General features: G+C 47.5%; 3 protein-coding genes across 3 annotated transcripts; 2 read left to right on the forward strand and 1 right to left on the reverse strand.

Annotated features, from left to right (window-relative positions):
* Positions 1–29,953: 29,953 nt before the first annotated feature.
* On the forward strand, positions 29,954–30,568 carry ETH_00026100 (uncharacterized protein; the record flags this gene model as incomplete). Its single annotated transcript, XM_013377013.1, has 1 exon — positions 29,954–30,568. The coding sequence occupies one exon, from the start codon at positions 29,954–29,956 to the stop codon at positions 30,566–30,568; it is 615 nt and encodes a 204-aa protein (XP_013232467.1).
* A 44-nt stretch (positions 30,569–30,612) lies between these two features.
* Positions 30,613–31,227, forward strand: ETH_00026105 (uncharacterized protein; the record flags this gene model as incomplete). Its single annotated transcript, XM_013377014.1, has 1 exon — positions 30,613–31,227. One exon carries the CDS (start codon positions 30,613–30,615, stop codon positions 31,225–31,227), a length of 615 nt encoding a protein of 204 aa, XP_013232468.1.
* A 6,143-nt stretch (positions 31,228–37,370) lies between these two features.
* ETH_00026110 (uncharacterized protein) lies at positions 37,371–37,736 on the reverse strand (the record flags this gene model as incomplete). Its single annotated transcript, XM_013377015.1, has 1 exon — positions 37,371–37,736. The coding sequence occupies one exon, from the start codon at positions 37,734–37,736 to the stop codon at positions 37,371–37,373; it is 366 nt and encodes a 121-aa protein (XP_013232469.1).
* Between the last annotated feature and the right edge of the window lie 34,353 nt (positions 37,737–72,089).

A 72,089-nucleotide genomic window follows, 5' to 3' on the forward strand; every position in this document is an offset into this window, starting at 1 on the left:
TCTGCTCAATCCAGTTGGGGCGCATGCGTGAGTCTCTTGCGGACTTAAGGACAACTCTAAGCACACAGAAAATGATGAACAATATATTCGAATACAAGCGGGACTCCGATCCCATGGAAGGCTTCTTCACCCTTCGCAACACAGCACCTTTGATAAGCATCAGCAAACTGGGCAACATATAGCAGCATCAAGTAACTGCCAAACGGGACACCATGGCGCAGGTAATCCTGTAAAAAAGGCAGCTGCATACGTGACTTTTTCAAAAGTTAGAAGAGGCACGTTCTGCACGTTTCCAGGAATTACGAAAGCCAATGAGTTGCATAATCATTATTATTCAAATCGAAACCATTCAGATGCTAAGGTGATTCGCTACTAGCAAGCTGGCCGGTGTCTCCTGAATATAATTTTTTCAGGCTTTTCATTGAAAGAACACCGATAACGCAGTAACTGCACATTGTTCACCTTTCAGTACAAATGTTCCAAAGGGCAAACTCATTTGGTTGCATCACCAAAAAAAGCCGCGGTTAGTGACCCGTGTAGCACCAAAAACACGTTAGCTTCCTCAACGAAGAACACGAATACATGCTCGCACGGAAGAACTGCGCCAGAAATGTACGTGATGCGATCACCAATTGTCTTAAAGGCGTTTCTTTTCACAGTGAGTTAACGCTGTCCAATACTGTGGCACTGAGGCATTGAGGCAGCCTGCAGCAAACTACGTATCATTAAGCCCCCAACAGAAAAAGGATGAGTACAGTTTTCTTGGATAGTTGGGTTGGAAATCGCGAATAGACAGAAGGACCAAAGTAATGCCATACAATCTGACCATAGCATATTCTGTGGCCATCAATAATCAAACGAGCAAGGCGGAGTTTGCACATTCGTTAGGTAAATACCACATGCATCTGTAATGAATAAATTATATTTGTTTTTGTGATGCAAAAACAACCAACGAAGTTATGCTGCCTCTCCTTTTTTCCCCTTGTGCAGGATAAATTAGTACGTTGTCTAAGGCGGGAAAGCTGCGGCTCACCGCAGCTGCGAGGATGGCAACGTGACCACGTTCTATACTGCGTGGAAACAATTTATTAAGCAAGGGAATATCAGCATCATGGAACTTGCTCGCGACCGCGTTATCTAGCAAACGGCGCGTACAATTACCAGCAATTATTGCACTGACGCACTGGCTGCAGCCAAAAGAAGTGCATATACATAATGCCATACACCACATGGTTAGCTGTTACAGAGTACACAATCGCTTGCAGTGTGCACAAAATATGCTACTTGGTCGTCAGCAGATCGGAGACCGAAACAGCTACGACATTCGACCTACACGTGGTGTCGCAAAGGGAGTAGGAGTGCTGCACCGCCACAATGTGTGCATAGTCAGGTACTTCACACAATGCTGAGGCCAACGAGCTCAGTTGGTTCCAGCACCAAAAAACGTTGCGATAAGTCACTCAAGCAATACCTACAGAATCTCGGCACTGGCAAAGAGCACGAATAGATATTGCTACTTAGCAACAGTACCAAAAACCTACGTAATGCAACCACAAATTGTAATCACACGGTATTGTTGAACTTGAGAACGCTTAGCTGCATAGACGCTCCTGGCAAATATTCCTGCCAACAAAGTTCGCACGCATTTCAAAGTAATATGATAACAGCATTCCAGCAGGAAAGTAAGAGACGAACGTCTTTGCCAACAGCAATTTGGGACAGCACGGTTTAGCCTCTGCGATTCAAATGGTTTGCAAGAGAGCACTAATTGTTCAGCAGACCACAATTTGGCCGCTCCTAATGCAGGAACACTACAGGGAACCAAACAGTTGTATGCTGGTTTTTGTCTTTCAAAAACGCTGATGAAGCTTCATGTGGTTACAGCTTATGTGCTTCAATGGTAAAAATGCACTTGCCCACCACCCGCTACCACCTGCATGCCAAACTCTGCACAGGCGGCACGCGGTCCAATGCTAGCACAAGCGCCACCTTACTGTACAGCAATGCTTTGTCCAGTACTATTTATACCTATTATTTATATCTGATGACGCACAGCCTTTGCATAAAAAGCAGTTGTCACTCATACAAAAGGCGTCGATTGCCTGAAAAACGACACAGGCTTAGCTATCCAAGATTAAGCTTTCCCTGGCACAAAGCTAATGTGTCTCTCAGTGCATTAAATGCGGCTACCGCTTACTCAAACGACCTCAGTGATGAAGGCAGCTGCTTTCAAAAAAAAGAGCAAAGCGCTGGATTTGTTGAATAGCAGCGCTGTAGTAAGGCGTTTCTCCTTCACGCAACGCAACCTTTTGCCTGCTGACCCAGTTGTATTGCAAAGAATGCCACAACTTCGATGCTTCCTAGCTGCCAAGGCCACAACTTAAATGCCAACTAGAACGTATGTCAACGCATTGCCTTTTTTCACGCATTGACTTTAAGGTGAATACTTCGCTCAGTAGCGCCACGAGCCAATAGTCCTTATGCAGCACCAATGCATGTACGAGTCTCCTGCTGTGGGTGACACACTATTGTACATATGATAGACGCCAGCGGCGTATGCTGCCCTCATCCTTATAGCTGCCGCTAGCAAACCAAGCAGAGTCAAAATGCACAGAAACATTTCAGCAACGCACAAGCTGTGAATAAATCGCCGTGATGGTTTGTAATTCGGAGAAACCTGCCAGTAACTCTGCCCCGCATCTGCTTAAGCGTCCTAGCAGACAACTGTGTGAGCTGCTGGCTGACTGCAGGAATAGTACTCTCGTCGAAAAAAGCTCTGTATGTATTCAAATGTTACGGGGGAACCAAGCAGAAACGGCTGAGCTCTCGAAAGTAAAAGTCCGCAATTCGGTCCCTTGTCACTCATTTGTTTACAGACAAGCAGTAATCGAAGCAAACTCAGTGACCACTGAAAACCTATGTGAAAATTTCGGACTGCTATGCTGGGACCCCACAATCGGCCGTCACCATCGCATATTAATAAGCACCTAGTCCTGGAGCGACATGTGAAGCTAAGTATTTTTGTCCAGCCAAGGTTATTCCTTTTCATTACTCTTGCGCCATAACTACAATAACTGAAACGAGAGAACATCGGTGCAAGCACAACGCGTTTCTAGTCAGGAAAGCAATGCACCTTTGTTTGTGCAACCACAGGCGATGGCCGGCATTCTTTTACTCTACACTTGATCAGCCACAGTCATCTCACATACCAGGGACACGGGTCAGCGACCGTCAGGCCTATCACCAGGAGCCACTTACCATTGACACAATCACTCTACGGTATAAATAAATGCACGTGTGTTGAAGCTTAGCAATACAGAAATGTTTCATCACATAGCCTTCTAGGTCAACTTGCGTTTCTAAAAACAACATCCCTAACAGTGGACCTCACGTTGCACATTGGTCGCACGATGACAGCAAGCGACCATCTGTAACGCTGTGCACGTGCCCCTCAGTGACCTACAAGCTATGCAAAGACCGGCATTTCGCTCTGATACGTACACAAGATTCGTTTGAAGATCGATACAAACATCGCTTACCCACCCTGCAAATAGCACGCGGAAGCGAGATGCATAAGCGGAATCCCTGCCCGCCTCGCGGTATCATTCGGGTAGTGCTGCAGCTAAAAAGCAGCACAGGGCGCAGGTACGCATGAACAACATGAGTACGCACAACCTGAGGCGACATCAATTCTTACACTGGAGCTTCGCTTCCCAGGCTTAGCTTGTGCAGCTCCTGAGCCATAGTGGATCTCGCCACAGTACACAGCTCGATGATGTACACAAAACTCATGTCAGCCACGTGACGTACGTTTATGTATCAAGATGCCGCACGCAAAATGCATGGATTTGCCAAAAGAAGGGTAACAAGAGCAAGCACACGTAGCTCAGGACAATAAGCACGGGCACTATAATGTACGATTTGTTCTCTACACTTTAAATGCATCCATGGTGAGCGCCTCACCTCACCGTGCATTCAGGGTTTGGGTACATGCTAACTGCTGGAAAGCTGCTTCATGCTCGGATAAACGGTAGAAACTGTAGCAAGCCGTTTCAGGTTTTCTCGGAAAAAAAATCTCTACTGAAAAATCAACGGCTTCATTACAATGTCACTGAATACAACTATGTGCCAAATTTTATCTCCACGACTTCCGGCGAGGTCCCTTTGCTTGTAATCTCAACAGCATCAACGTCCTACGTCGCAACGATCCTTAGACGCAGCTGACGCCACCCCAACAGGATGCCTGTCAAATCTAGTTGACTTTCTGTGAAAAGCCACCAGATTTAAGCTGTGTCTAGACGTACGAGTGGCAAGAAGTCTGTTGTTGTCATCAAGCATCGGATACCACAAGATATTTTTCTCCTTCTACTTCTGCATCTCCGTATTTTTAATTGATGCCAGAAAAAAACAACTAGCATACATATTCGTCACTCACCAGCTTAGTATTCGGTGCCGCTACTTCACCTCATGCACGTAATGTAAGCAGCCTATCCAAACCGTAAAGCTCATTTATGCAGCAAATACACAGAACGTGCATACCTCATGAGCGACACATTTAGTCTCATGAGCAAAAAACGGCAAAAAACTCAGGAAACAGCACTGCATCATTATGTTGTTGCAAGGGGATCCGGGGAGAAATGCTGTCGCTCAGCAACAAAATCTCCGCGCAGTCAAGGCTTCCCCACATTCATGGCTTCAGCGTTTCTCCAGTTACAACATACGCTACGTCATCGAAGAGTAAGCGGATATGTTGTTTTGAACAACTCTGCCTCCAGGGCAAAAAAAAAGCAGAAAACCTGAAATATGCAACCGTGATAGTTCCTTAACCAGGTCAAAGCTTCAAAGCTTCACTCCGCGGCAAAACGGCTTGATACGTAAAAGGTGAATCACACGAGCAGTTGCAGCAAAGACAAGTCTACAAACTGGTTAAGTTCGCCGGTTTCCAATTCTTGCTCTAAAGTTCCACAAACATCGCGGGCATTACTAGTATATGCTGTTTATATAGGCACGCACAATTCAGTAGGATGCTTGATTAAGCAAATAGGCAAACTTCTTAGTCCTGGGAATCACGCACGCTGCACCGTACCAATATACCCAAAATAATGCTCTCCAGATGGCGCAAAAATATTTAGTGTGGCTGCAAGAAAATACATTACGCATACTCCGGTTGTTTTCGCGTTCCATGACCTCCGACCTCCAAAAAGATATCCAAGAACCAGAAAACTAATCATCAAGCACAGCAATACCGGAGACACTAGCAATAAAGGCATACTGCCAACAAGGCACTAAGCAGTGAATATAAATAGCACAAGGAACCGTTGTCTTCGCACACTGAGATTCGCATCCTGCAACAAGCACGATATTCTGAAAGGTTCTGTAGTAGCACTAGCGGCACCAAACTTTCCGTAATTGACGCAGTTTTATCGCGTTTTTGTAGGATTCACCTAAATAGTAAGCAAAATGCTACGCACGATCTAAAGACAAATGCCACCTTCTCAACTTCTTTGATGGGCATTAGCACCCAGATGATACAAACCTGACTGCAAACAAACGTACATACGCGGCAGCCTAAACGCACTAAAGAAGTGCTTTGAGGAATACGAATCGCAGAGCTTTTCATTCAAAACTACACATTGTGGCACTCATCTCTGAATCCCTCAAATCGTTCTCATTTTTCCTGTTGCTCGACTGCGGATAACTGCGCCTATCACGTGCAATCACGAACCATCTGTGAGCCAGGAATAATAATGAAGCTCATAACAGCATCGTTACACGACCTTGAGGCTACAAAATATTCATTCGCCTCTAAAGGCCCACACTGCGTGAGAGAGCAATTTCTTATCGCAATTTACTTGTTGCTCATTATGCGGGAGGCTGATCAAGACTGCATATTGTAAAATACTGAATCTGTTTTGGCTGTCTTTTCTAGCGATGCATTGAAAATCAGGCACACACCATCTGTAAACGATCAAGCATCACCAGAGCTAAGACCACGTCAGCCAGGCAACAATTATTTCTGTCCATCCTTATAGGTTTGACGACATAAAAACATGGAGCCCTTCCTGTTGCAATATTCAAGCAGCAAAACTCATGAATAGATAGAAACAAAAACATACCAATTTATGTTTACACTTCGAAATAAACCAGACGATTCGGTTAGCCTACTTTGAAACAGCCTGTGCAACGTACCATCAATGCGGCGACAGTGGCTTACGCACATGGAGGGTACAAAGCACACTACAAACAATCGGAACACGTCCGCAACAGCCCCACCAGGACGTCAAGAGAACAGGGCAACTCACAACCTTAATTGCAAGTGAGAAAACAAAGTATCAGTTGTCAATAATGCGCGTTGGTTCACAAGGAGCCTACGAGCGTAACATGCACATGAATCAAAGGACAGGATTGCCGACTCTTAAAGAAATTGCAGTTGCAGTCAAAGAAGAAAAACCGCATTCTAAAGAGGCACTTTATTTTTACAATGTTTAATTGCTTCTCCCACAAGGTTCAGTGCAGCTGCCCTGCTTCACAATACTGTGAAATTCATGCAGCCTGACTGTTTCCCCCACCGGAAAGATTTATAGTACTACGACAAGCATGAGCATGTGCTGTCAATATGGGCCAGATGTGAAGCCTATCCACCACTGCGGCGATTTCTTTAGTCATGAGAATCTCATCCATTTGTGCATCAATGGGCCCCATCGATATTTTTCAGCTTCAAGCCACCTGCCAACAAGACAGAGAGATGCTAAATTAATAAAAGCAGAGACGCTAAATTAGTGAAAACGTATCTGCAGAATTAAAAGTTGTATATCCTTTCAAAATCTTCCTAGCGTGCTTTAGTTGCTCTTGCTTAATCCATCGCTTTTCAGATATATAATTGCTGTGGTCGTCGGCAAAAGCAATTGACTGCGCCACTGGCCTTGATCGAAATAAAGTCGTTTTGTAATTAATTATTTTCCTGTTTATTTCGTAAAGCGTGCGAAAGCTTCGAAAGCTTCGTCTTCTTTTGCAGACTCGCTTTCGGATGCGTGCAGTGCGTGTAATGGACGTCATTCCGCAGCATCCAGCAACAATATTGTCCAGGACTTTCATCTAAGCATGACCTTACTAGAAATGGCCTACCTCATATCCTATTCTGCGGAGAACAAAAAAGACTGTATACATGGCCGCATGGTTACCACATTCCTGGTGCAAATACTCACAATCTGGACGTTCTTGCAGTCTTAGCATCTTCAGCAGCAGTGCCAGAAGCAGGTGCATAGACTTCAGCTACTACTGTGTACCGCAACGTGCTCAAACCTAGTGCAGCAAACGTCAGGCAGCGTGATCAAATCTATGTTCCATCGCATCTTTCGCACATGCGGAATTTGTGTTGCATGCGCAAACTTGAAGTTTGCGCACACGGTCACTTCGTCCACAGAGAGTGCTGCGCAACATGAAAGCAATCGAGGACTGACATCTATCCGCTGAGCGCACGTGTAAAAGTATAACAACGAAACCTGTACCACTGTGGCAGTGCTCATGTGAAAGTTCAATAATGGCTTTACATGAATCTTGCAACAGCTTCTAAAACTGCCAGTAGCGCCAACATAGTGTAACATAAGATAAAGATGTAGTCAAGGGGAAGATCCGAACGCACGCCGCCAGCATAGCACTAGACCACACGTCATGTTCTTTATTGCGGTTGCAAGAATGAATAGAGTGTGAATTGTTGCAGCGCGACTATACCTTTTCTGAATTCACTGCTATCAACTGGTAAAACACGAATGATTATATTCTGCGTGGGCAAAGAAACAAGATATGCAGCGGTACAACAGAAAGCAATGTAGCCAGAAAACAGAAAGTGGCGCAGTACGAAGTGGCTCAAAAATGTGTAAAACAGAAACCCGACGACTCATCGCGCCGTTATAGTACAGTGGCCTTAAGTATATTGACGAGACATAACGTAAACTATGCGTAAAACAGAATGTAAGACAGCTCACGACCTGTTTCATAATATCTTGAAGTAGTGGGTTTGGGTTAAACAGCACCTTGTCTCGCTTCTAATAAATGATCGGGAGCTCATAAATGGACCCGTTGACAGAAACGTGAGCCATCACTTACAAACTCAAGTGAAGAGTCTCGTGAATAAAGGCAAGCTATTCCTCAAAGTACAACAACCAGCGCCAAGCTCAACCACGTCAGTTTGACTGGCCCCATGCATCGAAAGAAAATTCACCAAATTTTGCCATTTGGGCAGCCTGATACAATGTCAAATCTTCGACCAATGACACTGTTCGCCTACATGTAAAATCACAGGAAAATTTCCTAGAGGACTGCACGCTGAAACTACAAACGCTAAACTGTTTCCTCAGGTTTGCAAGACAAATCGATTGCGTTCTGAGTGCTTGAAGCGAAAACACAGGTCAGCGTTAAGACCGTGCTACTTATTTTATTGCATGTTTTGTGAGCCTGGATGAAGCCGGATAGACTGCACACCCAGAAAAAACAGAAGCTGTTACAAAAGCTTTCATACCAAGGGCAGGACTAAAACAGCAGCTTAGAGCTGTCGCACATAGAAAACATGCTCTTACTATCTAAGTTTTATTAGCGATGCTGAAAACGTGAAACCATCGTTGCAATTTGTGAGCAACTATCAGAGGAAGTAGACATTAACCTCCTTACACACAACACTAGAATCACAGCTCTGTAAATCATACAGTACTGTGAGGACGAAGAATTTGTGCACGCAGCATTAGTCAAACCCTGTTTGGCGAGCAGCACTGAGACCACCCATTAGCCGCTTCACGCACAACACTGAATTCAACGTTCCTAAATCATGAAATTGTGTGAGCAACAAGAATTTGTGGACGCAGCAGTAGTCGAAAGTCGCTTGGCAAGCTACGTTTAGTTTATCTCAGCATTTCTGCATCGACATTACTTTTTTGCACTTTCCACGAAAGACCACGTGCAACAATTCAAAGAAAAGCACAACGCTTTCCCACTTTGTCATCCGAGGTATTTGACGCACTGTTACATTAGAAAATAATTTCAGCACATTTTTACCGAACAAAACATGCAGCGGAGATTCTTTTGAACCCACAACCTGCAGTCGAAGTCTAGAGAAACTTGGTAACTTGGCTCAAGATTCAAAGACATTTCGTATTTCTATGCGCGCATGACTCTGTAGCCGAGCGGCGTCTGAGGCTTACACGCTGCCACCAACGCTTTATGTTCCTAAGACGTTAGACTTCAAACAACATTGCAGTCTAGTTCCGATTATGCTACTGCTCATCTTTTTAGACTAGAATAAGCATAACCAAAGTCGCTGCTGAGTTTTCGACCAGAGGTCTGAGCAGCTTGTACACTTTCTAGAATTTAGTGAGAACAGTGTCTTCTTGTTTATTGACACTGTATACAATCAGCACCACTCTGCGCTTCATACATGCAGGATCTTCAAACCAGATGACACCTGACAAGCCTTAGTTGACCTAGCCGAACAACGTAAATCTTTGATCGTGGCGAGACGCTTAGCTCACAATCTTTTAGATGCACTTAATGTTCATTCACTTCCTACTGAAGTGCGATTTCATGCTCCTCGCCTTCCCAGGTAACATTCCGCCAGTAATACGGAAGATACATCGACAGGTAAAACGTCCGCACCGATAAACACCAGATCATTTTAAGCAAACAGGCTTTTAAGTCTTCCCGTTCCACAAAAAGGCACCTTAAATGCTTCAGGATCGGTCCGTACGACAGCCTGCCATTCCTGCATAATTAACGACTGCCCGTTCCTGCAGACTAAGACGCTGAAATCCGAGCCCTTATGCAACAAAAAACGTTTCCGAAAGAAAACAATTGCTCTTCAGAACTTAAGCCAGAAGTACAGCTGAAACACGACGATGCATTCTTCATGGATCGCAGCTTTTCACGGTAGCTCCTTAACACCAGCAGGCCAATAAAACTTTCTCGTGAGCAACCCTCGTTGTCACGGCCACTGGCATGAACACACGCATACAATCACCGGAGCTCAGCAAAAGCGTTAACGTATTCATCACAGTGAGCCAAATTGTCACAGATTACTTGTTGACGCACTCGCTGTAGCGAAAGGCCATCACGACCTTCTTATCTTCGCTGCTCGTTCAAAACGAAAAAAAGACCTGACCTCAAACCTACACAAATTCTCTCGGCACACATTTCTGTTTGCCCTAAGCGTTTTGGTTTTTTTTCCAATGCATGAATCATTGAAACACACGCTCACTCAAGTAGTTTGCACAAAACGTTGCGCACGAAGACTAGTTACAATCCTGCCTTAACCAATTGCACGGTACAGGAACAAAACACTGCCTTGTCTGGCCCTTTGATGCTACGTGCTTAACAGCACAGCGGCACGCATCAAGCTTATGCAACGGTGTGGATCCTTCAGGTAAAAATGTACCTTTGTTCAACCTTCACCATGGCAGTCGATGGGGCTCGAATGCAACTCGAAGCCAGATGCTTTTTGTCTTCCTGCGCACATTCAGTTCGACAGCAGGTTAGGAACCAGTCGCAGCCAAACTGCACTTAGACCACTTGACGGAATAGCCACATCATCATAAAAAACAAACGGTATGCATGAAATGTCTACGAACTTGTGCATTGAACGAAGATACTCATTTGCCCCTGCATGATGTGCATTCAGAACAAACAGCAGAGCTTTTGCACAACCTGACACACATGCCACCCCACCAACAATGCGACAAATTTAGACACTCATCATCGTCACCATTGCACTCAACAATCCACGCGACAAAAAAATTCTTTAGCCATGAACATTGCACGCTTTTTTTATACCTCATGTGCCTTTGATGGCATCCGCATGCAAAGTAATGAAGGAACAGATGCTGAGTAAACAAGCTTCACAGCTTGCCCAGCCCAGCGCACAGACTACCAGGTGAATGACTCTAGATGCACCTTTCATCTCATGGATGCTAACATACGCAACTCTACAGTGAGGCCGCAGCAACCAGCAATACAGAAGAAATGCCCATAGAAAACAATGCACGGTTTTCCTATCGATATTCGCAACGATAAAACCTCACAGCGTCGCTATTTCGCTCAAATCTCAAGCATATAATAACAGACACATCAGCACTTCACGCAGGCTCTTCAACACTCATGGCAAGTCTTGTCAAGCGCTTTAAAAGGCCTTTAGACGATGGGAATGCGCTACCCACAACCAACGTCAAGGCTAGAAGTTTGTGGCTGGCTTAGTGCGAATAAGGAAACTTTAAAACGGCCAACGTCTTGAAACGCAAACCTCATTAAGAACACTCTATATGCATATCTCCACACGCACTTATATTAAGCGGAGAGTTTTAATGCACGCACTAATTGCTTCAAGTGCAGAGCTTCCCAGGCAGCCCGGAGGGTACACTTGCGCATTATGGTCAAGCTACGCTAAACCCATCTCACAAAACAATAACTGGTATGACCTGATCTGACGCGTAAATCGGGGTTGCTGAAGCAGCATAATAAGTGTATATCTGTAGATGTTACCGTTTAAGGCCTCGTGCAGTGCAATAAATCACGCCAGGTCGCCTTCTTCAGTATTAACAGTCTAATGGGGTCATCTTCTGCCGTGGGCTTTCCAAAGTTAGCATAGTCGCAGAAAGGCGTTTTTGAACGGCAAGGTTCCCTCGGCGAGTATCGTGAGATAATCCACTTGCATGTAGAGGAAGCATCATATTTGACTACACGCAGGCGTCTTCCAACGTTGTCTTGCTGTCCATGCTTCACTTTATTAAACAGTGCTCCTTGGGCCATCTGTAAAGTGAGCAATATTACTAAGCCCTAACCCGCAGTTTCAACACTGCCTAGCGAAGATTCTTCAGTGATATACATAGCTATCCCAAGTTAATAAAGGTGCTTTCGTTGGTTGAACAACGGACCACCGTGGTATTGTTAGCTTTATTGAGGCGCTAGGGACTACAATCTAATAAAATCGAACAACGTACTGGCTGTGACAAAGCAAACCATAAGCACGTCTTACTTACGCCTTACTGTAAGCCGGAAACGCAGATTCAAAGTAGTATAAATACAGCCACGCGCGTCTCAATTTAAAAAGACTTTGACGTGCACGCTGTTGCAAATACTCATTCCCCGCCAACTGTAACACAGGAAACAAAGCACCCTGATTTAAACAATTCGCTTCACTGCGTGCTCCAGGAAATTCAAGGCGCAAATATTATGCCGCATAGCGCACGACACTTGAGCTTTCATCAGCTCTGATTCCTGTAACGACAATAGAAGCATCCGAATAGCCACTCCATGTGGCATCGCACTGCTGACAGCACACTGCAGAGGCGACACGGTGAAACGTCCAACTGAGTTCATGAGCATCAAACTGATCCGCTGCATTTGACTTTGAAGCACACACGCCAAGCCTTTGAAGCATCGGGGTGTTTGCGTGCTCATCTGTGCTTGCTTCGCAGCCGTGAACTAGGGCATCGCAGGCTGAACAGACGTGCATTCTCTTCGCTTGGTATGACGGATGTGCAGATAAACAAACTATTTAGAAATGCAAGCGAAGCAACATCTCAGCACATTATTTTGGCGTGAGCTCAGGATTTTTAAATAGCCTGGTGCCTATGGCATTCTCAAGCCATGGGACCCTATATGATGAAAACAGTCCTTCGAAGACGCTGAAGAACTCAATATAAAAATTATTCAGTCACTTGAGCAGAACGCACCATCTGGAGAAAACACAATGATGAGCCTTTTTATAGATAATCTATGCATGCAGCAAGCATGTGCCCGAAGTAACGAGTCTCAATGCAGACATGTGCGCTGCTTTAGTAAGTTAACCGACAAGGCACGCAAAAAATAAGCCAACACAAGCACTTATACCTGACAAAAGCGAGCAGACCAAAAATAGTCTCATGCTTTGAAAAACCTGCTTCACTGCGCGGGGCAAACAAAATCACCGCGCAAGCAATGTGCACCGCAGATCACGACAGTCATGTCTTTATCAACCCTAATTCCTGTCACACCAATGAAATTCTCCGCAGACCACTTCATGTAGTCCACCATCACTGTCACATTATTTCAGATGCAGCAAGGTTCATCCTCCAAATGCTTTTCATCCACGTCAAACCGCCGCATGGCACTGAACTTTGATATACGCAGGCAAAATTCTTGTCAAGAATCAACAGGCTTGCGTGCTCATCGGTACGTCCAGCGCAATTTTGAGCAGTTACTGCTAAAACTCACTGGCGATGCACTCAGCCTGTTCGGCACGAGAATCAATTTGATGTAAAGTGCGACACAAAGTGCCTCGTATTCTTTACACTATGACTGCACCAAACAGAGCAAGGACACTTCTTGTGACACGAATATTCAGAGCACAGCTCCAAGAAGGCTTCAGAAGAACCCAGCGCACGAATTAGCGAAACCGCTTAAGAGCATAATCAGTCCCATAGTCCCACAAATACTGACGTAGGCGAGCACAGCTCCCTAAGACCACCGATTTGTCATGATTGTGCAGGTGCTTAGGTAGACAGTCCGACACCACGAAACGCTCGCTGTTGAAAAGGCAAGCATCACAATCTGTACAAATTTGCTCACCTCCTAAAAGCCAAATAACACCATGTCGATTTGCTGACTTTTCCTTGCGCCACGTCGGAGTTTTTCTTCCTGGTCATCTGCTTCATGTGGGGCCGCGCCTGCTGCACTCACTAAAGCAGATGCATACAGCACACAAAGCAACGTTATCAGGAAGATATTGGAGACACGAATTAGTGCTCTTGCCTTTGCAGCAATATATGCAGCAAAATGCGAAGTGCCATCAACTGCACACCAATCACATCAATTCGGAGCATGCCTGCAAACGAAGCGCTCACACCAATCGCAGCCAGTAGTTTGCGGATAGTCTAAACTTACTTTTTGGGACGTCTGTTATCATCCGGCTGCAAACCGCAGTGATCCGGAAGTTTTCATCTGAAACAGTGCGAATCAAGACGTCTTATATGTACAAGTGAGGAATGACCGAGTCTGCATGATCTTCAGCAGAACAAAATCAGTTTGAAATTCACAGCCAAACGTTCACACTTTTGCGCTTCCGGACGCAAAATTGCAATTTAGCAGGACCGAGAAAATGCGTGGTTCTGGCTGACAAAGAGTCAACTCCAGAGTATAAGCGTGCAGCAAGTCAGGTGTCAAAATATTCAACTGGAGTTGCGCACCTATTTGTCCTAGCACGCTACTGCATCCAACCTTACGCCACTTGACCTGATTAGGGAGAAAGTCACACGGCTCTGCAATGACACACACATACAAAAGGCCTGTAAGCCTGTCAAAGCCTAGATATCCGAACATAAAAAAAGCGCGATCACTTGAGCTGAACGCACGAGCTGAGAGGAGTGAACATACGAGTTATTTTACTGATGGCCTATGCAGACAACAAGCACGCGTCCAAAGGAATGAGGCTTAGTACAAAACATGTGCGCAAGCAAAGCATGCTGACACGCATACCGCTGCAAACGCTCATATCTAGGCGAAGAGAACACGGGAAATGAAGTCCTGCTTTGGACGAGTTGTTCCACTGCACGATGCAAGAAACTTGCTGTGTAGACATTGTGCACCGTAACTCACGATAGTTACATTTTTATTTAGGTTTGGTTCCCGTTGCGGCAATGGAATTTTCCGCAGAAGCAGTTCATATCGTCTACCACTCCTGGCACAATATTTCAGATGCAGCAGGGTGGATGCATAAGCTGCATTCACGCACGTCAGATCCCCGCGTGGCACTGTACTCTAAAATGCGCAAACCATGTTCTCCCTAAGTAGTGAGAGATTTGCGTCCCCTTCTGTGCGTGCTGCGCAGTTTTAATTTAGGGCATCAGGGGATGAGTGTAGCTTGGTCCCAATGGACGTGCATTTTACCCGTTCAGCACGAGTGTCAAGACACCGAAGGATTGAACATAATCCGCTCAGTAGTGCGCAGGCAAACAGTATTCAAAAGACTTCTGCCTTGAAAAAAGGAGCAGCCCCCTGCGGCGCGTCCATTTAGCTTGTGTCACGAGCACCTCATAAGAGCACAACTCCGAAGGAGACTTAGAAACACGCATCAAGCGCATTAATATTCTCGCATATGGCTTGGCTCGAGTAAGACAGGCATCTGTGAACGCAGGTGTGAGTGAATAATTTTCTCATGCTTACGCATCTGCGCATGTAGTCATTTCTTCCACCTATAAACACTGGATGCAGGAAAGGCAAGCAATGCAATCGACGAAGATTGACTCACTTCCTGAAAGTGAGAAGACAACAACCCTTTTTATCGACTATCATTTGCGACACGTGAAAAATATGCCGTCAACTCCAGATGTTGCCACGCATGATGCACTCGATCACGTGGAAGTGCATGTGGCACACCAAGTAGTGATAAGGCAAAAATACATTTCATGAATGCATCTTCACTTCAACAGTAAGGCAAATTCACACTAAAAAAAGGCTCCCCATAGCATCGAAATATGTTTTCACAGTGAGCATTCATAGTGACAGGTGTTACTGTTACTGCAAAAAAGAAGCATCTCATCCTTTGCCTGGCCCCTGCACATGGAATAAATTTGGACGAGAAAACATTCTATGCACTCTACCAGCTTTCCGAGTTTACTAAACGCGAAAGTGCGCACCACAAAAAGGCAACGCTGCAAAACGAACGTTGGCTGTGGCCACCCAGCACTGAGGCTGTTTCATCAAGCTCTTATTCAGTCGTTCGATGGTATCTCATGCTCTTTAATTTTGTCCACCACAAACAGTCGAGATAAATTAAATAATGCATGTAATAGTTGCTGCATTGCACTTTTGCTGTGGGATTCCGCGCCTAAAATTGATGTCACATTGCTGGGATATCGACATACAAAATACACGGCATCATGGAAGCCAAAAGGCTACAAAAATGCCTCGCATGTTATGCTTTTTATCATCAGCAACGACGCTAATTTCCAGATTGCCACAAAGTTTCGCTTCATCTTACGAACAACGAGCATGATTCCCCACGCAAGACGAACGTTCTGCAAGGAAGAAAATCACAAGCATCTCTACTGACGCCATTTGCAAAGATCAACCACACGTCCAGAACAGTCTGCATAAACTGAGGTGTGAAGCTGAGCAGGGAAACCAGTACATCGGCAAGCCCACCACGACAAACATTCACTCCTGCTGAAGCCAAAGCAATCTTGCACAGCTTCATTTGCGCCGATTGCTCAACAACGCGCTGCAGCAAGGAATATGCTCATGCTCGATCTAACAAGTCAAGCAAATCAGAGCCTTGTTCTGTAGCATTTGTTTCCGATCAAGCTGCAACATGTATGTCACGCAAGCGCTTTCCATCAGGACGCAATATGGTAATTCCTCACACAGCATTTGGTTCTGAAGAGCTACTGTTGCACACGTGGCATAACAAAGTCCCCGTCATACATTTTTGCCCAGTTGCATGTTGCGAGTTGAAAGCTAAGCGCTGTTGCTTTTACTGTATTGTAGCAACGATTACTGTATGGTCTTGTACTGCAAAACATTTTGAGCCCCTTGCCTTGAGCACGCGGTCTAGGGACAATGCATCGCAGCCGAAGCATTCATCGAGCAAGAACCAACATTGATATCAGCACTATCTCACTAAAACAGTGTACACAAATGGCACTAAACAGAATAGCGCTTTGGATGGGAATAAAGGCTACCTGTTGCAAAGACGCTTATGCGCACTCCCAGAATGCGCAGATAACAGTAGCAAACCATAACGTTTCTTTGGAGACAGTGACACGATGGGCGCTTTTTGTTGTGTTGCTGTTTGTTTGTTCTTTGTTACAATCAAATGCCCCTACGCTGACTATTGGTCTACCACACATACGCAAGCACCGCAAGAACGCAATAGGCTGAGCTCAGCGCACTTTCTGAGACCGCGCAGTAACGCACCACTAAGCTGACTACCTCCTGAAACAAACAATAAGAATGAAACCAAAGATGCGGCGCCAATGCGCTTTAACGAAAACAAGAGCGGAAATATTTCATAGCAAGGGCGCATGCCGCAAAAAGGAACCAAAGAAGTGGTAAACAATGTGTTGCGCCTGTTCGAGAGACAGGCGCCGCCTACGAGCAGGTGTAGGGTCTCGCCTAAGGCTGAGTGCAAACAAAGAAGCTACAATGACGACATCGCAGGCTTCTGGCCCTCAGTCCCAAGACTCTCACGTGCACGGATGTACACTTGATATGTTTGGAACTGTAACCAACTTCAGTAAAGCTGGACTCGTCATAGCTTACAAGGCGACTGTTAGAACGATTGTGGTTTAGATGTCACCAAATACTGACTCTAGCTGGGCTTTAAAACTTGGATCACATCTGTCACACCTAGAGCACAGGGTCTTCCCTACAGCTCCCAAAAAGTTCGCAGACGAAAGGTGAGTTAAAATCCAGTCCCTACTCGAACACTACTTCACAGCATTTCTCACCACCACTGGGAGACAGCAAACATCTTCTACACACTTCTGTGTCGCCTTTAAAAATTCGTGATGGAGATCAACGTTCCCGGCATTCATATAGGTTTGCGCTTACAAAAAGCGATATGAAACCAAAATGCATTTGAAAACCTATCAAGTAGTACGATTTCTTTAGCCGAACTCACCACCTGAGACAAATGATGTCAGAAATCAGTACTATGGTGAATCCTGCACGGCAATATTGTGGTCAACGTGAATGTGTCAGATCTAGACAGATCAACTGGAATGATTCGAATCCAGCTATAAGGAGCTCACGTGAATGCTATTGGCATATGATACGTCAAAGGCCGATTGCGTCGGCCAGTGCGTACAGTATAAAATTTAGAGCTCAAAATATGAATGATCGGTATAAATTTGCTCGCGCAGCAGCAAACGGTCATGCCTGAGCAAAAAGAAGAAATGACACGCCTCTCGCACCGCTGCACGAGGCAGCACTCTGCAGTAACATGATCCGAGAATATTTGTCGCCGCCTACACAGGCCGTTCCTTCCTTAAGGTTCTGTGAGACCCGCAATTCTATGCAAGTCAAAGCTTCCAAGCAGCTACCAACACGAACAGCGTAGACGGTAAACAATCTAGTAAGCATTGCCTCCATAGCCGAAAAGGCGAGCTTGTTCACCAGCTGCCTCATCGTTGCGTGGCGATAGAAACAAAAACAAAACAAAAGGCCTGTGGTATTCAACAAATTGCATAATTGTTCACGTTGAATGCACCACCTATGATGTCACCACAAATTATCATCGAGGATAACCGTGAATGGCATCGGTACGACCAAATCTAGACCAGTAAGCTGCAATGAAGTATAAACAACTGCACGCCTTTATTTTTGCTCAACGCTATCAACACGCCAAGCCACATGTTCAGCTGAGCGCGCACACACATAGTTGCGCGCTGAAAGAAATTAATACTACGCGGGAAACGTCTGGAGAATGCAACGAATACCATGATTCCCTTGGTTGAACGTATCTGCCGAGACAAGTAAAAGCACAAATCATTGATGAAGCATCCGTTAGAACACCAGCGGCGCGGTTGAACGGAAAAAGCAGCTCTTCGTCATCTAAATTTTTTTCCAATCCCTGGAGAAAACAACAAACATTTTGCGCCAAGCAAGTCGGAAATTCTTCCGTTCTTGCACCTTGCGTGGGATACTGCATGTGATGTGCAGTGTGTCCAGAATTACCAACGAGAATAGTGATTTGCATGCAGGCATGCGTGCAGTAGCAAACACTCATGCATGGCAAAATAGATGGAATAGTACATATTTCGCAGCATATTGCAGTACCACTTGCCATTTACATTCGTCCATACCTGCCGCGGTAAATATTCTTTGCAGCTTTCGTGGAAGGCAAATCAAAAGATGAGTTGATGTGCATGTCGCACAGAAAGCAGGACCCCGCGGAATATTTAGGTACCACCATGCTTTAGCGACAGTTCCCCCATACTGCATATTCGCAAAGACACGCTCCTCTTCACTATGGTCTCCACTTTCCCGTGTCGACAGAAAACAAAACTGACTCAAAGTATCTGGAAACTCAATAAGCAGTAGGCTTTTAAGCCGCAGGCACCGGCTGTGGCACGAGGCACCAAAGAGCCTCCAGGTAACTCGATTCGCAGGGAACAACGGAAGTTCAAGCAAGACGCTTTACACGTAGACACTTCAATTATATGAAAATACAACTAATGTACACTTGCCGCGTACGAGAATACCGCACTTTGCCACCATACCACGGTGTGCTTTGAGATACGAAATGCTGCCCAAGCTTGCGGCATGTGGCAGCAAACACAGGAAGTATTTCGTATAGCGCTCGTAATACCGCTGGAATTCATCGTTGTCAATCGTGGGGCGGCCAATGCAGCAAAAGCTCATCCACGAGAGAATGAGCAACGCATACTTCATATCGATGCTTTAAGCAGCATATTAAAGCAGCACATCCTACTCACATTTGTCACTACATGCACGGATGATTTCTTCCTAATGCATCTATGGAAAGCACAATCAAAACGTGAGTTACCCACGAAACACGAAATTTTCCAGACTATCTCGGCGCCAGCTGGCAATAGATTTAGTTCCCACATTTTGCATGCCTGGAATAGCGCCATCCTCTTTACTTCTGTCCACATGGTCCCGCGTCAACGCAAGCCAGAAGATAATCAACATGCCTGGAACGTAGCATGATCCTCAGCTAAACTCACCGAGTGTGGGCAAAGATAGAACAGTTCTCAGATATGTTTTGGTTCGCATACAACAACTGCACGTTCAAATGAAGTGCCTCACATCGTGACAAACAAGTGCTACGAAAAAACAAACAGCTTGGCGCACAGAATAGTTGAACATTTTCAACGTACCACCGCTTCACGCAGTGCGGCATTGGGCTGCAAAAGCAACAGTTTGAATTTCAACTGATAGTGTGAGCGTAAGAACGGCAAAAGCGATGGCGTTGATTAAAAACAACGGCTTGTAATTGTTTGCACTTTATTGCAGCTTAGTTCTCTCCGTACCGCTGCTATTCACGGTTTATCTGAATGGCAATTTGTGGTGGCATCTTAGGTGATACGCTTAACGTTAAAAATTATGCAATTTGTTCAGAACCACAGGCTTTTTGCTTTGTTTTTTGTTTCTGTCGCAACGCAACCGTGCGGACCGCTGGCAAGGCAATTTATCCTTTGCACATGAAGTCAAATGGTGCACTTGCAATTCTGCGTTCAGGACAAATGAAGACTTAGATGTTCAATCGAGCCACCCTGGACTCAGCCACACTGGAGCAAAGTTCCTTAACCACGTTCTTCAACACGATGTTCCACTCTCTCCACAGAGCTACTGAATGGAAACGTCACTTGTTTTTAGAAATATAATTTTGCGAAGCATGCTCCTGTTTTTGCAGCGTATCTTCACGCAGGACTCCTTATGTTGTGTAGTTCTAATACGCAAAATCGATGGTCGTGGCCTCATGCCCGATGTCTTGCCTAGTTGCACACAGCCTTTGTGTAGGATCTAATTTGTCTCGGCATCTGGTGTTGAATGAGCAAATCACTACGTGCAAGAGCTCACAACATGAGAAATGCACCGGCATCCGGCATACTATACCGGAGCCATCCAACTTAGCCAGCGCTGCATATCAAAACTCTACCGGCATATCAAAAAATTGCAGCTTAATTTTTGTCTATACGTACCAGCTGTATAATTACAAGACTCTCTTATACTATATCAGCAATGTACTTACTCAGGCAGTGCACAACGGGGTACTTGTCGTGATGGATTAGGTCCCAGTGTTCTCGAGCAGGTCCGCGTGAGCTCGTTAGGACTCAGTCCAGCACGGCGCCTTTCTGCGCAAACCGAAATATGCTTTCCGCAAGTCACTTAAGTGCAGGTTGGGCAATGTGGCTTACAGACCATCTACGTAACAGCGAAAATATTGGATACAACTCATTCTATACTGTGGAACCATAAACCATTGTACCTTGCTCATGCTTGCTGTTGCATGTGCAGCGACTTACTCTGCTGAGCTACTCACTAGCTGGGCGACGGCCACTTGCGAACAACGAAGACACTCTTAGCTTTGCTAAAGGTGAACAAGCAGAAGAGAGCGTGTATGCCATCACAGGGTGCATTTCAACTGCTGTCGATAGAAACTTTTGTGCGATACATAAGTGCAGATGCTCTGCAGGGACTTCTTGAAACGTTTCGAAGTTAGTATCGGGAGAATCCCGGAAGCAAAATCGGTGAACGCACTGAAACGGAAGAACAAGCAGCTGTTTACTTGCAACAAGAATTAAAAGGCGTAGCATGTTTATCATATCTCCACCATGCCTGCCTAAAATTTACTAAGCAAGCTTTCTTCCGTCTCAGTACTGCGCAGTTTCTAAGGCAGAACAAATGCAAAAAGGCTAGCGCCACTGAGAAGAATGTAGCTCATTAAAAGACTTGGAAGAAAAGCCAATTTGGCTGGCAACAGGCAGTAGCTCAAGCCTTTCGCAAGTTGCGCCCTGCGGCTTCTTGTTCGCAGTATCGCCTGCACAGCGAGAAGTGCACCGATCCATGATTTCTCCCGTTGGCATTACAGGTGCGTCAATTGTTTCGGCACTCCAATGTGACTGAAAGACAAGGCTAACGGTTGCTGTACACACAGGCTGCAATGATGCAATGTCAAACGAGCATAGAGGCAACTTTGAAAAAACTGTTTGCTTGAAGCCAGATTGCCCCCATGCAAAACAAAAGGGGAAAGCAATACTGATTTGTAAGAACTCATGCGCTTAACACAGCAAACTGGCTTCCAATTCACTCATAGCTAGGCCGCGCATCGGCAAACTATTTCACCCGCTAAGGCATTAGCGAATGCTGCGTGCAACTATAACCTTTCAATGCGTTTGGTGCGCTACTGACGTAATTATGACGACTCCTGAGAACCAAATGCCAGATAACTGAGCCAAGTCATGCAGGCACATTGAAAACCGAACCACACGCCGTCAACGGATACATTGCCGTCGCCATTATATGAAAGAGTCGAGCCAGACAGCCCTAGCAGCTTCCTTATTCACGTATCATCTCCGGCGCACTTTCTGCAACCGACAATCAACAAGCGATTAGCCTTTGCTACTAAAAACAAAATTAAAGGCATTGTGAATAAGACTTCGCACGCTGGTTGTTAAATCGCGTTTTCACTCCCTTGCACCAAAATTTCACAGCACCAAACTGTTTCACCCACTGAGACTGCAGCAAACATCGTCTACGATCAACAGCTGTGGATGTATTTGCTACGATATCAAGGTACGTAGGCTGCCGCGTCATTAGTTAGTAGACATCCCAACTAATCCATGCAGCAACAATGTTAGGAAGACCTCGGGTCGACGCTAGATGCAATGACGCTGCCATGACGGGAAAACAGTCGAGCGGGATAGCATGCATAGCTTCACCTCATCCGCACTGCATCTCCAACGCACCTCCTGCAACAAGTAGCAAGACTACGATAGTCGCCCCCTCAGCTTGTCAAGCACGAAACTCGCCGCATTACCTGTTCCATTCATAGTGGATCCTTTCCTGGCGCGCCTCTACGACATGAGCGCACTCATATTGCTTCGCCAAAACAACATGTCGCACGATCAACTCAATACACAAGGCAAAATCTAAAACGAGCCGCACGTAGTCTACGCATGCAATGATGCCGCCATAACAGGAAACTTTCAAGTAACATGGCTTCTGCAGACTCTCCTGATTCAAGCAGCATTTCCAACGCACATCCTGCAACCACCAACCAACAAGCGCTGAGAACTTGCTCGTCAAACTAGAAACTCTCGTCTCTTTAAAGAAGACAGTGCATTCTCGTACTTGCAAACGCACGTCTCGACGGCGTTCCTTCACTCGTGCTGCCTTGTCAAGGCATAATACACAGTGACTAGCCCGATCCAAACAAAAAGTGTAAAGCCAAACACACGCCAACAGCCCATGCAATGACGTCGCCACGATGGCAAACTGTCACATCACATGGCGAACGCAGATCCTCCTGATTCAAGCAGCTTTTCCAACGCACGTCCTGCAACCATCGAGCAACAAACGCTGAAAACTTGCCTACTCAGAATGTCCAATTAGAAACTCTCGTCTCTCCATGAAAGGCCCTGCTTCTCGTACCTGCAAAGCCACGTCTCGACGGTGTCCACGCAGTAGTGCTGCCTTATCAAAGCAAAATACAAATTGGCTAGCCCGATCCACCCAATTAGTGTAAAACCAACCGCACGCTGACAGCACATGCAATCAAGTCGCCACAATGAAAAGCTGCCAAGCCGTATGGCTTCTGCATATTCTCCAGACTCAAGCAGCGTTTCACACGCACGTCCTGCAACAAGCGACCAGCAAGCCCAAAAAACTCGCCTACTCAGTTCCTCAAAGAAAAAACTCCCGTCTCTTCATGGAAGGCACTGCTTTGTCGTTTCGACGGCGTCCATGCACTTGTGCTGCCTCATCAAAGCAGAATACAAAATGACTAACCCGATTCAAACAAATAGTGTAAAACCAATAGTACGCCGACAGCACATAAAATGACATCGCTACGCTGGAAAAATGCCAAGCCTCATGTCTTCCGCTGATTCTCCATATTCAAGTGGCTTTGCCAACACACTCCCTGCAACCATCGACCAGTCAGCGCTAAAAACTCCCCTACTCAGTTCCTCAAACAAAAACGTCTCGTCTCTCCACAGACGGCACTGCAGTACCGTCTCGACGATGTCCTTGCACTCACGCTGCCTTGTCAAAGCAGAATACAACATGGCTAACCCGACCCCAACGAATAAACCAATCGCAAGCCGGCAGCAAATGCAGTGACGTCGCCACGATGGAAAACTGCCAAGCCACATGGCTTCTGTAGATTCTGCAACCAGCAACCAGCAAGCAGCAACTCGACTACTCAGACCGTCGGAAAAAGACTCCTGTCTCTTCATGAAGAGCACTGCTTTCTCCTCTCGACGATGTCGAGGCACTTGCGCTGTCTTATCAAAGCAAAATACCAGATGACTAGCCCGATCCAAACTAATAGTGTAAAACCAACCACACGACAGCACATGCGACGACGTTGCCACGATGAAACACTGCCAAGCCAAATGGCTTCTCCAGATTCTCCTGATTCAAATAGCTTCTCCAACACATATCCTGCAACCAGCAAGCAGCAGGCGCTGAAAACGAACCTACGCAGTTCGTCAAAAAAAAGCTCCTGTTTCTTCACGAAAGGCACTGCAGTCTCGTCTCGACAGTGTCCATGCACTCATGCTGCCTTGTCAAGGCAGAATACAAAATGACCAACCCGACCCAACCAAATAATATAAAACCAACCCCACACTGACAGCACATGCAACGACATACCCATGACGAGGATCTGTCAAGCCACATGGCTTCTCCAGATTCGCCTGATTCAAGCAGCTTTTCCAGCGCACGTCCTGCAAACAATAAGCAACAAGCGCCCGCGATTCCCCTACTCAGGTCGTACAGCACGAACGCGTTGCACTGCACACCACACACTCCGCCCTTCTACGTGCGATGTTGCGTTTCCACTCTCCTGTGCCAACCCCGCACATCAACAGACTCTTCCAACCACAGAGACGCCAGAAAGCCTCTCATCGCATCGACAACTGGCACTGCCTTTGTTACGATATGGACGCATCCGCAGCGCCTCCTTACAACTAAGTGGCGAAGCACTGGCCCGATTCACGCAGCCATAATGCCAAACAGGCCGCGCGCCGCCGGCACGTGCGATGCACTTGCCATGACGTGAAGTATTCAAGCAAAATACTTCACGCACATATACTTCATTCACTGATAGGTTTCGACGTACCTTCTGTAACCAAAAGCAGCAAGCCATGAGGACGTGCGCAATCACGTCGTTACGCGCAAAACGCACTCGCCACACTAGAAACTCTCGTCTCTTCACGAAAAAGCTTCATCCTCGTACTTGCGAAGCCACGTCTCGACGGCGTCCACGCGCTCGTGCTGCCTTATTAAAGCAAAATACAACATGACCAGCCCGATCCGAACACGTAGCGTAAAACCAACCGCACGCCGGCAGTAAAAGCAATGACGTCGCCACGATGGAAAACTGCCAAGCCACTGGCTTCTGCAGATTCTCCAGATTCAAGCAGCGTTTCAAACGCACGTCCTGCCAACAGCAGGAAACAAGCGCCAAAAGCTCCCCTACTCAGTTCCTCAAACATTTCTTCATGGAAGGCACCGCCTCCTAGTCTCGGCGGTGTCCATGTACTTCAAAGCAAAATACAAGAAGACTAGCCCCATCCAAACAAAAAGTATAAACCCAACGCCGCGAGGACAGCACATGCAATGACATCGCCACGATGGAAAACTGCCAAGCCACATGGCCTCTGCTGATTCTCCAGATTCAAGCAGGCTTTCTAACGCACGCCCTGCAACCGGCATACAATGAGCCCTCACGATTTCCCTACGCAAACCGTCAACAAGAAACTCCCGTCTCTCCACGAAAGGCACTGCAGTCTCGTCTCGACAGTGTCCATGCACTCATGCTGCCTTGTCAAGGCAGAATACAAAATGACCAACCCGACCCAACCAAATAATATAAAACCAACCGCACGCTGACAGCATATGCAAAGACATCCCCATGACGAGGATCTGTCAAGCCACATGGCTTCTCCAGATTCGCCTGATTCAAGCAGCTTTTCCAGCGCACGTCCTGCAAACAATAAGCAACAAGCGCCCGCGATTCCCCTACTCAGGTCGTACAGCACAAACGCGTTGCACTGCACACCACACACTCCGCCCTTCTACGTGCGATGTTGCGTTTCCACTCTCCTGTGCCAACCCCGCACATCAACAGACTCTTCCAACCACAGAGACGCCAGAAAGCCTCTCATCGCATCGACAACTGGCACTGCCTTAGTTACGATATGGACGCATCCGCAGCGCCTCCTTACAACTAAGTGGCGAAGCACTGGCCCGATCCACGCACGCCGGCAGCAAATGCAATGACGTCGCCACGATGGAAAACTGCCAAGCCACATGGCCTCTGCTGATTCTCCAGATTCAAGCAGGCTTTCTAACGCACGCCCTGCAACCAGCATGCAATGAGCCCTCACGATTTCCCTACGCAAATCGTCAACAAGAAACTCCCGTCTCTCCACGAAAGGCACTGCAGTCTCGTCTCGACAGTGTCCATGCACTCATGCTGCCTTGTCAAGGCAGAAGACAAAATGACCAACCTGACCCAACCAAATAATATAAAACCAACCGCACGCTGACAGCACATGCAACGACATCCCCATGACGAGGATCTGTCAAGCCACATGGCTTCTCCAGATTCGCCTGATTCAAGCAGCTTTTCCAGCGCACGTCCTGCAAACAATAAGCAACAAGCGCCCGCGATTCCCCTACTCAGGTCGTACAGCACGAACGCGTTGCACTGCACACCACACACTCCGCCCTTCTACGTGCGATGTCGCGTTTCCACTCTCCTGCGCCAACCCCGCACATCAACAGACTCTTCCATCCACAGAGACGCCAGAAAGCCTCTCATCGCATCGACAACTGGCACTGCCTTAGTTACGATATGGACGCATCCGCAGCGCCTCCTTACAACTAAGTGGCGAAGCACTGGCCCGATCCACGCACGCCGGCAGCAAATGCAATGACGTTGCCACGATGGAAAACTGCCAAGCCACATGGCCTCTGCTGATTCTCCAGATTCAAGCAGGCTTTCTAACGCACGCCCTGCAACCAGCATGCAATGAGCCCTCACGATTTCCCTACGCAAATCGTCAACAAGAAACTCCCGTCTCTCCACGAAAGGCACTGCAGTCTCGTCTCGACAGTGTCCATGCACTCATGCTGCCTTGTCAAGGCAGAAGACAAAATGACCAACCTGACCCAACCAAATAATATAAAACCAGCCGCACGCTGACAGCACGTGCAACGACATACCCATGACGAGGATCTGTCAAGCCACATGGCTTCTCCAGATTCGCCTGATTCAAGCAGCTTTTCCAGCGCACGTCCTGCAAACAATAAGCAACAAGCGCCCGCGATTCCCCTACTCAGGTCGTACAGCACGAACGCGTTGCACTGCACACCACACACTCCGCCCTTCTACGTGCGATGTCGCGCTTCCACTCTCCTGTGCCAACCCTGCGCATCAACAAACTCTTCCAACCACAGAGACGCCAGAAAGCCTCTCATCGCATCGACAACTGGCACTGCCTTAGTTACGATATGGACGCATCCGCAGCGCCTCCTTACAACTAAGTGGCGAAGCACTGGCCCGATCCACGCACGCCGGCAGCAAATGCAATGACGTTGCCACGATGGAAAACTGCCAAGCCACATGGCCTCTGCTGATTCTCCAGATTCAAGCAGGCTTTCTAACGCACGCCCTGCAACCAGCATGCAATGAGCCCTCACGATTTCCCTACGCAAACCGTCAACAAGAAACTCCCGTCTCTCCACGAAAGGCACTGCAGTCTCGTCTCGACAGTGTCCATGCACTCATGCTGCCTTGTCAAGGCAGAAGACAAAATGACCAACCTGACCCAACCAAATAATATAAAACCAACCGCACGCTGACAGCACATGCAACGACATACCCATGACGAGGATCTGTCAAGCCACATGGCTTCTCCAGATTCGCCTGATTCAAGCAGCTTTTCCAGCGCACGTCCTGCAAACAATAAGCAACAAGCGCCCGCGATTCCCCTACTCAGGTCGTACAGCACGAACGCGTTGCACTGCACACCACACACTCCGCCCTTCTACGTGCGATGTCGCGCTTCCACTCTCCTGTGCCAACCCCGCACATCAACAGATTCTTCCATCCACAGAGACGCCAGAAAGCCTCTCATCGCATCGACAACTGGCACTGCCTTAGTTACGATATGGACGCATCCGCAGCGCCTCCTTACAACTAAGTGGCGAAGCACTGGCCCGATCCACGCACGCCGGCAGCAAATGCAATGACGTTGCCACGATGGAAAACTGCCAAGCCACATGGCCTCTGCTGATTCTCCAGATTCAAGCAGGCTTTCTAACGCACGCCCTGCAACCAGCATGCAATGAGCCCTCACGATTTCCCTACGCAAATCGTCAACAAGAAACTCCCGTCTCTCCACGAAAGGCACTGCAGTCTCGTCTCGACAGTGTCCATGCACTCATGCTGCCTTGTCAAGGCAGAAGACAAAATGACCAACCTGACCCAACCAAATAATATAAAACCAACCGCACGCTGACAGCACATGCAACGACATCCCCATGACGAGGATCTGTCAAGCCACATGGCTTCTCCAGATTCGCCTGATTCAAGCAGCTTTTCCAGCGCACGTCCTGCAAACAATAAGCAACAAGCGCCCGCGATTCCCCTACTCAGGTCGTACAGCACAAACGCGTTGCACTGCACACCACACACTCCGCCCTTCTACGTGCGATGTCGCGCTTCCACTCTCCTGCGCCAACCCTGCGCATCAACAAACTCTTCCAACCACAGAGACGCCAGAAAGCCTCTCATCGCATCGACAACTGGCACTGCCTTTGTTACGATATGGACGCATCCGCAGCGCCTCCTTACAACTAAGTGGCGAAGCACTGGCCCGATCCACGCACGCCGGCAGCAAATGCAATGACGTCGCCATGACGAGGATCTGTCAAGCCACATGGCCTCTGCTGATTCTCCAGATTCAAGCAGCTTTTCCAGCGCACGTCCTGCAAACAATAAGCAACAAGCGCCCGCGATTCCCCTACTCAGGTCGTACAGCACGAACGCGTTGCACTGCACACCACACACTCCGCCCTTCTACGTGCGATGTCGCGCTTCCACTCTCCTGTGCCAACCCCGCACATCAACAGATTCTTCCAACCACAGAGACGCCAGAAAGCCTCTCATCGCATCGACAACTGGCACTGCCTTAGTTACGATATGGACGCATCCGCAGCGCCTCCTTACAACTAAGTGGCGAAGCACTGGCCCGATCCACGCACGCCGGCAGCAAATGCAATGACGTCGCCACGATGGAAAACTGCCAAGCCACATGGCCTCTGCTGATTCTCCAGATTCAAGCAGGCTTTCTAACGCACGCCCTGCAACCAGCATGCAATGAGCCCTCACGATTTCCCTACGCAAACCGTCAACAAGAAACTCCCGTCTCTCCACGAAAGGCACTGCAGTCTCGTCTCGACAGTGTCCATGCACTCATGCTGCCTTGTCCAGGCAGAAGACAAAATGACCAACCTGACCCAACCAAATAATATAAAACCAACCGCACGCTGACAGCACATGCAACGACATCCCCATGACGAGGATCTGTCAAGCCACATGGCTTCTCCAGATTCGCCTGATTCAAGCAGCTTTTCCAGCGCACGTCCTGCAAACAATAAGCAACAAGCGCCCGCGATTCCCCTACTCAGGTCGTACAGCACAAACGCGTTGCACTGCACACCACACACTCCGCCCTTCTACGTGCGATGTCGCGTTTCCACTCTCCTGCGCCAACCCTGCGCATCAACAAACTCTTCCAACCACAGAGACGCCAGAAAGCCTCTCATCGCATCGACAACTGGCACTGCCTTTGTTACGACATGGACGCATCCGCAGCGCCTCCTTACAACTAAGTGGCGAAGCACTGGCCCGATCCACGCACGCCGGCAGCAAATGCAATGACGTCGCCACGATGGAAAACTGCCAAGCCACATGGCCTCTGCTGATTCTCCAGATTCAAGCAGGCTTTCTAACGCACGCCCTGCAACCGGCATACAATGAGCCCTCACGATTTCCCTACGCAAACCGTCAACAAGAAACTCCCGTCTCTCCACGAAAGGCACTGCAGTCTCGTCTCGACAGTGTCCATGCACTCATGCTGCCTTGTCCAGGCAGAAGACAAAATGACCAACCTGACCCAACCAAATAATATAAAACCAACCGCACGCTGACAGCACATGCAACGACATCCCCATGACGAGGATCTGTCAAGCCACATGGCTTCTCCAGATTCGCCTGATTCAAGCAGCTTTTCCAGCGCACGTCCTGCAAACAATAAGCAACAAGCGCCCGCGATTCCCCTACTCAGGTCGTACAGCACAAACGCGTTGCACTGCACACCACACACTCCGCCCTTCTACGTGCGATGTCGCGTTTCCACTCTCCTGCGCCAACCCTGCGCATCAACAAACTCTTCCAACCACAGAGACGCCAGAAAGCCTCTCATCGCATCGACAACTGGCACTGCCTTTGTTACGATATGGACGCATCCGCAGCGCCTCCTTACAACTAAGTGGCGAAGCACTGGCCCGATCCACGCACGCCGGCAGCAAATGCAATGACGTCGCCACGATGGAAAACTGCCAAGCCACATGGCCTCTGCTGATTCTCCAGATTCAAGCAGGCTTTCTAACGCACGCCCTGCAACCAGCATGCAATGAGCCCTCACGATTTCCCTACGCAAATCGTCAACAAGAAACTCCCGTCTCTCCACGAAAGGCACTGCAGTCTCGTCTCGACAGTGTCCATGCACTCATGCTGCCTTGTCAAGGCAGAAGACAAAATGACCAACCTGACCCAACCAAATAATATAAAACCAACCGCACGCTGACAGCACATGCAACGACATACCCATGACGAGGATCTGTCAAGCCACATGGCTTCTCCAGATTCGCCTGATTCAAGCAGCTTTTCCAGCGCACGTCCTGCAAACAATAAGCAACAAGCGCCCGCGATTCCCCTACTCAGGTCGTACAGCACGAACGCGTTGCACTGCACACCACACACTCCGCCCTTCTACGTGCGATGTTGCGTTTCCACTCTCCTGTGCCAACCCCGCACATCAACAGACTCTTCCAACCACAGAGACGCCAGAAAGCCTCTCATCGCATCGACAACTGGCATTGCCTTTGTTACGATATGGACGCATCCGCAGCGCCTCCTTACAACTAAGTGGCGAAGCACTGGCCCGATCCACGCACGCCGGCAGCAAATGCAATGACGTCGCCACGATGGAAAACTGCCAAGCCACATGGCCTCTGCTGATTCTCCAGATTCAAGCAGGCTTTCTAACGCACGCCCTGCAACCAGCATGCAATGAGCCCTCACGATTTCCCTACGCAAATCGTCAACAAGAAACTCCCGTCTCTCCACGAAAGGCACTGCAGTCTCGTCTCGACAGTGTCCATGCACTCATGCTGCCTTGTCAAGGCAGAAGACAAAATGACCAACCTGACCCAACCAAATAATATAAAACCAACCGCACGCTGACAGCACGTGCAACGACATACCCATGACGAGGATCTGTCAAGCCACGTGGCTTCTCCAGATTCGCCTGATTCAAGCAGCTTTTCCAGCGCACGTCCTGCAAACAATAAGCAACAAGCGCCCGCGATTCCCCTACTCAGGTCGTACAGCACGAACGCGTTGCACTGCACACCACACACTCCGCCCTTCTACGTGCGATGTCGCGTTTCCACTCTCCTGCGCCAACCCCGCACATCAACAGACTCTTCCAACCACAGAGACGCCAGAAAGCCTCTCATCGCATCGAGAAGTGGCACTGCCTTTGTTATGATATGGACGCATCCGCAGCGCCTCCTTACAGCTAAGTCACGAAGCAGTGGCCCGATTCACGCAGGCATAATGCCAAACAGGCTGCGCGCTGCCGGCACGTGCGATGCACTTGCCATGACGTGAAATAATCAAGCAAAGTTTTCCACGCATATTCACCTGATTCATTGATCGAATCCAACTTAGTTTCAGCAGCACGCCATGAGGATTCACCTTGTCGCGTCGTCAAGGAGAAAGTGCACTGCTGTCCACGACACGCGTTGCGCCATTCTGTTCGCACAGCCGCGCCGCTATAATAGAAAGCTACTCGTTGCGCCGCTTCAAACTTGAAGCCCAGATGATTCGGCCGATTGACGAGCAGGCAATGTAAAATCAGCGTCATGCCAACGATCCTTGAAGTAATGCTGCCATGACGGTATGCTGCCGAGTGTTTCCTATTTTGTCCGGCAAATTTATTGTGATTTTTTGACTTACCACCTAGCAAATATAAGCAAGCGTCCTTTCAGGTGGACCAGCCTAATGCAATGCCCAATGCAATTTACTCAAAGCATTGTGAATTTCTTCTTTCGATGTCGCTTCTTTACCTTTCCACACCATGCTCTCACGCCAGGAAGTTGTTGCGCTGAGGCTCTCACGCCATGAAGTTGTTGCGCTCAGTAAGCCAGCAAACATTCACGTTCCACTCAGTAGGGAAATAGAAAGCATCACATGACGCCCTTCACTAGCAAACTTTCGCCTTAATGTTATGGAGGATGTTGCGTCACAACTCGATGTCAGATGATATGACAAAGCCATGCCACTTGCTGCTGGCACATACAATGATGTTGCCATGATCTGACTAACTCGCCCGAAGTAGTCTGTGACGCTTCACCGGATTCGAGAAGTCTCCCTAACGCACTTGCTGCATCCACCAATCAGCATGGCAAACACAAATGCTACGCAGACGTCGAGAATGCATGTATTACCATTCTTATGTTGTTCCGACAAGCAAGTAGATGCAGCTGCCAGAAGACAGTGTTGCTAGCCAGCAAAAGTACACAAAAAGCCAGGAATACCATTTTCAGCGCAGCTGAACTTTCCCAAAAGGCTAGTTGCGTCATTTTAAATCATGTCTTAATGCAAGCTAGGGTTTCTAGGCATTTGGCTGCCCGTGAACTCTGCAAAACGTGTCTTGTTAGATTTCGCATCGTGGCCAACGGAATTGTCAGGAGCTTGGTAGGACCGGCAGAACCCATGAATAGCTGCAGATGCCAATCTGCTTCTCCTCGCTGGCTCATGGACCTGCTGTGGCTCTGCTTATAGCGTCAGAGACCAATAAAGGAAAATGAGTGGAATTCAAATAATTCTAAATTGGATGTTTCATTTCACTTCATGTGTGTGTGTGTGCCCAAGCGTATAGACCATCTCATCTATGTAACCACAAGACTTCATTAGCCCTCAGAGAATATTGGTATGTGCAGGTACCATAAACTTTGTCTGCAGCAACAGTAATCTCAAACAACGGAGAGCTTAGAAGGAATATGATTCAGTTGTTCTGGTCCACCAAATTTTAACTCTTTTCCTGTCAAGTAGTAGATTAGGCAGTGAGGGGCTTGATTCTGAGAAATGCCTCTTTGATGCCTCAGCTTCTGGATTAAAAAGACTTGGAAAAGCATATCAAATTCTTCGTACAGGAACGGCTAGACAATCTCTAACTGCGGATCACACGGCCACGCTCTTCACCCTGACTGAGGTGGAGAGTGTGTCCGTGTGATCCGCGTTAAGAGATTGTCTAGCCAGTCCTGTAGGAAGAGTTTGATAAGCTTTCCCGATTCTTAGTTCACATTTCATTTTTTACCCCTGTAGAATGTGATAAAGATTAAAGTTCAACAGGAGACCACGTCCCGCAAATTCAACCAAGCCTGTTGTCGCGGCTGGCTACGGTTTTGCGAGAGAGCAAAAAAGGAAGAAGATAATTGCGTCAATTCATTCGTGTACACAACTCAATGGTTGATCAGGCCTTTGGCTGCCTCCAGGTTTCTAATAGTTACGTCTACCGTCAACCTGCGTCCGAATGATCCTTACCCCACCAATAGTGGAAGCAATCAGCAAAAGTCACATTGCATCGACACCGTCCGAGGTCACCGCAATAAATCTACAAAGCAAACCGCCAAGTCACAGGCAGTTTGGCAGTTCTCAGGAAATGCCACATTACCATTGGCTAGAAATCACTAATTTCGAAGACCTGATGTACTTGATGCTGCGACTAGCAATGCACGTAAACTGTCCTTCCACCTTTCAGAACCCTCGAGAGTTTCCTAGTCTCTTGGGAAACTTTGGCACTTAGTGGAATGCACCTTCATGTGCCTTAACAGGATGCACGGCAAATCGCCCAGTCTCAAAAAAGGATCTGTCCTGCTCATCTCTCCGTGTCGCTTTTCGACAAGCGAGAAAAGGGCTGCTTCCAAATCGACGCGATTAAGTTGCCCCTCAGCACTAGCTAGCCCGTGTCTCATTGGTCTTTCCCAGTAAATGCATCTGTTTTGAAAATGGCTTTCCATGGACTCAGGCACAATGCACTTAGGTGCTACTTCCAGTATGCGCATTTGTTTCCAGAATCGCTACGCATGGACCCAATTATGAAGGTCTCGAAAAAAACCTGTGTGCGTTTGACTCCGTTGAAAATAGAACCTGGAAGCTAAGCGTATTTAAAGCGTTCGCTGCCACCGTTGTGATATTTCCGGAGGATTTATCCAAAGTAATTTAACGGACAGTGCGACGTTGCGCCGCCCTCAGCATGTTCAGATAAACAGGACAGGTCAACAAGCTGATATAGTGTTCTCCACAATCTCACGAAATTCACTACCTTGGAGTGAAAAACGAAAGATATGCTACTGCATGTTCTGTAGCAGCGGAGTACCGGCTCACCTCCTTTAAGGTAGTAGTGCATCACCAGCCCAACGCGTGGCGACCACAAGCTTCGCCGAGCAAAACACCTTCGGAAAAACTAATTTAGGCATTTCTTGCACACAGCTTTCAAAAGGCTCCCTCACAAACATCGATCAACCAAACAATAAGAAGAAAAGCTGAAGAAAACTTTACGATAATATCCCCAACAAATTTCTAACAATTGCTCAAAAGAAAAGAAAACTAGAAAAAATAACTGTACGGTGCACTGCCTCTGTTTTTCTTCAACAGTTTCCTTTCGCTTCGCAGACGGGCTACACAGAAACTGCCTGCAGTAGCCGTTTACGCGCGAAGATCAAATACCAATGACAAGTTCATGTTTAGAACAGGAAGGCGTATATAGCATATGTCCTTGGTGAAAGTGGGAACGCATGCGATGTTATGTTGAACGTTTCTTTGTCCTCGTACTACATTCGGCGAACCCACAAGCTCGCATCCCACTAAACACCGCCTTGACCGTGATCCCGAAACGTTTAGCACCAATTGGTGCTGCTTAGAATTGAGCGTTCACAACGCTTTCTCCTCTTACGGTGATCGACAGCATCATAACCAATGCCATGTTCTCTGCTTTGCTTTAGAATCATCTGTTATACTCAAAACTTATTGTGTCTGAAGCTTAGACGCTTGGCTAAGACCGTGCGATTCCCAGTTTCCCGATCGTGAGCTGTAGGCCAGCTCTTCAAGCGGAAGCGTTCGTCCCGTGCGCCCACAAACGTTTAATACCAATTACATTGTTCTGGAACCAATTAGACTTTGCAGTCTGTTGCCACGAATCTGCTGTTGTACAATGCCTTCAACAAGCATTCTCAATGGCTCTTTTCAGTTCGAAAGAGAGCTGAGCATCCGCATGCAGCACAAAAGTGTCGTGGTGACAAGAAGATTACCTATAAATTCCCAAAACTTCTGTAGCGGTGGCTAAAGAGTAACCGCACGGAGTACGGCAGCTGAATAAGCCACGCAAGGCCTGGCAAGGCATTTTGTCTCTAGGAAGTGGTGTCCAACAGACAAGACGCCCACATTTTGCCATCACCGCCATATATGTTGCTCACAAGAGCTCGCATGTCAATATTTGATGAAAGCGACGCACTAACTGAAGGCAAATTATTGGTAAGGACGATAGTCCCATTCCACCCCGCTACCAACCTTGCAGCAATTTGCGCTGGATCTGCTTAGAGGCCTGCTTGAGCTTGTCACTCAGCTGCCACGGCTATATTCTTGAGCATTGTGCTAAACAAGCCGCTTCATTAGCTCAGTGACTGCTTCTGCCCTGTCTGATCTGCGCTTGCTGGCCTTCTTCGAGGACGACGCACTTCCTAAAATTGATCAACCGTCCATCATGGCCTCCAGTGGGGCCCACGGTTTGTGGGGGCCAAAAACACCAATTTGAATGTTCACAACTGCATGATTCTCTCACAGACCTGGATGAACCGGCTACCTATTACCGGGATCTGTTGTTTAGTCCCGTTTGTGATCAAACTCCCCAAGCAGTGCCGTCGATGTTTTGTTCCTCATCTGCTCCTAAGACTGTCGCAGGGCTCTTGCTGTTACGTCCGGCCAGAGGCGCACATGTGTACATCAGAACTGAGACGAGGCACCAGGCCAGATGAGCCGTTGCTAAAACAACCAAAAATGCGTTTTATCCTACAAGAAGCAGAGCCCCAGCACAGCGCGTGCTGCACTGTCGCCTGCGTAAGACATGCACCCCAACGTACGACTGAGTAAGTCGCGGAAAACACAAACAATTCTATTGAAGCCGTCGTTTATCAAAGTATGTTTCTGCGTACATTGCACATGCTATTGTCCAGGAGCAATGACGCACGATCTACAGTAGGCCAAATAAAGAGGGACCATAACAAACGATGCTGCAGCCAACGTCGACACAATGCTCCTCCACGTTACGGGGTTTCCCTTCTGATTGAAAAAAGTATGGCGCATAATGCTGTTACGAACACGTCTCCTCGTCAGCAAAGTGGTGGCATAGGGTGGGCAGGCAACGACCAAAATAAACGTTATGCACCCGATCGCTGAGCTATCTTGTGAATAGGGATCCGATTGATGGTCGATCTATCCTGAACGTACACGGTCTTGAACATTTGTGATCATTCCTTTCAGGCGTTCCTGCCCCTTGAATCATTCTCTGACGCACGTGATGGGCACTGATCCAGGTATAAGAGCAGACACTGACATGTGCCGCACAGCGTTTCTTCAACAGCCATTTTCCGTCTGGAGACTAACTATGAACAAAAGACTTCACAACTTTCGAGACCATTTTTCTCAGAGCTCAGCACCTTGATTGCAAAATTCGCAGCTTAGCTTTTGAGGACCCTCCGATGAGCATGGCATTTTCTCAGTTAACTGTGACTTGTACCCAATGGATTGCTGCGCCATTTGTATGAACTCTTCCGTCTTATTTTAGTGCATAAGAAGAACTCTTGATGCACGAGAGTCGCTACATTTCACATTAACGATTGCATGCATGCAAGGAAGCGCAGACAGGCACATCATAGTGCCCTTTCTACACTTGAAGATGAACATGTTTTCATTGCGTCGCACAAATTCATTGTAAGCCACTGCTCATCAATAGCCAAGTGCCGGTCTTCTTGTCCCGAGTTGTAGTATACTTTGCTGCTCAGGGTGTCGAAAATTTCGCAACCTTGCTTGTTTTAGGTCTAGTTTCGTCAGCTCGCTGTCCACCCACTAAATAACCGGGAACCAGGGAGCACCCTTATCCATCAAACGTTCGTCGCTGTTTACCCCGTCGCACAGGACCATCTGCCACTATAGCTATTCCGAATATAGGTTGCCATTGTGCATAAAGGTAGCCTGCACAGCAGTGGCACCTGGTATATCAAACGTTCCGCACCGTAAAGGTTCAGAGAAAACTTCGGTACCCTCCCGTGCCACGAGCTTTAGCGTGCCGCATGAGTTCTTCTAGCAAGATGCATACTTTGCATGAGTCTTCAGGTGCTACTGCAAGTCTTCTTGGCACCGCTTTGCTTCTTCCGTAGGACTTGAGCGTCGCGAAGCACTTGAACATCACAAATATCATTGCGGCTACGGCAGCCAACATGGAGAGAGCCGCTATAGATGTGCTTGCGCGGCTAAAAATTTTCTTTACGTCAAGAATGCTCAAACTTTCACTCTGTATTTCAGATTCGGAAGCAAGAGCGTTTCCCTTCTCCGTAAACAGGATTGCAAGCGCCAGATTGGCGGCAATGAAGGGCGTCAACCCTACCATTTTCGTATATAATGCAATTAAATATATTTTAAAAACATTTAAAACACAAATGTACTGATGTCTAGGGCGAAAGTCCCACCAAGGAGCACAGCGCTCTCCTGTCCCCTATGTTCGGGAGCCGTCTGCCAGCATCCTTCCTCGTGAATGTCTTGCTGCAAATAAACTAAACCTATACCTTTGTTCTCTCCATAAATTGTGAAGAAGTGAATTGAGACTGAACACAAGTGATTAGCTAACTCTGGGCAGCTGGCTTATATATATTGAGGTAGACTCGGTCTGCAACAGCTTAGACAACAGTATAACTGTCCCAGTTGCAATGCATGTGTGAAACGACCTTTGAAGCGGAGCTTCCCAACAATTTCTCGTCCTGTTCGAAATTTTATAGCGTAACATTTCTGCTCTACTGGGAGAGAAGAAGTTGGGGCAAGCTTTGTCGATCATCTGTAGGCCGGTGCTCACCTCAATCCTACACACTTCAGTCTGGGTGACATATATGGGTGCGTGCATCTAGCTCTCAATGCCAATTATAATGGTAAAACTCCAAAAAAGTTCACAAAGGAAATTGGAGAAAGCTCAAAAAAGTTTAATTAGGAAATGCGACAAAGGGAAAACAATTTATAAAGTTGCTCCATTGCTGTTTGCTAGAGCAGATGTCGGGACCCAGCAGTCTGGCTTGACCAGAAGGACATCTGCATGCTAAAGGGCTCCAAAAGTCAAAAGCGAAAACTAACAACACATCTATATAATGAATGGAAGCATACAAATGAAGCATGGCGTGAAGCAATGTGAGACCACCACTACAGAGCAGATGTGCCGGGGTAGTAACCGGCCGGGTTCAGACTATGCGTGCGTAATTCTTTCAACACCTAACTGAACTAATTAGAAATACATTGCATGTGGTCTTGAATCTTTTGGGGAATTATTTTGAAGGAAGTTGTTCTAAACGGGCATATATGGGTCTCCGCCATGTGGTATAGGGCGGATCCAAGTTTACGATAAATAGTTGAGTAAACCGATTCATATGCCGCAAGGCATTTGCCCGCAGTTCAAAAATGACGCATCATAGATGCCAGCATGCACATGGATTGAAGACGGCTTCTGGCTTCTCCTTGCCGAGTGATATAAACCTAAACTACTGCTCTCCATCCTGGGAATACGAACTTTGCGTTAAGCGTCCTGTCTACATATGGACTTATCTTCAAATTCGGCGCCTTGACCAAGTGACTCAAGTAACTAAGCAACCGCACCCTTCGTTCATAAGACACTCTTTAAGAACCGATGCTTGGCGTGCTGGTCCTGCTGATGTTTTGCTTCAGAAGCACTTCGTTAATATGAAGTGCTTCTGAAGCAAAACAACTAAGTGAGATTCATTATTATGGAGCCCAATTAGTTGTGAATAGGTAGCATTGCGACCGCATAACGGTTGATGGCACCGCTAGCACTAGCTCTACTTCATCCGTTTTGCACGATGTTGCAGCCACTGAATTCTGGCTGTTTCCCCCACGTCTTCTGCATACACTTCTCCTTTCAATAGCTCCAAATTATTGACCTTCAGAGCTGATTCGCACTTGCGCGTGAATACCTGTTCATGGTACTTCTACGCTTAGTAATTTTTTGTACACAATACACGTATCATCTAGCGATTATATTTGTATTGTGTACATCTCAAAATTGCTAGGTATATCATCTCGCGACAGGCGCACTTTGTATAATCAAAATGAATGGACGCTTTTGTAGATGTAACGACTAGGAGACTACAGAAACAACCTGAAACACCACTTGTGTTGAAGAGTCAGCACTTATACGTGGAAAAGGGTGGAATCCGCGAAAATGAAAACACATACATTTGAAACATCGCCGTAACAATTCCGGCCTCCATAATATGAACCTGAACTGAAAGCTAGAATTCAAAGCAAGTGATCGAATGCAAATAATAAGAGAGATTTAGTAATGGAAACCGCCGAAACTGCCAGAAAATACAAAATCACAAATCCTTAAGCGACTATCTGGCATATGCCCTGCGTGGCTAAGTTTTCAGGCACAATTGTGAAACGCAACGTTTCAGAAAATACACTGCCGGCACTCAAGATCAGTGGGGGAAACCTACTGGTCATCTGAAAGTCAGAAAGCTTACAGTGTGAAACTGTTCATCTCCACTGCATTTGAGATTAATACTTAGCACAGTCACCCAAGCCATCACGTCTTGGAAAAGCTAGTGCAAAAGTACAGACACAGTGTAGACGAAAAATGATGAAGAAGAGAGATAACGGGTTAGAAACATAGAATAAAAGGAAAATATGAAGTGAATGTGAAGCGCGAGGTGGAAAACCAACAAAAGAGAGCAAAATGACGCGGACAGAGGAGTGCAGTAATGAATGCACAAGAAAGAGGTGGAGAACATGAAGTTGGACAGGCGATGATAGAGAAGTACCAGCGTGGAAGAACAAGCGTGCAGACAGGCAGAAAGAAGCAACAGTGAAAAAAAAGGAGAGCAAAAGAGAGAAATCTTGTGATGCTGCAAAGCCAAAAGCCGAATCGAAATTCGCACATAAAATAAGCTGAGGACAAAAACGGGGCAGAGTCACACACTAGACGCCTAAGGAACAGCATTGAAGGTCTTGAAATATCGTGAAGGTTCTGGCTCGGCTTCACCAGCTGCTCCCTACCTAGCAGGACAGTCAAAGGGAAGCAATAGTTTTTTTTAAATTAAAAAGGTAAATATCAGCTAAAAGAATGTTGGAGCATCACAACACAGCTGCAAAGTAAGAAACGGGGACAGCCCCTGAATGTGTTGCGTATTTCTCTGTTCTTGTTGTCACTGGCTGTTCCCCTGAGCAAAAAGAAGTTCTATGACGCAAAAAAATTAAGGCGACACTGAAGTACCGGAGAGGTGAAAATTGTTTTCACTCCAAACACAACTCTGTGTGTGCGCTCATACATTACCCAGCCGACCTCTGCCTCTGCTGCCTCACTCTGCTTGCCACTTCTAGACGCTGTGCGCCACTCGAATTATCTTATGGATGGCTGGTTTTAGAGTTTCTAGAGTGGCTCTTTTCATACTAAAAGTGCTTGTCAGATTCACCACGAGCATGATGCTGTTGTAACAAGTAGGCACTCACAGGTGTTGCATCCCACGAAGAACCTTAAGAATGGCATTTAGAGACCACATAAACTGACGCTGAAGCATTAGTGGCAGTAGTCAGCGCTAAACTGTGTGATGGGCCACGTGAGTTCTGGAATGCAGAGGTTACAGTTGGCAGCAAGCCGAGGAAGGAATCTTCGCGACAGCAGGGGTCGAGCGTTTTGAAAGGAATACAATTATTCTTGGGCCATATTTGGGAATCATGGATATTACATAATTGGGTCATTATAAGGTTTATGTAGCCATGTAAAGCACAAGCAGGACATGCAATTGTTCAAGCAACTTACCTAGGGACAGAATCATCGTCCCTCTTCTGCAGAGGCAGGACGATTTTGTTCCGAGGTAAACTGCTTAGACAACTGCATCCCCTGTCTGTGCTTTAGATGACTTTACTGAGACATTAAAGAAAATTTCAGAGGCTAACGGACTTGCACCGTGCCCAATGATGAGTAAGCCGGGGAAGCGTCCGCGTTTTCCCTACCCAAAGCGTCAACAAAGCAGGGCAACGTCAAATGTCCCTATCCACATCACTAGCACTTCCCTATCAGGGTATGGGCAACTCCTTTCATGAAGGCTCGAGGACCAAATTTCCGGTGAACTAAATGAATACAAATTTTCACTTGTGGTCCACAGATGATCTGCGCAGCTGCATTGGAAATGTCGAGTCTCCCAATTTATCTCAAAGAGCCCGAAAAAACTCATTGAGGAGTGAACAGTAGTTGCACAATAAAAAATTTTTGCACTGGCGGCAAACAGCAGAGTGTACTGTCCCGGCCGCAGGAACTTCAAGCGAAGACAATACTCCGAGCTCCTCAACTCAGAGGTGCTGCCCCTCTTGGTCATCCTACTGTTTTCTTTCAATTTCGCACTCACGGGTTCAGCCTTTCATTTTGACTACGTTAAATTGCGTCATTTGCATTTCCATCAATCCACAAATGTAGCATTTGATGATTCAATTTTCATGTAGCGCGCAGTGATTTTTGGGAGAATAGGGGAGAAATGGCATGTAATACAAACCGCGCATGAGCTTTCAGTCCCGCGAACCACTACAACCTGACTGTTGAAATATGCTTTTTAATGATAGACCATTGGCTCTAGCTCGGAACATGTACTTGAAGTGCATATGTATGGAAACAACGTACAAAACCATACAGCTTTACTACGGCTATGGCGCCGACGTGCAGTCCAAATAAGAGTTCGTGGATTAATGAGCAAAGTTCAAGAAGAAGTCATCAAAAAACAGCTGAACAAAAGTTGAATCGTTCCCACATAAAAGAGACAACGGACACAGAGTAATCGTTCAGCGTTCAAAGAACAGCTCAATGTTTCACTGAAAGACTACAAGCACCCTCTCGATAATATTAGCTTGAGCTGAGCTGCAGCATCGACTGACACGATAGCATGCAGTGGGCACAGTATGAGCCTGCACAGGCCCATCCCAAAGACGACGCACTCACTGCAGATGCAGTACGCTGGCAGTTTATTTTTTCTTCGCCAAAATGTGCATGCGGCGCACACTTTCTGTGCCACCCGTTCTTCTCAAACATGGAAAGCGAATTTTGGTAAGCTTTTCTTCTCGACTGTGCTGACGACTGCGCCTGATAGGAACTGGCAATGACGATTCGCAACCCAAACCGCGGAACAATCTCCACTTGGCTCCTGCAGTAGATTTTGTGATACTATTGAAAGTGCAAAAGCTACTAATTGGGAATCAAAGGACCGCGCATGCTTGCCACGACGCAGATAGCGCCTTTGAAAACCCCAACCACTGCATGTAAGTCTGCCACCAGTGTTGTTGTCAGTTGCACCCCAGACTGTCTAAATACAGACAAATTTCGGAGTTCAATCTTCCTAGAAAGATTTGTGCATCCAAAAGATTGGCGCCGAATCGTTTGGAAGTGCATGTAGAGTTCATAAGATTGCGAACGCACCCAGTAGAAACAGAAACTTACCCTGGAAAATTGAGTTGCTTGCTGCATATATATCTTACAAAGATGTGCAAGGCCAGATGATTGTTTTAACTGGTTTGTCAGAGCGGCATTGATCTGAAGCTCGCTCTCTATGTGCAGCGCTTGCCTGTAACAAACGTCACAAAACCGGACATCGCCTAGACTCGGGAAGGGTTACAGCTCTGTGCATACTCCGAGAAATTAATTACTATTAACAAAAGTAAGAGAGCACGCATTTTGCACATTAGGCTCGGCAGGAACGAAGTTTCACACGGGCGCATATCCCATGTAAGAGATTTATTGTTGGTCTACGTATATTAAGCAAGCTAAAAATCCACGGCGCAAGAAACGTAGGCCTTAGCACACTCACAAACTGTGCTCATTTGTATTAAGGGTGTAGAATCAGCGCATGAGTTTCAGGCAGATGTCAGCTTTTCCGCACAGGCAGAAGAAACGTGCGTCAGCCAGGCGAAAGTCAAACTGGGGACCCAACATGTGAACATCCCAGTGCCTCATTCAGCTGCAAGAATTCCACTGCTAATAACCAGGTTCCCTCTTCTCCTCACGATGCTGAGTGAAGCCAGCACCTTCGCAGTGTTTGACAGTTATAGTAAAGCAACGTTAAGTACGGTCAGCTTTCACTTGGAGAGTATAATTGCAGGAAAACTCACCAGCACGGTGTTCTCAATAAAGATGTGAAGAAATAAGCAAAACAAAATAGGTAGCGAGGTGACCAAGTAAGTGTAAGCAGCAGTCAAATCTTTTGTGGAGTCTTTCATCCTGCATCGGCGCACATTGCTGACGCTTGCTAACGAAGCCTTCAACCTGTAGCTACAGGCAGCATACTAGCTACAAAAAGAGGAAAAGAGCACCGATAACAACGGAACAATCTCCGTGTGGTTTGCAATCAATCATATATATATTGGTAATGTTTTAGTGTGAAAAGACTTCACTAGGTAAAGCTGCAGATCCAGCAAATGAGGCACCGGCGATTTTAGAACTGTTTAAGCTTTCTGCTCGGGTAAGCCAATTCCTCTTCCAAATCTAGCCTAGTTCACACTGTAGAATGCAAGCGCTGGGTTCATGCAGTGACGAGCGGCGTCCCCTGAAATTCAATGTAGTACGTTCCACAAGCAAGTCACGCAACACATCACTTCATCATAGGAAATAAACGCCAGTCAGCAGCACGAATGATATCGCTCAGTACACGAAAAACCTGCAATTAATCGGAAACGACAGCAGCGCACCTCTGTCTGAGTCGACGATACAGCTTCAGCTTCGGGGAAACTGACTTGTCCAGTGCATCAGTTCAGAATACGTGTCGAAACATATGAGTCTCGAAAAGGAGTTGTATTCTCCCCTCAAAATTGACTGAGCTGAGAAATCAACTTACTGCCAGCCTTTCTACTTGCCTTCTACAAGACACCGCATTCTAAAATGCATGCATCAAACGTGCCGGCGTCTCTTCCTCACTTCAGTTTGTTGCTGCTTCACAGTACACCGCGCGTCTAGTAGTCAAGAAACACGCACAAACTTTTGTTTTCTCCTATTCCTCAATTACTATAAATTTTGTAGACTAGATTCCTTTGAAAACTGTGTCTTTATGTTCACGTTAATATCTGACTTCTCTGCAATTCTCTTTTCAGTGCAAATTTACACTTACTAGAATCATTACGTGTATATGAGTTGGTAGCTCGTGTTATTTTAACAAGCTGGTAGCTCCAAATTTGTCACATTCATCATAACAAAATTGGTAATCTGCAACTAGATGCACTGTCTTGAACTACATTGTTCTGCAACTAATGTTTTAGTCACGCACTCGTACCACGTGCGTAGCGCTTGGATAATTAGCACGCTCTCAGTTGACGCGGAGGGTGCTTCAGCAGCAAAACACAGAGCGGTGCTGATTTCTCTGCGCATTCCCCTAAGCACTTGGTTCGGTCTTTTCTATTCCTCTCAGGGGAGGTCTTGAAAGAATGAAGAATGTGAAACGCCCAGTTGGACTGCGGTGGCTGCAAGTCAAGCACAACTATGCACTTGTAAAGCACGCCAGAAACACACACCGCTAAGTGCCTAGATGCGTATGAGCCATTTACGATGTGCTCTGAGCAGATAGATACGGCACGGCATAGCTTCTGTCTCACCAAAAACGCTAAGAAAAGATTTATCAGCCGAGGAGCAAAGCGACGTTTGCGATGAACCGAGGCTTATTTGCGAGCAATGAGTTGTTGACAGCCGAAACCTAGACGACAAATTGGTGACACTTCGCCCTTGCGCGCTTTCTAGCGTAATGTCCTGCGATTTTCGTGACGCTGTGGCAAAGTAAAATAAAACGTCGAAATTGTCCTGCTTCACACACGAACTGTTAGGGTCACAAAATTGCTACAGTAGCAAATAAGCTCACTGTGGTCGTCGGTCTGTTTTCACGCGCCATCTCTCCTGAACTTTTTTTCATAAAACTGACAGCCCACGAATCTTAGCCGATAGCGCCATCAAACGATAACGTGAAGCTGAACGCGCTGAACAGCATTGTCTCGTTTGAAGTCAACGATCTACTAGCTCGAATCTGGCCTCTTGCTCTCATCTTCCAACGTTGAGTTGAACGGATCCAATGCATGAATGCCTTGCTGGGGCTTAATGAGAGCAATGCAACCATTTACTAGGAGCAAATACGTTTGAAAATAGTTTGAATACTTTTTCGCTGATCTCTGCACGCCGGAAACCGTTCACAGAGCAGTGCCAAACGCCGAATACATATTAGGGTAATCCGGCCACAGACTTTCTATGGTTGACAGGTACAAGAAAGCAAAAATATGCGTGAGCAGAAGCCCATCACATTCTAGAGTCTGATGCCAAGAATTAAGCAGTGCACTTTGACTGATAATCAGCCAGCTGGAAAGGTGGAATTGATTGCATCGGCGGTTTAGTTTTCAAAAAAAACACTTCATGCATCTAGCGCTCTTTCAAGAAAAAGGAAGTGCCGAATTTGGCAATGCAATAAAGGCAAGTACGCTGACTGAACGTTGGAGTCCTTGACAATCCCAATACTTCAGTTGAGAGGGAGCAGCAACAGAGGAAGTTGTTGAACCGTCAGCAGCTCATCGGGGCAAAATACAAACTTCTCTTGCGAACAGCATGACGGTAACAACCTTTGACCGGCTGGATTACCAGCATCCCTGTTCTGTGTTCGTACGGGCTTCACCCGCGCATGCTCGGAAGCACGGCAGCGGTACAGCGACCGGGCAGCAGGTGCATAACCTGTACACCACCTAAAGCATTTCACATTGCTGAGCATACGCAAATAGTCTCCACAAGTTGAGTGCAAAAATAAGTAAAGAGCAAAGGCGCTTAATGCGTGACTTAAGGGGTCTCGCGAAACCTAGTGGACAGTAAGGGGGACTCAGACGTAGCTGGCGCTTCCAAAAAATTTGCAATTCATCAATAAATACAGAGCTACGTAGGACAGCCAAAGTGTGAATCGCACGTTATTATACGATCAGTAATACGGACAAATTCGTTGAGTCAGCTGTGCCCCAGAAATCTGCTAGATGATCTATACACCTTTAAATAGCCGTTAGCCTTTGGTAGCGTTCAAGTTAAGGAAACATTCTTTGTTCGCGTAAACGTCTCCACGTCAGGCTTCTCGCAACTTTCCATGTTGCTCCTAGATCCAACTTCTCAGGGCGATTAATCGTTTAGCCAGTACACAAGCGCGTGATCGCATACAACTCAAGTGCGTGCAGTACAGCCACAATCTATATTCATCCTGTTAATGTGTGTTGCGAGTGTCCGCATGTTTCCTTGAGTGAAGTCGAAACCCAGGACGCTAACCGTATCCAAAAGCACTTAAACGCAACTCCAGCCGATTCACATGTGCTGGATTTACCTGCAAACTGATTGGGGCTGAATATCACCTTCATATCTTGATATAAAGTATTTTGTATGATTAAATTAATTGTCCTGCATCATCCGGGTCATATAAAAAACTACAGGGAAGATTCATTGCCAGATCAGCACGTCAACTAAAATGAATGGCGTGGGCAGTCTACTACGGAGGTCACGTGGCTTTAAATAACTATATTCTCACTCACAAGCTGTTGTTTATTCAAGAGTTGAAGACCCCGTTGTCAGAAATCAGCGACATCCTTGAATGAAACATACGAAAACGCAGCGCGGCTGAGCGTAACTATTTAGTGCGCATTCCAAGCTCCTTTACGAGGGGTCCGAAAGCCGATTTGAGTACCTCAAGCACGCGCTGTTGAATAAAAAAGAAACCGATCCGTGCTGCGCATTTTGCCTAGTAAATAGCTTTTTATTTAGATGTCCAGCGTCTCACCAGGAGTAAACAAAAGTCGCCAAATATATTCAGCGCATCGGTAGCACTGCACCAAAGCTCTAGGATCAACTCAACACGGCGATTTACTCGCAAGGCGTGGGAAAACGTTTTTTTTAGTGCACTTTCAATACAGACGCCTCCTGGGAGAAAATAACAAGGAAAGAGTGTCAGTCAATAGCTGTTTAAAAAGCTTATCCACATATGTGGCTTAAAGCAGCAAATCCGACGTTTACTTCACAGACAAAAATCGATGGAAGCATGCGCACAGGATAAAGGCGCCGCAACGGCAGCCACTCACACAATATTTCTAAGCACCAAGCAAAAATTCAGAAAGGCTATTACCTTTCAGACGAACCCGGCTTCCAATAGGGGTGCGTTTAAAAGGAGTGGCATCTTGATTCTTCTTTTCCACATATATATATATATAATATTATATATTAAATATATTTAATGTGGAGGTCAAAACACAAGGGAAAAGCACATTAAACGGCCGAAGCATGAGGGCACTGAGTGAGACAAAGTTTTGGCTGGCATTATGAAAAGCACATTTGGCCAACTGCTTTTATGCGCGTTAGCATTCAGCCTCAAAGCAAGCGCACCTAAGCAGCATGAACTTCTTGGCAACATCACGGTCTTGGCACAGTGAGAAAGTGCGGTGCTTTCTTTTGCAAACGGAAAATTCTATCGGCCCGGGGAGTTGTTGATGGCTTCAGAGTGAGCTTCCTTCAAAACAGCGAGCTCCTGAACAGCAGCTCACCCATTTCCATGCTGCGTTGACAGTGCTCGTAGTAAATCACCGTATGTCAGCGGATACTGAGGATGCTATATCTGTCAAATAAGGCACCTCTCTTGCAATGTGCATCCAGCATGCCGCACTACACACACATTCAAGCTACAGGGGACCTGAATGCCAGCGCCCACGAAGAATGCCAACCATTCTAATGTGAACTTTGTCCTACATGGAAGGCGTATCCAGGAACATGGTGCCCAAATATGGGAAGGGTGGAAAGTCTAGGAATGCTAGGGAGTTCCAAAGCAGGTGCTGGAAAAGTTCAAGCATAGCAAATATACTGCACAACACTCACTGGGCAATGGTGCAGAATCTTTTCATGTAGAAGGGACAGCAAGTAATAAAACCGACCGAGTGGTTGCAATCCGTTAGCCAAACAATCTCAACAACTTAATGAATCCACGGGACAACGGGTGGACAAACTGTTTTGTGTCCCGTTCGCTACGTGATATTCTTTACATTTGTGCTGTTTTTGTCTCCACATGCAGCCAACACGCAGCTTCGATAAAAAACAGCACATCAAAGCATATTGTCTCACGCATAAACTGTAATTTTACACGCTCCACTACACTGTCGAGCCGTCAAATGCGTGTTTGCCGGGTGTCCTCCCGCTAGCTTGCGCCGTGGCCGGGTGCCATTTTTTATCGCAAGCACAATGCAAAAAATTATCACACCAGAATGCTTACTTCAAAGGCACTTTTTCACGAATTAAGATACTTCTGCAGTACTCACAGAGCTTAGCAATCAACCACAAAAAAAGCTTCTGGATTGAAAGTTTGCGGTATTGGAAAGGGTATACAGCGTCCATCGCGCTCCGAATCTGCACACCAAGGAGTGACTAACGCGCTTTGCGAAGAAGGTATACACGTGGTGGAAAATTTTAGAAACTCACTTTCTGCTACAAACAGATAATACATCACGGTGCAGCATAAGAACCTTGTTGCTGGACACATGAGACGCCCGTGGAGAAAGGCATACACGAAACGTTTCCGGACTACTTGTAGTGAGCTTGACAGCACTATGCCAACACCAGGAAATCCCAAAACGCGAAATAATTGTAGAACAAAAAGTGCAGATACACGTTTGTGGTTTCATCAGATAGACTGGCAATATGTCGACCAGGTATGTGGCGGTCTGCATATCTAAAGAAATGAATGCCTTGCTACGCACGACCTGCGTTGGCTGGAGTTAACAAAAATTGTGCAGTTAGAAACACGTAAAAGCGGGGCGTAGGCATGCTATCGCAAACAATGCACTGCACGAACCGTGAATACACTGAGCAAACGCAGTCAAGCAGCATCAGCAAACAGATGCATGAACATCACTCAGCGAGTCTTGAGTGAAGCCAGCCGACCCGCATCAAGGCTCCGATATGCAAAAGCACCGCGACTAAGCCAGTGCCATTCAAGATCGAGATACCTTGTGCTGCTGCGCCACCACAGATCCTTCTGGTTTACAAATTAAGCCTGTAGGGAAAATGTTTGAAGCTAACCGGCATGCAACCGAGATCTGTATGCACTGTGCTGCTTACTTGTTAACCGTCGACAGGACACGTTCACAAGGCGTTTCAGAAAACCAAAGTAGCTGACTTCACCACAGAAAAGGAGTCCACGTGCAAAAAAATTAGCATGCATTTTCTGACGCTCAGGGGCAAATATGCATCACTGAGTAGTAACTCATGTAGGTTTTCTACCAGCTACATCAACGCCTGGATTCTAAAAGGAAGTCCTTTAACACTACTAGTGGACGCGACAGTATAGCTCGCGCAGAGTCACGCATGCAATACCTTTCGTTAGGCAAACGAGCAGCGCACTAGCTGTGCAAATTGTAGGATATATTGAACCGCCTATACTCGACTAGACAAAACTGCTGTTGTCTCTGAGCACGCCTTTCTATCACAAAGACTTTTACTGTATAGCAAATCTACACCATAGGCACCTCTGTTAACGAGACGCACGCTCAAAACTTAGTCAACTCTATTCGTCACGTGCCACCACAGACGCACGCTGCTTTCATTCTCGCGCCCTTGCCCCGCGGTTCGGATACATAACACACGACCACGCATTTCCAACTAGTGCCGACAATCCTCATTTATAGAAAAGCAGCGCACGAACACCAAACCACAATCTCCCGGTATTATGTGAAACGCCCCACTACCCAGCAACCAACCTCCTGTGCAGCGCTGCGCACTACGTGTGCAACAAGCCAAACACGCTTCCTGAAAGAGGTCACCGCCGACCACCGTCTCGACTGCCCTGCCGCCTCATGCACCGACCTAAAACGCGCTACGACGCCCCCTCCACTCGCACTGCAGCTGTTGCTCGGTCTCAGATCTTGTCGGGCCCATTTCACCGACGCAAAAAGTGCCATATTCTCATACTGCAACCCCTCAACAGGGAACACGTCCGTATCGCACCTGGGGAGCCGCCGTCACTCGTGTGCTGCCCCGAAGCTCTCCAATCACACTGCAGCAAACAATCTACCTACCAATCAGCACGCAGTACGTCCACTCCTCGACTCAGCCTATCCAACATCCTTGCGCCTCGCTCATCCAGACTGCCCGCCTCGACACGCAACCAGTGCACGTTCCCCAGGTGCATAACCAAAAGGGGCATGCGCAGTGTTTGCTCCTAATGCATAGCCACAAGAGGCACGCACAGTGTCTGGGCCAAATGCACTCCACGCCCTCCTGCAACACTGTAGTTCGTGTCAGGGATCGCCGCTACGCGCTAATACGAGCAACAGTGAAACCCGCTTTGCCGCTGTGCGCGCCTCATCATCCCTCGCGACCACCACGTCAACGCTTTCCCGCCTCTCATCATGACGTGGCGATCACCGTAACACGTTGCAGCACCAAACCATGTCTCTGTAGTCGCGACTGCATTACTAGTCTGTGCAACCCTCTCAACGCACTTCCTGCAGGACCAAAACTGTAGCGGCTTGCAGCTGCTCCTGGCTGCCGAACAACCAGTCAAAAAATGTCTACTGCGATCCAAAATGCACGTCACGTGTTTGGATCTATCACGCTGCCAGTCCCACCCGTCTGCGGCGTTTTGTGAGGCAGTATGAACCACCGAGGGGTCTTGGCACTGCAACAGCAGTATCACGAACGCCCCATACACTCTATGCCAGCCGCCCTGGCAAATGCCTCCCCCAAAGTAACACGAAAACGCCTGTAGTTCATCCACAGCTCTGGCACTTAATCCTAGCTCCGAGAAACACACACTCCGTGCCGCCACCGACCCGCGCTGCTGTCAGCCTCAAGTCCATGCCCCTCGGCTCGTAATTCCACTGCGAGATTACACGCTTCACTAGCATAGCCAGTCGGCGCTCTGCCACCAAACTCAACCTCACCACTAGCATATGAAACGCCCCACCACCCAGCAACCAACCTCCTGTGCAGCGCTGCGCTCTACGTGTGCAACAAGCCAAACACGCATCCAAAAAGAGGTCACCGCCGACCACCGTCTCGACTGCCCTGCCGCCTCATGCACCGACCTAAAACGCGCTACGACGCCCACTCCATACGCACTGCAGCTGTTACTCGGTCTCAGATCTTGTCGGGCCCATTTCACCGACGCAAAAAGTGCCATATTCTCATACTGCAACCCCTCAACAGGGAACACGTCCGTATCGCACGTGGGGAGCCGCCGTGACTTGCGTGCTGCCCCGCCGGTATCAGTCAGTGTATTGTTTTGATCCTAGTTGCTATGGTACTTTACAAATTCTCTTAAAAAGTATCTTGCTAGCTGATCCGAGCCCAGGCAGCGGAGTATGCAGAAATGTACCTAGCGGCACAACCTGTCCTTGGAGGCCATAACAGCTCGCGAGGGCGCTCTAGGCCTCCTTACTGTTGTTTTGAAATTAAAGTTCGAATCGAAACTTCCTAAGAGTGACATACACAAATCCACCATGCACGTGTGCCCACGTGTGACTCTAGTGACGCATGAAGAGGACGCAGCACTGATTACAAAACGCATCTCCAAGAATACATCGAAGCGAAAAACATGCAGCTCGTTAAAAGAACTATCAGTGTCCTGGAAGCAATCTACCATCACAGAACGCCCAATGTAGCGTATGAACCTCTGTAAGGCTTTGCGGGAGGAAGAGCGCAATTTGCTAAATAGTAATGTTTAGCGATGCCGGTGAAGAAAACGCAACCGACGCTTCCAAGGGATTTGAGTTATCACCAGGATGCAGTGGAGGCTATGAACAAACAGCTGGGACGTTTTTCGGGCTTATCTCACTGTTGACGTGCCTATGAACCGCCCACGCAGCTGAGCACTGCAGGGTCTGATTGCACAAGCAGAATGCTTCGGCGCGGAGTATATAACGGAGGTATCCGGATCGCAACTTAGTAAGTAGCTGGGAAAGGGACCTGGGATGGCAACGGCAGCAATAGCTGCCTAGCCAAATGACGGAGATATCGCTCAAGCACGAGATCTTGCAAAAAGCAGGGCATAGGGTAAAACTAAACACTTCGGGTTAGTGGGCTTGTAGCGTGTTGAGACACTGTTGAGTACGTAGCACATCGAGACGAGAAGGATCTTCAGCCCCTTGCAGCCCTTCTTTCTAATTGCTCATGATTTATTGTTACAGTTTCGACGTTTTCGCCAGAGTGGACGTCTGCGTGTCTGTGTTGATATACGGTTTCACAATACAGTTGACTTCGGGTAGTATCGTAACACCCAAAATGACTGGCCGTCTGCATGTTGATTTGGCAAGCCTATGCCTTGCACTCCCTTCAGCGCACCAAATCGGGATAAATTAGGATGTGCGCTTGTTGATGCGCTGTGCACTAGGAACACAGTACTGCAGACACAACTAGTGATACGCCTCAGTCAGTCGTGAATATTACAGTAAAATGACACAAGCCAGAAGTGTCACAAACCTTAAGCATAAAGGACATGCTGCACGAGTAGAGTTAAGGTGGTGCCAACTGCCCACCGAACTGCTTGCGTTTCAGTATCAGAGCGTGGCGCGCGCGTTTGGAGATGACACACTCTCTGCTCCGTTGAGCCCTGTGCTGCATACTGCAATGCATGGAGCTCCCCGGTTTCGTTTTCAAGACACGAAGTCAAGTCAATGTTTACATTAAACGGGTTCAACTACTGGCTGCCTCCGTTTCATCCTGAAGAAGAAGCACAGAGTTAAATCACGCCGAAAAGATTTCACGGCGTTCCATAGGACGGCGCCAGCACTCAAGCCTTTGTTGCTTCCCATACTCCAGATAAAGGCCTCAAGTCGAATAAACACTGCACGCCCAAGGTGCTACGAAGGCGCCCTACAATACTGCACATCTGTGTCCTTCGGCCTGGTGCGTCCAGAAGATCGACACAATGGTGCGTTGCTGCCTGTCAGTGCACTGCTTTGAAGTGCGCTCACAAGCACGCGCGATGAAGCCTTACTTGCGTCTCTACCAAGCAAGATCTTTATACTGATTGCGCCCTGCAGAAGATTACTTCACAGGGCATCGCCACGCAAAGCAAAAGCCGCATTTCTCTCATCAAAATGAGACTTTTCAGTTTTTCAAACAGGCGCCAGTCCACAGCCGGCAAGGCTAAGCGCTGCAGCTCGTGGAACTCTTTCAATACTCGCCTCTACTTGTGGTGGATAAAATGACACCAGTCAGCAAGGGAGCACGCCAAGGACGCTTCAACCCGAATGCCATCGCAGCTCCTGAGCAACACATGGACAATCCAGAATGCACCACGCCCGTTTATCGACAGAGAAACAGGACGGTATTTGCCGGTAGCGACAGGTCGTCTTTGGCGATTTCCTGCAGTGTGCTGGTGCTCTCAAGCACAGCTGGGCACGTGTAAAAACACACAACCTGAATCCGGCCGGACACGCAGTGTTGGCAGTTCTTACTGTTAGCGAAATTCGGAGTAACGTAAGATGCAAAGGTACGTTCCTATCGTGTTGCGTAAAATATCAACCAAGGCAGGCCTGACGAGGCCAGGTCGATGCAGAACTTGGAAAGTCAATGGATTCATCGTGAATCACACACAATCGATGGAGCCAGTAAGCTCCTGCCAATGCGTTTCCTCTATGTCCACGATGGAATCATGCAAGATGTACAAGATGGAGTAAACGCCCGCTGACCTAGTAGCAGTCAAACCTGAAGGCAGCGACAACTAAGTACATTGGGAACCTGATGAGTTAAGAAAGCCGATGAGACCGTCGCCAATTCTATTTCCATCCTTTTGAGGGCCACGTATTAAATCGGCCACGAAAGTCGATACACAAGTCCACGCTGCGTGCACCTTTAATTCAAGCACTCTACAAGAGCTTTTGAGCAGTCAACAAAAACTGACTTTCAAGTAAAGAATTACAAACTGTATTACCTCTCTCTATCCCAGAGAGTCCGCCGCATGATGCTAGAACAGATTCTAACAGCTAGCCTCATGCACAGCAGAACATTAACACGGTATGTTCACATCAAGTACCGACTCATCTGCTGCCCACAAGGCAAAGGCACCATTAGCACATGCCAAGTACACACTCTCTGATCCGTCGAATTCATTCAAGCCATGCATTTTACAGAAAGATCATGTCTACCCAATCAGCAGTGACGCACTGAGCGACGATCAGCAGTGACACACTAAGCGACGTCGCAGGGACACAGCAATTCCTACTGTTCCTCACACGTGTAGCACTTTCGGGCTCCCTCCCAAGCTTCAAACACCCTCCAACACACACCCACGAACCCCAGCATCCACACCAAAGCTCGAAGAAACGTCTTAAAAACCTCATAAACGTCATGCAGTCCTTAGCCATATCACAGTACTAAAGCGAGCTAACTTCACCAAATCTCAACAAGGTCTTGCGCTAGTTCTTCGCCTGCACGTCTTCATGCGCTGTCTTTATGCGTATGCCTAGATGAACACACTGCTTTGCACTTGAAGCACTTCCAGTAAGGCGAGCGTCGGTTTCTTTATGCTAGCCACTCCATGAATACTCCTGGAGCCGGGCACATAGGAGGCGAACTCTGAAAGTGCTTAGCAAGGTTGCACACTGTGTCTGCTGCGTGTTTGTATTCCATACATAGCTTTAGTAAATACATAGGAATCTTGCAAAAGTGTGAGACACTGTTTGGCGGTTAGAGAGCATGCTAAGAAGAGCATCGAAACGGATGAAGCCATACGCGCTTCCTGCGGGGTTTCAATGCACACTGCGGTCTTAAACGATGAAGCATAAGCACACCCTGGGTTCTGCCAGAAAAACAAGTATTCGGGCATAACAAGTCTTCGCCCTAAAGCGTGGTTGCCAGATGTCGCTGTGGACAAAAGTGTCACATGGACTGTTCCAGCGTCTAAGAGGGCACACTTGCTAGATATTACAAGCAGGTAATAGGGCTGTTAGCCAACCTCCCGGATCTTGCTCAATGTCCCACATCATGCAGGTCAGCATGCCTCAATAGACATGCAATCAAGTTCGCTATTAGACAATATTATTCCTTTGATGCCACGGAGGAACTCGTGTGCCTTTTTCTACCACCGCCACTCGGCTGAGCAAAGTGACAGCAAGCAAAGTCTCGAACCGTGCACCGTGCGGTACAGAAAACCTTCAGAGGATTCCACGTAAAGCAATGCTGCTTCGGCGCCCACGGAATAGGCAAATCGCAAGGTCTTAACGTTTGTAAGTGTTGCGCATCAAGTCAACCCCTTCGGCAAGTGCCAAACAAATGAATGGATACTCAATGTCTATTTGCTTGATCTTACTTTGTATCGTGCTTTTGAGAAGCTTACCAGCTGAACCGAGTCCAGGCTTTGTAGCATTCAAAGAAATGAAAAATGTCTTGCTGTTCCACGTGACTTCGTGGAAGGCACGGTAGTTTGCGCCGGTTCTTTACGGGCTCTCTTCGTGACTTAGACAACAAGGATATATCAACTTCCTGCTTGTTTTACGAATTAGAATGGGCACTCTAAAGGAGTCCAGGAGATCTTTCGTAACAATCTCATGAAGCAGAGATGCACAAATTAACTGTGGCCATGAGCACTGGTCTTTTGCCCGTGAAGCCGATGCCACTACATTGGCCGGATTGGGAAGCAATATTAGAAATGTTAAAACAAACCAGGCGAACCGTCAAAATAATACTCAAGCGCTTTGTTGGCTTTTTGATTTCATGCAAACATTGCCAACTGCGGTGCGATGCGGAAATAAAAAGTTCGTCCCTGTGTCAAGAGTGTCTGCCTGAAGACAGTGTACGAGGCACTTCACGTTTTATAACAACAAAAGCTTTGTCCTTGTCTTTTCTATCCTGGGCATTACACTGAGATACGGCTTTGCTGCAAGGTCGCCATAGCAACATTCCACCAGGTTTGTCTCTGTCTATGTGCATGGGCAGCAAACGTACAAGCTAGTACAGCCCAAGTATACTCACTAGACATGTCTTAAGAAATCTACTGCAACATCGGGCATCCTAAAAGCGTGCCCGCAGGCTGTATTTTTCAAGTATTGTCTGTAAACTTTGCCGCAGTTCACGAGCTAGCGTTACAATTTATCGGATTTTACATCAATGAACCATACAAGCAACGGTCCATCTGCTCCGTACGTTTAAAAGCCAGGGGCACGAATATTTTCGCAGAGGGGCCAAAGTTTCGGCTCTTTCTAGGTTCACACACTAGATATCGGGACATTAAAAAACCACTGTAAATTCAACAATGCGTACGTAGCACTTTTCGCATCGCTGCCGATGAGATGCCTAGCGCGTTCTTAACTCGAGCATTATAATGTTTTGTCTGAATGCCCGTCATTTACGTAAGAAGCCTATAATTTGTCCTGATATAATTCCTGACCAAGCGATGCAAAACATGAGGTTCAAAGAGGCGCAGGCTTCTGTGAGAAGGCACCCACAGGCACCCATATGCGTTATTCTGTTGCATATTCAAAGACTAACACAATATATACGGCGCAGCGATTCTGCGACCCTCACGAAGTGACGAGCAAGCCAAACCAAGCTTCATATATGGCAAATTGCTCAAACTACATCGTGTGGCGAAGCCCCGCCTAAGTGAGGCCATATGGAGACCTCACCACACGATCTAGTCTGAACACTTTAAAGGAATTGGAACTTGGTTTGGCTTGCTCGTCACTTCGTTGGAATAGCAGTATCACTGCGTCTGCATCAATGTGTAATATATTATGAACAGATCTGCAGTCCTTCTTTTTTACATGTCCGTCATCTCAAGCGACATAGGGCTTCCTGTAGGCATACCCTCTAGATCATGTCATACACGACCCATCTCCTCATGTGCAACTAACTGACAAGTCCAGCAATAGCTTAATTCGTCAATGCACAGCAAATGTCCTCTAAGATTGATTCTTCCGAATACCGTCTTTGATCTGGAACTTCAGAATTCCTGACGTATCTGAGGTGCAGCAGGAAGTATACGCTGCCAGGGCTCTAAAAGCATTGTGCATATTAACGCCTCGTCCAAAATCGTTGGTGCTACAAATGAATTTTTGGGAGTTCGTGTCAGCAGGTTCCAAAATATCCTAGAGACGGACAAAGATAGATGCAATGAAACAGAAAAGTCACCTACTAAATCTACGTTTAAGCCACTTGCTCCATCAGCAAAAAAAATATGGCTCCTTCAACAGGCGCCTGCCTGTACGCAAATAAGAGAAAAAGAAGCACAAACACTGGTCACGAAATTGGGCTGCTGCCCACTGCCAGTACTCGTGTGTCACTCTCAGATTCGACAAGAAACGCGATGCCGTGACAACCCTTCCTTCATAGATACACTCGATGCAGCCCTAGGCTGCACTTGAGCTTGACCTTTTTTCCATGCGAAAGCATCTAGATCTGATCATAGAGCTTTCCCTTCGCAGTTTTTGTACCGACACACTCGCTGCCGCGAAGGAGCTCTGAGCCTCGCAATGTGCGAACCCCTAAAATCCATTTTTCACACAATCGCTGCTACTTTATTGTGTTGCCTTACAGTTCGTCCCTCCTTTCGTTTGAGCTCAGAGAAATAAAACTGACACAAATTTCGGGGAAACTATAAAGAGCAACTTCCCGCTTGAATGGCTCCACAGAATTCTTGCGCAGCTGCATATTTGTTTCTGCTGTTGCCTAGGCCGTACAACAAACCAACGTCTACTGTGTCTTTCCCAGTCGAGCATGTTGCTCTCCGCCCGCGCTCATAGTAGTAACAGCGAATCGTTATTTGCACGAACAGGCCTACACACGCTTCATATCAACTGCACCAACGGGCAAAAACGACTTAAAAACCTCCAACCGCAGCAGTCAACGAAACCCTGCAGTGTTAGCAAACGCATGTGTTCACAGCTCTGTTTGACGCCCCCAGGAAGTGCCCGTCTACCTAAAAGCCATGCAATTGAAGCTATAAACATCCACTGTATGCAGAGACGGTCAGCAAATATACAAACGACGAAAACCAGACTGCGACGTTAAGTCTCTCCTCCTAAGGGCCTTCGCCGAAGCCACTCCTTACCAAGCAGCATAGAGTTTCATGCCTGCGCAGAAATTCGAAAGTACGGAGAATGATCCAATGCAATTGGACTAGCATATGAGATCTCTGCCGGTTCTTGTACTTTCCAGCCAGAACATCTACATTTTGCGCTGAACCGATGCATCACGACGCACGACATGCAGCTGGCCTAACTGATATCGCTGAGAGAAAACACAGAAACACAGCGTACAACACTCGACATCCCTGAATTTCCTGCCTATATGCCTGAGCAATAACTCCGAGATCACGAATTGTAAAGGCATTTCGGAACTAAAACGAGACCTGCTCGTGAGAGGTTAACCTCCTTCAGACTCTGAAGCCTTGGCAAGTGCAAAGTCATTGCGAAATTGTTATCCGACAAGTCTTTTTCTTGCAAACGCTTGGTGCAGAGGTAAAGCTCTACAAAAAAGTCAAAAGCTAAAACGGACGCCACCACGCAAGCAGCTGTGGGACACCGCCAACACGGTCAGCTCATCTTTGTTGCAGCCAACTCACCCGTTGTCAGCATGATTAAGCAACCACAAATTCCCAAGGCGGAACCCTTTGGTGTGCTCGCACTTTTCTCAAGCCGCACTGCTGTATAAGCATCCTATCCGTCCAATCAGCAATCATGAAACAACCAGCGGTGCAGGGACACAGCAATTCCTACTGTTCCTCACACGTGTAGCACTTTCGGGCTCCCTCCCAAGCTTCAAACACCCTCCAACACACACCCACGAACCCCAGCATCCACACCAAAGCTCGAAGAAACGTCTTAAAAACCTCATAAACGTCATGCAGTCCTTAGCCATATCACAGTACTAAAGCGAGCTAACTTCACCAAATCTCAACAAGGTCTTGCGCTAGTTCTTCGCCTGCGCGTCTTCATGCGCTGTCTATATGCGTATGTCTAGATGAACACACTGCTCTGCACTTGAAGCACTTCCAGTAAAGCAAACGTCGGTTTCTTTATGCCAGCCACTCTATAAATACTCCTGGAGCCGGGCACATAGGAGGCGAACTCTGAAAGAGCTTATCAAAGTAGCACACTGTGTCTGCTGCATGTTTGTATTCCATACATAGCTTCAGCAAACAGATTGGGATCTTGAAAAACTGTGAGAGACTGTTTGGCAATTAGAGCGCATGCTAAGAGTATCGAGGCGGATGAAGCCGCACGTGTTGCCAACACTCCGTCAATGCAGACTGTGCTGGGCCCAACGACGAAGCATAATTACATTCTGCAATCTGCCAGAGTAATACATAGTTGAACTTATCGAGTGTTTGCCCACACGCGCTGCTGTCAGATGCCGCTGTGAACGAAAACATCACATTGCATATGCTTGACTGTCATAGTGTCTAACACAGCGCACTTGCTAGGCATTAAGGACAATGTTAAAGCTTGTACGCCAGCGTCCTGATTTCGCAGAGTCTTCGAAATCCTGCATGCCAACTTGGCTTGGTCAACACATACCCACGTTCGCTACCAAGCACTGGTGCGTGGTGCCACGCGGAAGATCGCCTAAGCTTTTCCACCGAAACCCGCTTGGCTGAGTCACAGGACAGAAATCAAGCATTTTGGAACCCTGAGTCCGTCGTCTTCAGAGTCCGCCATTACCTGCAGGTCTATATAAGCGGCTGTGGCTCGCCCAGCGCACAGGACGTGCTCGTCCGACTCTTGAAAATAGGGCATAGCGAAAATTTCGCACCCGGAGGCCATGCTGAATATGCATGCCTTTGTGGCGACAACTGGCTCACAAGCCTCCAAATATTCAGCTAATGCAACGCACCCACTGCACGAGAATCTAAGCGCGTTACAAACGAAGCTAATGGGATATACAAACTTCATCACGAGCCTGCAGCATATTACAAGAGGGCTCGTTAAATTTTTTTCTCATTGTCTTGGCGGCCCCAAAGACTTCTCAGTGTTTAATCGGCAAGAGCACACTGAGCAACGAATCGCGTGTAAAGGCCTGAAAAGCTTCGAATGCATCTCAAGGGCCAAGAACTGTACATGAATTGCCGGCTTGTAAGCGAACGTCTCGCATACCTAGCGTATGTATTATTCGCTTTGTTGGTGTCACGCTTCTGACGGGCACAGAGCAAAGCTTTTCCCCGTATCAAGCACCAAGCCAGAAACTGGTGAACCACAGGTAAGCTTTACACATGCGAACTTTCACTTCGACCTTCGTCTACAGGGACTCTGCTGAAATTCACATGTCTCTTTCAGCGAAATAGAGGCAAAAACTCCTGCCTCTCTAATTATGGTGAACGTTAGTAGCACGTACCATACGTGAAACGCTTCAAGCAAAGGAAAAATGGGAGACCGTAGAACCAGTGTACATTTGCACGTCCACAGCAGTGTGCTTGCTTATTTCCTCACGCCTTTCCCAAAGCGTTTCGCCTTACGTTTGCCGAAAAGGTCTAAAGCGTTCGATTGTCACCTACTCACGCAGATACAGAACGCTACTATATGAAGTATGAAGTTATCACACGGACACCTACATCCTGAACGCTCCAGGTTGGCCATATAGATTGGCGCTGCAAGAATCCGCTGCTATATGATGAACGCATTATGTACTCTCAATTAGTCAGAGATCTTGATCAAAAGGCCGGAGCAAAAAGTGTGGTACCTGCAGTTGTTTCTGCACTAGGTGCTTACTCTGACGTTGTACTGTGCCAAAATGTCCCAGGTTCGTTTCGGGTTGAAATTGAGCAGGAGTGCGTTGATATTAACGACCAAAGTGCGCAAAAGTGTGGGTCAAATGTGAACTTAGAGAGTGAGTCGTTGGTCCAGCTGCGTGCTGCCAGAACTGCAAAGTTGTGAGGGCCACTATCGCCATTACTGCTCGTCTGGTATGATGCTGCTCCGACGAAAACTCTTGAAATGAAGCAGAGAACAGCAAGAATGCATCGCTTTTTCTACCCTTCTCGACTTGAGGGTGTGTGGAGTGACGTCTCAGTCCCAATGTACCTTCATTAGCCTTGATGAGAAGCGGGCGGTATTATGCGCAGCCACCTTCAATTTTCGTGAGCAGTAGTGCTGCATAGTTTTGGCGATCACACAGCGCAAAATGCATATATAAAACAATTCCTCCAGGCTCATACCTAGGCGGACCGATGTCACCTTGGTGAGCTGTGCCTCACCTCTGCTTGACTTTGCCGATGTGGCTTTTCCGCGGGCAGTTGCAGAGACGGGCTAAAGTGCTTGGAGCAGTTCACTTCCTCACAAGCTTTCAAGCTATACTCTGGCCACTTGTGCTTCTCAACGACCGCAGAAGTTACGTTCCCGACTGTTTGGCATTATACTACACGGGAAATAGATAATATTTCCCCAACTTGTATTTTGCGCAAATCAATGGTGACTTTTATTTGGTTAACGTTCCCATTACGAAGTCCAACGATGACTGTGCAGTATTTGGAATAATTAAAATACTGCACAGTCATCAGGTGGAATAGCGAATACATTTCACTGCATCACACTGCAGCGCCCCTCATTTGTTTGGCAACACAAACAGCAGCGAGAAGCACCCCTAGCAGGTAGTGTTTGCTGAGAAACTTTTCCTTGGCACGTGGCTTACAGGCGGGAATATTGAAAGTGCAGTCCGCCAAAAGGCCAAAGGAAAAGTGTCCCAGTCTTAAAACATTTCTTGTCAAGAGATGCCTCATCCCCGCCCCAGCATCTTAGCAAGCTAGCCACCGGCCGCTCTGTGGAAGGAGAACAAGACATTGATCTTTGACTAGAAAAGTGCTTGTTCAAATGCGTTTTCAGGAAAAGACACTAGCATGCTGCCAGCAATGTTATGAAGCACCTCTGTGAGTCCTAATCTCCTCGCGCCTTCTACTATGAACGAGCACACGCATGTAGGGCTATACAAGACGCTAAACTGATAGCGCGGAGAGGGAACAAAATTGTACTCGAGTATTCTTTGCGTGTCATAATGCCTTGGGAATGGCAACAATTCACACATCCACGGATGTGTTAATGACAACTGTTTAGCGTATCAGCAAGGCTCACGGATTATAAGCTAAAAAGCCACTCTACGTCAACATGGTCCAGCGGGTTTTTGAATGCCGCTTCGAAGTGTGCAGCCGGGTAATGCTTACATCCTGAAAAGCAGCTGATTCTCAAAATGGGCCCTGCTCAACAAAGTGCAGGCTTTTGCCTGCCGCAAATTTAAGTCCCTACAGATAGCCGACTGAATGGTGATAATCATGGGGGATTACTGGCGCAGCGGTCCTTGTAGTTCGATGTACTATCATCTGAGAGAGATTTCAGTTGCTCCTCGATAAGTAATCTTGCTGCAATGAACCTTCGCCAGATATCTCTAGCTTACAGCGAAACCGCAGACCCAGTGACACATACAAAGCCTCCAGCAGTAGGCGCACACAGTCAGCTCACCTCGTCGCTGGCTGGCATTGCGTATCGACTTCGACGCCATGAGCAGTTTGAGATCAACTAAAATCAGCGCGTCACAGAGAACAGTTCTTCCTCCGATTTTATCCAACTCTCTGCCCACATGAACCAAGCAACACGAAGCTGAGAAAATGTATATATATCACATCTTCAAGTGGGAAGCCCTTGATAGCACACTTCGTCCACAACGTAATATCCATCACAGGGCTGAACAAAGTGTTCGCAAAAAAGTCTTCCAAATCAAGACATGCGTGTTGTCCAATGGTGTACACGGCAGTCTTGCCATAAAGTATCTTGCCACACCGCACGGTCATGGCTCCTGCCGCCGTTGGATGACGGGAAAACGGGACTTTTCGTGTCTGAAAAAAAGCGTGCATGCAAGAGTGTGCAGCTCTCAAATTTGGAACAAACAAAAACAAAATATTCGGCAACGACAAGCGCCATGCTTCACTTGACTCTTGCTGTCTCAGATTCATTTAGCAGTCATATGACTCTGATTTCCCGTGCAGGAAAACACTGTGGTTCAAGCGTGATGTACTTTAACGCTCCTACAAAAGCATTGGAAACTCCACTCACAAGGGAAACTCCACTTGACTTGAAATAAACTGTCCGCTTCACACACGCTTCCAAGCGCAACAGGACACCGTACAGTGATGTTATATCTTTAATAGAGTGCATCAGGTGAGCCGCATTCTGCATAAGGCAAATCTTCAGGTAGCAAATGTTGCATTGGAATTGCCACACGAGTCCTGTGGCGTATATACTATTATCTTCCTATCCAGCAAGCAGCACGCCCTGAAAACAGATTAACTGCACCTGCCATCCGATAATGCATATGTAATTGCTCTGGTGTTAATAAGTGCTGTGTACAATTGCGCGACCACTTACGCGCCAGCTGTCTCACTAAGGCCCCTAACGAACAGAGACCAATCTAAAGAGCGGCTCGGCTGCGCGGTTTCCGTGTGGTGTCCAAAAGGATTCTCCCAAATACTTTCACTTCGGCACGACAGACACGCCGATCTAGAGCATCTAATGCGTTCGCGTCAGCCACATGCCTGCTCTGCGTCTGCGCATGAGATGCCTCGTTGCTGGACACCACTCAAGCTCTGAATTGCATCAGGAACTACCCAGCCTTTTCAACCCAGAACAAAATTACAGCTGACGCGAAACTTGCAAAGACTACGGCGGCACAACATGCAGTTAACTAGCCCCATTTTGCACCCACATTCTGTATGAACGTCACAACAACGAACAGTTCGCGCTGGAACACAACCAGCGCGTCCTAGCCTCTCACTGTTTGTTCCGTTGTTACCCACTCTCCGCTTGCACAAACCAAGCAAGACAAAGCTGGGCGAGCACAGCATCTTCTTTGTTTCACGCGAGTCAGCGAGTGTTTGACAAGGCGCTTCCCAAGCAGGATGAGCTTAAGCGCAAGCTCTGTGGCACACTCTTAAAAGAATCCTGCCAGTCAAGGCATGCGCACTGTGCGCTCCGGCTTGTGTCTGAACTACTTTGTGTACACCAACCACCATGACTTCTGCCACTGTTGCAAGATAGAAAAATGGAATTTTGCATTCACTAAATGTACATGCCCGCAAAAGCATGGAGCACCCTAGTAGAGGGTGACCTAAAAATCAAACGCACATCAACAAACGGGTTGGCCTTGCTCAGTATCTTCATTCTGTTCCACTCCATTGACGTTCTGGTAATTACGCAGCTCTGCATAAGCACCTATTACTTCTCACTTGGTGTAGTGCTTGCCTAACATTGCTCCGTGGTCAATGGCATGCAGCAGTTGAACTGTCTTTGCACGGAGCTCAGCAGCATCGCACTTCCTAAGCATTGTAGTAGCACTGCCACGAGTTCTGTCATGTTTCACTCAGGGCCGACTAATCCTCGGTTAAAACTCTCTAACCAGGGTCGCGCTATCTGATTAGCTACTCATTGGCCCCATTTGATATGAGACCACGTAATGCGCCGTTGCCATTCTCAATTCGAAGCTTTATCAATAAGCTAGTGCGAAGACGACACAGCAAGCGAGTTCGAACTAGACTGATGTTTTTTCTCCTCTTGTAAGCAAGGCGTAGATGCCAGGCGCAGAGGAGTTTTTTCTTTGCGTCTAGCTAGCAGAGGCAAGGAGAAAGGCTCGTACAGCCACCCTCTTCAAGCTCACATGCAGCTGCTGATACCACGTTTCTGGCGAGAGCAAATGTCTTTAAAGTGAATACAAAGCATCGTGCACGTGTGCAGATGAAGGCAGCCCAACACAAACTGCTCACAGAAACATTAAGACACCTGTCCGCACCAGAGAGTTCCACAGCAAGGTGCTTTTGTGGACTCGTATGTTTCCTTAGTTAGTTAACTGCCTTGCATTCTATTCATTGTGAAACTGCCCCTCTCATTCTTTGACGCAGTCACGCAAACCTGTTGGTGAAGATAACTAACTGTATCGCCAAGGCGCTGCGGTGCGTGTGCTTGAAGCCTTATTGCGCCTTTTATGAGGGAAGGCGCACTTCCTTACCCAGAGTGAAAGACGTTCCACGCCAACATCAGCACATCTCTCAGCCTACTCTTCACCTAGAGAAGCTCACTGAAGGTCTAATGAAAACAAATCTATCTGAAATGATACAATATTCTTCTACATTCTTCGGAGATACCTTTGCATTACCCTGCATCTTCGAAAGCTCTTTCAAGGCAGTTATCAAGCAGAGTTATAGGACCACTGCTCCCTGTCAACTGGCAGTTTCATTTATAAAGTCGTCCGACATTCGTTGAAGAAAGGCAGCATCGGCTACTCTTTATACACTACCACGAAAGTGCATGCCTGTCCTGTGCTTCTTCCTTAACATCTGCGCAAACCTGGTACACAGCCTACGCATTATGCAGTGCATCCCAGCAACACATCATCTTTGATGGCGCAAATTACCAACTCTGCATCTGCTAACGCGCTTCTGCAGAGACTGAAAGCAGTACGACTTCCTAAACGCGACGTAACTCATACACGCCTGCTCAACAGGATGCAAACGCGAAACTGAGTACCGAACCAGACCACTGGAACGAGAATTACGCAACATCGGTTTGCTTATTGTGGGCCCGTACTCGCTGCGCTCATGTCCCGAGCACTGCGGTTCTCCTTGGAACTATTATGGCCCGGTCGCTGTGATGCAATGCAGCATCCATTCAGCAGGTTGCCAACATCCGCCAATCTTTTGGAGTGGAGCGCCAACACCAGCTGACACAGCTTACAGACCAAACACCCAACGAACACTGTTCTTCGTCAAAATCTTCCCCAAGCGTCAACGTACCTACCAACACAGCCACGTCAGATCATTTGCAGTGTTCGCAGCTCTACAATGGTATGCTCGTTCGCGTTAGCCCCAATACCGCTAAAGCCTCTGCCGTTCATAAGCGATCTATTAACGCGCTGCGCCGTAACTCAACCTGCACTAAATCTGACAGAGACCATTATGCGCTAATGCAGTTGCTCTTGGCTCAGGCAGACGCAGTAGGACGAGAGGCTGGTGAAGGCGGACTAGCGATGCAGCCAATAGGCGGCTACACGCCCAGCAAACCAAACATCTAAGCCACTGCACCAAAAATTCCAGCTCAGTTGCCCCGCCAAACTCCAGCCGGCACGACTTGTGTTTCGGCACGTCCATACACACGAATGCAGCAAGGATGCAGCGTCTCTTTTCAGCACTGCACGCACCAATAGTCTGGAGAACACAACTGTTAAAAAATGCCTCAGCCAGCTCTACGTAAGTGGGCCACAGTCTCATAACCAAGCAGGCAGCGTCGCTCCCGCCACGCGCCCGCACGCACACACCAGTTATCGCACTTCTATAATTTCCACCCAACACACCCAACGTTGCGGCACCCCAGGCTTCCATTAAGTGCGCCTGCACTGTGCCTGGCAGTGACGCACTTCCTTCATGATTGCGTCAACAGCGAGACAAGTACAGCCGACTCTTCATCACCAATCAACACTCCACCACCAATCAACACAGCCAGGTCGTACGTCGTTGGTATTTGCGGAAAGCACAAAAGCTCACATGTTGTAAGCTGAGCCATGGCAAAATTAACATTGACGCCTTCACCTCCCATGAAGCGCTGTCAGTTCCCCACATTACACATCGCCAGTGTCGTCCTCGACCTACTCGGCCACTAACGTGGCAAAATGTCCGCGACGTCGTAGCCTTTGGATTTACAAGACCAGCGTTGCACGTGCTCCCCTGTCTAAAGACACTAGTAACCACCTGCAACCTGCGCCCGCAGTAGTACCAACAGTGTCTCACCTCTACACTCGCCAAAGTCACTCGTGCTGTCCTGCCAAACAACTTTGCAGTGGCAGCGATCAGTCGGTAAATTCTAGCTGCTTTGGAACATTTGCTTATCTTTCCAGGGTCGCCAGCCCAAAGCTTCATAACGTGCTACGGACGAGGAACTCACGTCGAAAGACACATGGTGGCGCCCTCGCCAGCACCTCATCGCGTGCGTTTACAGAGGCAAACGATATGAAGCACGCAACCCATCATAGCCACAAGTATACTTGTCTTCTCTTCTGATGTGAGCGTTTTCTCCTTACTGCTCGCAGCCGTCTCCAGGAAGTTGGAATACGAAGTAGCGCAAGTGTCCATGAGCAACTTCCCCAAGACCTGCTACTGGAAAACCTCGCAGAAACCACTCCGCCCAGTCATATGCGTAAGCGCCGCAGGGGCGAAAACCACGCGCCAAATCAAATGCGAACAAAACGGAAACGAGGAATCGCACTTACGACAGTGTGTCTTTGGACCCCAACTGCACAACTTCTATGAAGCTGACCATTCAGACAAGGAGATGCCGGCAGCCATCTGCACACAAGGGCTCAGCAAATCATGTTTAAACTGACACGGTGATTACCGTTATGAATATATGCCATGTGAGCCGCGTCGTGAAGAGCTTTGCAGGTCTCCCCATCCCAAGGGATTTGATATCTGCTCCGTCCGTATAGTTGGACTATGGTTACGACAAGCATCTTGTAAATATTTAGTTTCTAAGGCACGTTTTTGTGTTTTGCAGGCTTCCCAGTAGATCTCGTTACGACACAAGCAAGACCGACGAGCAGCCATTCGACGATGTAATCAACAGACGACCGGGCAATTCAAATGCACAGTTCTGCAGAGTTGAATGCCCTGCTCGTTCCGCGTCAATGTGTAGTGGTGGAGGCCACCATTAAGACGCATTTGCAATCTATTTCCCCTCTTCCTTTGCGCAGATGAAGGCAGTCCGTGGTTCTATAAAAGCATGTTTAGTGTGTCACCCACTCACAGTTTGCGGTTGGCAGTGATTGTAGCTAGCATCGTGTTGCATCGTGCTGGCAAGGCGCCTGCAACTGCCGCAAGAGCTTTTCTAGCAACCCTTACCCGCCACCAATGCTGCAAAAGTCGTGCGCATCCATCAAGCCACATCAGTTTGTGCATCAAACTTGCGCGAAATTGGAATTCAACCAAACGCCTGTGCAGACGTTACTCACAAGCTGCAGTCAGTCCCACCGTGTCATGTCAAACGTAGGACTCATCCCAACACTCAACAGCTATCTCCAGACGGAATTAATAGCAATGAGGGCTAAATTCTACCCTTGCACAATCGCCGTACCAATTAGAGCACGATTCACACGTAAACGTTCCACCTGGCAACAGATGCCATGGAGCAAGTAAAAGGCCCATCCATAGCACGTAGGGATTATCCAAATAGCCTAACTAGCAGCCTAGTCCACATAAGGCGAAGGGACACGCGTCGTCAAAGAAGAAGAAATACCTGTCTTACGCAAAACACAAACTTCTACTCTGCGAAGTACACGGTTGCGTTTTGCGTGAGACAGGTAGTCCTTCCTCTAGTTTTATTCCAGGCATTCAGAAGAATGCACGCAGAACCTACAAGTTTGCAGCAACATCAAGCATCATTATGTAGAAAGGCGAAATGGCTGATTCTCATAAAGTAGCGTACATGCGTGGCGAAAGTTGGATGTCTAATTGCAGTGGCGTGTCCCCGTAATAAAAAGCAGAAGAAAGTAAGAAAAGCGCGTGTAGCCTATGTGTGAGTTAGAAGCTGCGTATTCCGCTGCAGCAGCCACAAGCCCAGTTGCAGATGACCAAAGTGCTGTGCTTCTCAATGACCGGTGGGTCCCTGCAGTAAATGTAATATGATTTGCGCAAAGCACTTAAGTCACATTTAGCGTAATGTTGAGAGCTCCACGTCACCGTCAGTCCGCACGTTTGCCGCTGTTTGCAGCCGTTCCCCGTTTGTGTTCACATCCTGGAATGCGTTGCCAGATTGCGCAAAAAATAATTTGCACACAAAGCACACTGTGCGCAATGAGTTCTTTTCTCGAAGCTCGCGTCACGCCAATAATCCCAAAGCATGTTCAATTTGCTAAGAGCAGCAATTCAGCTTGCTGAAACGCGCACTCTCCAGCATACTCTGTTCCAGAACAACACGTATACGCCCACACACTCAAAACACCACCGCAGCAAATGGTCTCCAACCACGCCAGAGAGCAGTACGACGCGGCCAACTGTCCCATGCAAATTCTGAGAGCACACACGCTTGGATATGAGCTGACCCATCCACGCTTCCACGCGCCCTACAGCCTTGAGTGCCTATCTAGGCCTATTGCACAACATGAGCGCAAACGTACCAAAAACAACCCAAAACGCAAACCGGTTGCAAATGCATTTCGCGGCTGTCACTCTGCCAATGCTATGATGCTTATTACGCTGTTGGAAATGCCCATCCTTTCAAGTTCATGTCAGCCTGCCCAGGACTCACCAAGCATGCAGACAAAGCACAAGTACAACGAAGACGCCATCTCCAGCGTAACCCCAGGTCGCTCAGTGCTGCTACTAACTTCCTGACCCAATGTCGATGCCGTCCACCCGTCACTCCACCGTGTCCACGAATCTGGGTGAAGCCAGCAGTGAACAACTAAAGCCTTAACCCCTTTATTCTGGACAAGCTTCCATACAGTCCAGCCTGCAGATATGTCAGAGGATCTGCAGCCAACTCGGTGTCAGGATGAAAGTGTGTTCAAGCTTATGAAATCGGGAGTTGCATGATACCATGACTACAATGTATCTGTTTGCCTGCTTCTCCTGCCGTTTCAAAAAGCACTGCTTCATGCAACGAAACGCATTTTATAAAGTACCATAGTCTTGATTTGATGTGAAGACATGCAAAATAAAGAACCTCACGAGTGCGCCTACTAGGGACAAAACGGCTCAGCAATGTGGTAGCATCCCCTTTCTCACCACAATACAGCTCCGAACAGAAATCATGAGAACCTTTCACCACATCAGGCGCAGTGATTTCACTGGTTCGAGCTGGAGCGACAACAAAGCTGCGGAGAATCACTGGAGTTACTATTCCTTCCATTTTGTCTTGGCGGCCATTAGCCTAGTCACAACAACCCCAAAATGCCAGCCGCAAACTAATATATTTCCACCTAGCCTTCGTTTGCCAAGCGTACAAGCACTGTGTGAGTCTAGGAAGGTCCCACTTAAGCATGCAGTGCCGTTAAATCCCTCGCTTGTGTTTATGCGAGGGTGCATGTTGCGTTCTGCGAAGTTGCGCATTGCCAGGAGCTTTGGCTGCATAGTATGTATCTGGAACACACTCTCTATATCGTCACATCCGTCACGATGCCTCAGCTGTCTGCCTTTCATCTGGGAGTGCACACTGATCTCCAGTCGAATACATGTAAAGCGGTTTGTAAACGTTGCGTTGCTTCCCGCATAGTCGTGAACCACCGCATTCGAAATCGATCATAATAACGAGAGAAAATGAACCTTCTCAAGAGCTGCAGCATCGGGACGGCCGTGAACGGGAATGATGATGGGGAGAAAATACAAACACGTTGCCCACAGTGTGAACTGTATCTAGTAAGCGCCTGCTACTTTCTGGAAAGAGCCACCAGAAACTCTGCCCTTCAGCTGTGTTAGAAACGTTGCACTTTTGGTAAAATATACAACGCCGTTTCTTGCTGCTCGCCTGTTCTGCCGCGGAACTCTTAGTGAAGATACAACGCACCGACTGGCCAGATGACGGCCGGGTCATTCATCTCGCTTGTCAAGCTTGGGGAAAAAGTAAATGTGGCGTAAATGTCAAACAGCTTCCCATTCTGAAAAGCCATCGGCCCTTTTATGCATCGACAGAATCCCCGAATGGCTTTGGTTCTGTTTAGTAATTACTCAAGATCTTCCAAGAAATGAAAAGCCCTGACGACGGATCACTTTCGTCACACTTTTGGTTTTCCCAGCGTGTCATTGCGTCAAAGGAACAGCGCTACATCCCCATGAACCTTTCGTCATTTTTATGTGGCCTGCTATCGTTGCCACGAACTTTGACGTGTGCATGCGGCATCAAGAAACCTGCAGTCCGGTTGCAAAGGCTCCTTCTCCCCTTGACAGACGTTGGCGGATAACGTCTGTATTTCCAGCATAATGTTGTTTTTGGCCCCGCGTCGTCCAAAACTGCATCACAAGAAACCAAATTGTTTTTCAGTTGCCTCATTATGTTACTTAAAAGCCTGTTTCGCGATGTTACATGCGTCGATGCACCCTGAAGCTCCTGGCAAAGGTGTATGTTTGCGCAGAGCCTCCTCAACAGTCACAGCCGAGGCTGCCAGGCCTTGCGTTTAGGATCCAGAGTCTACACTTTCTTTAGCATGGATGTTGTTGCCTGGTGCAAACTGTCCTGCGCTGTGAGCCCGTTAAGCAGCACCTGGCGCTCTGCCTCGGTTTCTGGTCGGAGGAACTACGAATTGCAAGTTTTACAGGAACGCTGGCGTTTGCACTTAAAGCTTCATTCTTGTGACACATCGGCAGCATGCTGATACCAACGTCCTCTGTTGTTAGAGCATAGTAGTCCCCTGCAGGGGACAGGCAAGGCCACAACCAACAGCAAACCATCTTTTTCCACAAGCCATTGATCTCCTAGCCTTACGAAATTCCTGTCCATTCGCTTTCCCCCTGTGTCCATTCCTTTTGCACCCTACGGGCTCGTCTACTATGACTCGGGATGTGGATTTCGTGGAGCCTAAAGCTAACAATAATGCTGCTCCGTTGGGGACTAACAATGGCGCACTTTCTGAATAATTCTATCACGTCTACTATCTGCGCTTCATTACTCACCGTTAGCCAACCACCAAAAGGGCACACTTTGACAGACGCCGAACTTCCAGCGCGCTCATCGCAATAGATGTATGCTGTGTTTTTTCAGTCAAATC

Source organism: Eimeria tenella, genomic scaffold (assembly GCF_000499545.2).
Source record: "Eimeria tenella Houghton genomic scaffold, Eth_scaff44, whole genome shotgun sequence".
Lineage (NCBI taxonomy): Eukaryota > Apicomplexa > Conoidasida > Eucoccidiorida > Eimeriidae > Eimeria > Eimeria tenella.